Source organism: Gossypium hirsutum, chromosome D13 (genome assembly GCF_007990345.1).
Source record: "Gossypium hirsutum isolate 1008001.06 chromosome D13, Gossypium_hirsutum_v2.1, whole genome shotgun sequence".
Classification (NCBI taxonomy): Eukaryota; Viridiplantae; Streptophyta; class Magnoliopsida; order Malvales; family Malvaceae; genus Gossypium; species Gossypium hirsutum.
Genome location: NC_053449.1, coordinates 44,987,515 through 45,059,603, shown reverse-complemented (window position 1 = coordinate 45,059,603; position 72,089 = coordinate 44,987,515). Strand labels below are relative to the sequence as shown.

General features: G+C 33.6%; 3 protein-coding genes and 2 long non-coding RNA genes across 6 annotated transcripts; 4 read left to right on the top strand and 1 right to left on the bottom strand.

Moving 5' to 3' along the window:
* The first annotated feature begins 7,900 nt into the window (after nucleotides 1-7,900).
* On the top strand, nucleotides 7,901-9,794 carry LOC121225032 (uncharacterized). Its single transcript, XR_005922694.1, has 3 exons — nucleotides 7,901-8,563; nucleotides 8,845-9,033; nucleotides 9,147-9,794. It is a non-coding gene; the product is annotated as an uncharacterized lncRNA (long non-coding RNA).
* Nucleotides 9,795-32,986: 23,192 nt separating this feature from the next.
* LOC121225053 (uncharacterized) lies at nucleotides 32,987-35,784 on the bottom strand. The gene is made up of 3 exons (XR_005922811.1): nucleotides 35,640-35,784; nucleotides 35,169-35,320; nucleotides 32,987-33,158 (listed from the first exon to the last, which is right to left on the bottom strand). It is a non-coding gene; the product is annotated as an uncharacterized lncRNA (long non-coding RNA).
* A 9,273-nt stretch (nucleotides 35,785-45,057) lies between these two features.
* Nucleotides 45,058-47,851, top strand: LOC107895132 (style cell-cycle inhibitor 1-A). The gene is made up of 4 exons (XM_016820365.2): nucleotides 45,058-45,207; nucleotides 45,414-45,539; nucleotides 46,453-46,508; nucleotides 47,462-47,851. The coding sequence occupies exons 1-4, from the start codon at nucleotides 45,141-45,143 to the stop codon at nucleotides 47,693-47,695; spliced, it is 483 nt and encodes a 160-aa protein (XP_016675854.2). The 5' UTR covers nucleotides 45,058-45,140; the 3' UTR covers nucleotides 47,696-47,851.
* A 653-nt stretch (nucleotides 47,852-48,504) lies between these two features.
* On the top strand, nucleotides 48,505-51,318 carry LOC107895129 (pentatricopeptide repeat-containing protein At3g24000, mitochondrial). Its single transcript, XM_041110271.1, has one exon. The coding sequence runs from the start codon at nucleotides 48,505-48,507 to the stop codon at nucleotides 51,316-51,318; it is 2,814 nt and encodes a 937-aa protein (XP_040966205.1).
* Nucleotides 51,319-54,981: 3,663 nt separating this feature from the next.
* Nucleotides 54,982-61,749, top strand: LOC107895131 (DEAD-box ATP-dependent RNA helicase 10). 2 transcript variants are annotated; one of them, XM_041110272.1, is made up of 14 exons: nucleotides 54,982-55,120; nucleotides 56,512-56,670; nucleotides 56,762-56,909; nucleotides 57,006-57,075; nucleotides 57,304-57,366; nucleotides 58,047-58,121; nucleotides 58,542-58,661; nucleotides 59,230-59,271; nucleotides 59,364-59,438; nucleotides 60,215-60,361; nucleotides 60,528-60,665; nucleotides 60,805-60,916; nucleotides 61,011-61,099; nucleotides 61,381-61,749. In XM_041110272.1, the coding sequence occupies exons 1-14, from the start codon at nucleotides 55,102-55,104 to the stop codon at nucleotides 61,495-61,497; spliced, it is 1,374 nt and encodes a 457-aa protein (XP_040966206.1). In that variant the 5' UTR covers nucleotides 54,982-55,101; the 3' UTR covers nucleotides 61,498-61,749. The 2 variants fall into 2 exon arrangements, with proteins under 2 accessions (XP_040966206.1, XP_040966207.1); XM_041110273.1 differs by lacking the exon at nucleotides 54,982-55,120 and adding an exon at nucleotides 56,293-56,383.
* The last annotated feature ends 10,340 nt before the right edge of the window (nucleotides 61,750-72,089 follow it).

Here is a 72,089-nt window from a genome sequence, read left to right as displayed (position 1 = left end):
ACGAAAAGAATTATCCTACGCATGATTTAGAGCTTGCAGCGATCGTGTTTGCTTTGATGATTTGACGACACCTTTTGTATGGAGAAAAATGCCATATCTTCACGGATCATAAAAGTCTGAAATACTTAATGTCACGGGAAGATTTGAATTTGAGAAAATGCAGATGGCTCGAGTTATTGAAAGACTATGATTTAATCATTGATTATCATTTGGGAAATGCTAATGTTGTTGTTGATTCTTTGAGTAGAAAATCTCTGTTTACTTTGCAAGCTTTGAAAATGCGGTTGACATTGACTGATGATGGTTCAATTCTAGCTGAGTTGAAAGCTAGGCCGATGTTTTGCAACAAATTTGCGAAGCTTAGAAATATGATGATGTGTTGATAGCTAAACGGAAACAGACTAAGATGTCACTTGATTTAGATTTCCATGTTGGTTCTGATGATAGTTTGTACTTTAAAGGTAGAATTTGCATTCCAAGAAATTATAAACTTGTCCAGAAGATTTTACACGAAGCTCACGGTAATGGTTGTTCTATACATCCTGGTAGCATTAAAATGTACGGTGATTTGAAACAAATGTAATGGTGGCCAGGTATGAAATGAGAGATTTATGAGTTCGTATCCAGATGTTTAGTTTGTCAGCAAGTTAAGCCAAACATCAGATACCTTCTGGTTTGTTACAACCAGTGATGATTCCAAAGTGGAAGTCAGATCGTGTTACGATGGATTTAGTATCAGGATTGCCTCTATCTCCGAGAAAGAAAGAAACTATTTGGGTCATTGTTGATCATTTGATGAAATCCGTGCATTTCATTCTAGTGCCTACAAATTTTTCACTCGAGAGATCAGCAGAGTTATATGTTGCTGAGATTTTCAAATTGCACGAGGTGCCATTTTATATTATTTCTAATAGGGATCCACGATTTATGTCTCGATTCTAGAGGAAGTTACATAAGGCTCTCAGTACTCGTTTCCATTTTAGTACCGCGTTTCACCCTTAGCCCGACTGTCAGTCTGAGCGAGTAACTCAGATACTTGAAGATATGTTTCGATGTTGTGTTTTGGAATTTAAAGGTAATCAGGAGAGATTTCTACTGTTGGTTGAATTTTCATATAACAACAGTTTTCAATCGAGTATAAAAATGGCATCGTACAAAGCTTTATATGGTTGGAAATGCCGAACTCCATTGTATTGGACTGAGCTCAGTGAGAAAAAGCTTCATAAGGTTGATTTGTTATGAGAAACTAAAGAAAATGTTAAAGTGATACGAGACAGTTTGAAAGTAGGTTCAGATCGACAAAAATCTTAAGCGGATTTGAATAGAACAGACATTGAATTTCATGTTGATGAGAAAGTCTTCTTGAAAGTTAAGTCCGCAGTTTATCGGGTCGTATGAGATCACTGAAAGAATTGGGCCAGTAGCTTACATATTAGCTTTCTTGTCAGAGTTAAAAAAAGATTCATAATGTATTTCATGTATCTACGCTACGACGGTATCGATGAACGTATATCCATGTTTATGGAATGTATGAATGGTATGAAATGATCTATGAAGGCATATTCATGTTCATGGAAAGTTTGAATCCAATGGCATTATGTTCAGGTGTATTTACCTTACCATGTGATAATTCTATTGAATTATGTGTTAAAACACTAACAATTGTTGTTGATGATGCTTAGGCTTGTGCCAAGCTATTGGTTGGATTGCATCATGTTTAATTGTAAATTTATGCATTGAAATGGTAAGTTATGTTCATGTTATACGAACTTACTAAGCATTATATGCTTACGTAGTTTTCTCTCCAATGTTTTATAGATTATCGGAAGCTCGATCAGTTTGGAATCTTGTCAAAGACCTATCATACAATCTAACAATTATATTGGTAGATTTTTATGTTTTGGTTACGGTTATAATGGCATATATAGGTGGACTTATGTTTAATGGCTAGTAGGTGTTTATGGCATGTAAATGTTGCTTTGAATTTGTGTTACTTTTGGTACTTTTAATACCTTGTGGTTGGATAATAATATGGTCAAGTTGATGCATGTTTTTATGACCAAAGTGGTAAGTGATAGTATGCTTGAAATGTGGTCAATTGCGATATGTTTTGGTATGGAAATAAGTTAGATGCATATGGTTGATGCATGGCCAAATATGCATATGTTTAGATATGTTTGATGGTTTGTGATTGAGGTGCCTTATTGGCATATTGGTTGTATAGATTAATGATATAGTGAATTGGTCATTATATGCATGTTTTGGGCATGTATTAATGTCTTGGTCATATGTGCAAAATGTGTTTAGGTACATGCTTGAACTGGGTGAAGGAAATGGCTTGAATTTGACCAATTTCTTGTCCACACGGGCGTGTGTCTCAGTCGTGTGTGACACATGGCCATGCGACATGGTTATGTGTCCCTTGTAGATTTTAAAGGTTGCAACTCAGGCAGTTACACAACCTAGCACACGGCCTAGCACACGGGTGTGTGAGGTCATTTGGAGAGTTACACAGCTTGGCACACGGGTGTGTGGCTTGGCCGTGTGACCCAACTCAGAGAGTTACACGGGCATGGACACAGGCTGAGACACGGTCGTGTGTCCCTATTTCAATTGTTACACGGCCTGAGACATGGGCATATGTCTCAGCCGTGTGACCCATGCAATTTTGAATTTTCTAACCTTTTCCTCAATGTTTCAAATGTTTTTTATTTAGTCCTGAATCATTTCTAAAGTGATTCTAAGGCCTTGAGGGCTCGATTAAGGGACGATATGCATATATATGAATGAATTATGCTATGTATGCATTGATGTTTGGAAATGTATAATTTTTATGTTTTGTTTTGATGATAATACTCTATAACCCTATTTCGGTGATAGATACAGATTAGTAGTGTTATAAACACCCTTCGACTTAACCAACACTACTGCGACTATCTCTTCCGAGGTAGTCAAATACAGGTAGAGGGTTTCTCATACCTGGGGTGACTTCAAAATTGGATATGAGGTGAGATATAGTTTTAATTCCTCAAGGGTTACTTGACATTCTTTGATCTACGAGAAGGTGGTTCCCAAAGCTTTGAAGAAAGGGAGACACTTGTATGCCATCCTGGAAATGAATTTGTTGACTGTCACCACTCTGTTTATAAAGCGTTATATGTTTTTTGTAGTTCACGAATGAGACATTTCCGTGATCGCTTGGATCTTCTCCAAGTTCACCTCTATTCCCCTTTTTAAAATAGTAAAGCCCAAAAACCTACACACCAAAGGCACACTCTCAAGATTCAGCTTCATGTTGTGAGCCCTTAGAACTACAAATGTCTCTGACAGGCTTTGCACATGCTCCCCCATTGACTCGCTTTTTGCTAACATGTCATATGTATATACCTCGAGCCCACGACCTATCTGGTTTTTGAATATTCTATTCACTAATCTCTGATAGGTCGCTTCCGTGTTCTTGAGGCCAAAAGGCATAACTCGATAGTAGAAAAATCCCCTCTTCAGTGATGAAGGATGTCTTTTCCTGGTCGCTATGATCTAAAAGAATCTAATTGTAACCCAAGAAAGTGCCCATAAAGTTCATGAACCTGTGACCTGCAGAAGCATCAAATAAACAGTCAATCGAGGGTAAGGGAAAACTGTCCTTAGGGCACGCTTTGTTGAGGTTGGTGAAGTCAATACACATTCTCCATTTGTCATTTTCTTTTTTCACCATTACTACATTCGAAACTCAATCCAGATATTCTACTTCTCTGATGAATTCTATTGATAACAGCTTGGCTGTCTCCTAACTCACTACTTCCACTACCTGTGGCGCAAACTTCCTTCTTTTCTACCTTACCAACTTCGCCGCACAATTAATTATGGGTCCACACTCGGCATATCCACTGCGGACCATGCAAAAACATCTGAGTTTTTTTCTCAAAGATCAGGTTAGTAAACTCTTTTCTTCTTCTCCCATCATTGAGGAAATTTTGACAGTTCTTTCCTTGTTATCGTAAAATACTTGCAAAGTCTCAATATGCTCCGCAGCCTTAAGTTTTTTGCTCATGTACTCATCCCTTACGTCCAAACTATCTAAATCCATAACCTGACTTGCCAATTCGGTTTCCTACAAACTTTTCTCTTCAACTATAGGTTCTCGCGCTTGCATGACAAACAACATATGGCACTGTCAACCTGTTCGCTAATCCAATCGTAAGAATCCAACCCTAGTCCTTGTCAGAAACTTGATTTTCATACAAAATGTTGCGACCACCATTTTTCCCATCCTCATTATCGATTGCCTGAAGATGGCATTGTATGCCATTGGGTGGTCTACCACATGGAACTGAACATACTCCATGGCTGTGTGCTCACCATCCCCCAGGGTGACTGACAAAGTGATTGACCCTTTCACCTCAACAGGATGGCTCACAAAAATGTATAATGGACTAGCCTTGGACAACGCATGTTCCTTTAACCCCATATTCCTATACATGTCCTAAGACAACACTTTCATCGTGCTCCCACTGTCCATGAGTATTCTCTTGACCTCGAAACCCGTAACTATCACCGAGACAACCATTTGATCGTTACCTTTTTTATCGTAGACAAGTTCCTCGTCATTATTACCAAACTCATCACTTATTTTTCCTACTGTCGTGACCTATTGGGAGCAATAACTGATATCACACTTCTCATGTGTGCCCACCTCTTCGCATTGGAACTTGCCCAATCTTCATCCATACCTACAGTCACATGGATGGTACCGCTAACTTTTTTCTTACCCCTAGGATCGCTACTCGAGCTCTGACCTTGTTGGGGACTACTTTAATCTACGAACTCCGAAAGCTCGCCATTTCAAACTGCCTCCTCTATAGCATCTTTCAGTGTGAAACAATCCTTGGTTTTATGCTCCATTTCATCGTGGAAGGCACATCGATCCATTGAGTTCAACCTTTTCCCAATGCTCCTCATCAGAGATAGCTTGGGTAAGATGTCAAGGCTTTTGACTTGATTAAGAATGTAGGTACAGGTAGCATTTAAGGGGGTGTAGGCCTCAAACTTTCCTTGAGGAACATATCTTCTAGTGTGGTCTTGTTGAGGTCTTTGGGGAGCCCTGAATGTATCACCTTAGGTTTGATTCCTCTGCGGCCTATCATTTCTTACTCATAGTGATTGGCTAAGGGGCCTTCTCTATTGCAAGGTCCTTCCCTATTTCTGAATTATCTATTTTCCCTTTGAAAGGTGGCTCGTAATGCTCGTTTCATCTCTTTTGCCTCTACGAAGTTATAGGCTCGCTCATACAAGTTAGCTAGACTCTGCAATCTGTTATCCGTGCAAGAGTACTATACATGGTCGTTTTGTACTCCTATGATAAATGCATCTATGGCCCATTGGTCCTCTAAGTTTTTCATGTTTAGGGTCGCGCAATGGAACCTCTTCACCTAATCTTGAAGAGACTCGCCCTCCCTTTATTTCACAAACATCAGCCCCATAGTTGTGTTCATGATTGCTTTGTGGGCCCTGAAACTATCCAAAAACATCTGTCTCCACTGTGAGAAGTTTTGAACTAAACCTTGTGGAAAGGATACGTACCAATCTTTGGTGCTCCCTTTGAGCGTTGTGGAAAAGGCCTTGCACTTCGCTGCACTTGACTCTTCTAGCACATTCATGTAGTCATTGTACTGCATCGAATGAGGTCGTAGGTCTCTTCTTCCCTCAAACATATCTTTTGGGACCTTGAAGTCACGTGGTAAGTTTACCGCAGCAATTTCAATGGCCAACGGGTTATTGAAACAGAATAGTCAATCCATGTCCAGTGATTTAGGGTGTAACGCCCGTACGTCTCTACGTATTTGTCCATCTCAGTTTTCCATTCTTTAATCTGCATGCTTGGGGCCTCATTCTACGTGTTTACATTATCCTGAAAACCTGAGTTGTCATAATACATATTTCTTCGTAGCTCCTGTTGAAAAGTTTGTTGCTGCTCAAGATGTGCCTCTTAAGTGACTGTCTGTTCCTTCATAAATATCATTTGCTCTTGAAGGACTAGGAACTATTGTGGGGTTCCCTCTTGGTTGGGAAGGATTGGCAACCCCTAATTGGTGGAAGTATTTAAGCCCAAAGGACTAGATTCTCTCTGATAAACCGTATTGTCGAGGTTTTTCGGTTTCATGGTGAACCATCTAACAAATAATTCTATTTTGTTGTGCTGGCCACTGGAACCTGATGCTCTAGCCTGTCCTGATGAAGAGTTGAAGGGGAAATTTTCACTTGGGTGAGCCATTTGCTTCGAAGACGGAAGGAAACTAAATCAAACTCAAAAAATCTAATGACCGAAAATTCGTCTATGCTCACTACTCCAATTGTTTACTAATATTTTTTGTGTACTATTCATGGGAGTATTCAAGTATTTATACATTTTGTTACAGATACTATTACAACTCATGATAAGACCCATTTGCTAGGACCCCACTATTTTGTCTTGACTCCACTACCTCTAGTACTGACATTCTCTACAGACTCTAGGCCAACCGGAAACGTGTCTACGGAGCACGCGATCCTTTCTATTCCTGGGACTGATGTTCTGAGTGAGCTTCGTACCTACTGGACATGTGTCTGGGTGACTACGCACTCTTTGGGTATATGCGAACTGATTTAATTAAAAAACATTATCAGCGCCTCTTATAGTTGGGCGAATCTTTTTTCCTCTATCCGTAATGCAGCGTTCGATTGTTGCCCAAAATAGACATCTGTTCATCAGAACTCAGGTATGTGTTTTTACCTTAATACTGATGTTGTTGTTCACTCTGTGTCTAGTTTCTCTGCTGCAGGTGGAGTAATACGCGATGGCAAAGGAAAGTGGATCTTAGGATATAATCGGTCTTTGGGGAAGTGTTCAGTAGCGGTTGCTGAGCTGTGGGGAATATTGGATGGTCTACTTCTCCTTCAGAAACAAGGTTATGTTGAGGTCATTATTCAGTCTAATAACCTTGAAAATGCTATCTCTATCTGCGAAAGCAAGTTTGTTGGCCAAAAAGCTCTCTAATAAGGAGGATTCAACAAATTCTAGCCTTTGAAGAGAAGTGGTCCTTGAATTATGCTCCAAGAAAGTCTTACCAGGTAGCAGATGCTTTGGCAAAAATGGCTTTGACGAGGGATGAAGCATTGCACATGTTTGAGGAACCCCTTTTGGAGATTAAAGAGATATTAAAGGAAGATTGTACTTTTGATAATTTGTCTAAGATCTAGTCTACGTAATTCATTGTTTTATTTACCAAAAAAAAAAGACATTGTCTTCAATCCTTTACCTTCCTCTTTTCTTCTCTTCTTTTCACCGATCCTGGCAACCAGAGCACGCCAATAATTTTTTTTTCAAAAACCACATTGGTGTCGGCACCAAAAAAGCAAAAAATTATTTTTTTAGAAAAACTGAATCAATGTCGGGAACGTAAATGCCGACACCAAAAAAGAAAAAAATCATTTTTTTAATTTGAACTAGTGTTGGCAACAAGAACACTTACACCTATTAAAAAATATTTTTTTCTCTTTTTTTTAATCCCAAAATACCCGTATTTTTTAAGTGTATTTGAAAAAAATACTTACTGATGTTGTCGAACACAATGTCGACACAAAAAATCAGTTTTTATAAACCAGACAGCCATCAGGCAATTATGAAGAGATGATGGAGGGTGGTGCCAGTGGTGAGATGGCCAGTACCAAAAAACATTGTATAAAATAGGCCATTTTCATACAAGATTTTGCACTTGGATCATTTTCATATATAATCAATTTATTTGGGTCAATTATGAAAAAAGCCCACTTTTAATTTAGGGTTTGTAACTCTTTCTAATCTTTTCTTATAAAGTCATTTCTCCTCCCTTTCTCTCTACCCTTTCACCTTCTACTACCAGAACATCAGTTTATCTACAACCTAAAATTTTGTCGCTACCAATGGCTATGTCATTCATGTCCATGGGGTTTGTCACCAAGAATAAAACCTAGACCCCAAAAAGCTTAAACAGCCAGTTCTTTCTCTCTTCTTTTCTTTAATCTACCTAAATGCTTCCTTTTCTTTTTCCATGTCACAAAGATGTTGTGTAGGTGATTTCAAATCGTTTCTCTGCTAAAAAACTAAGAGTCAGGAAGCTTCAACATCTTTGTGATATGGAAAAGAAAGTGGAGTCCTTAGATGTAAACTCAATCTCTTTCTAGATTCCTTCCATATCTAATTAATTTCTTCCATTCATGAAATTTTTTATTATTTTTTACAAAAATCTTTTCAAACTCTAGTTGTTGTCCTCTCCTCTGCTGCAAACAGAGGCAAATCTAGGGGCGATGGCAGGGTCATCGGCCCCCTAAAATGGAAAATTACTATTTAGGCCCTCAACTTTTTTAAAAGTTTTAAATTAATAAAGGTAAAATTTCACTTTGCCCCCTTAAAATTATAAAAATTCGATTTAATCCTTTAAAAAATATAAAGATATAGACTATAAAAAATTAAAATTTCATTCGGCCCCCTTAAAAAATTGTTTTGACTTCGCCCCTGGCTACAAATCAAGCAAAACAATGGTGGATGGTAAGGCACTTCAACTCTTATCTTCTCACTTTTATTACTTTATTTTCTTGAGGAAATAATATGTAAATATAGCTATGTGTAAGGTTTTTCTATTGTTGGTCCTCTTTCTGAATGGTGTGTTGTGAGATAATCTAATTTTTAGTAGTTGTGCTTCCATTTCATGATATCAATTTGTTTGTTTTAGAAGACTACAAAAACAGGTATTGATTAAAATTCAATTCAATTATGTTTAAATTGCCTTGTGATTCTTCAGTATGTAATGTTGCTTTCAATTTCTGTAGATATTTGGGTTGAACACAACTTCACTCCACTCCATTGCTTACTGAACCATCAATTGAAGGGAATAACAATACAATGTCAGACTATCAAGTTTCAATACATGCATTAACCAAAGCTTAGGAAGAAAATGTTGTCCAATAGCGAGCAAGACCAAAATGGAAGTTTTCCTGGGAGCTTTGGTTGTTCATATGGTACTTCTAGTTTTAGTTTAAATTTATTTCTTTTTTATTTTTAAAATGAAGACATATCACAAAATTTATGAGACAAAGAACAAGTGTAAATTATATGAATGCTTCTTATGTAGGAAATCATATGCCATCAACTTTTTGAAATCTTTAGTGTTGCTTCTTTGAGAATTGGTATAGAGATCTAAATTAATCAATATCGGTATGTCATGCATGTCCACTTCTTCACCTACCGAGCTACAAATGGGTGGATTCGTACACAAGAAAAATGTTTGGGCATCAACAATTCATAAGTAAAACAAACGTTAAACTCCAAGAAGCATGGTTTTTATGTTAATTTTCTTAGACCGGTTAGGATGTTTATCACAGAATGAAGACACATTGGTTAACAAAACCAAATTATATCTCCCAAGCTTTTGCCTAGAAAGTCCTCGACTCCACTGCCATTGCTTGGCCTTCTCATAAACAAGATCTCATTCGGTGATTTTTTTTCTTTTGTGAAGAAAAGAATTTCTTCCCTGCTTCAGGGGCTGTATTTATTTTAGAATGTATATCTATATTAATTAGTTTCCATAGTGATGCATACGTTTAGAAAATGTTATGTAGCTATGTATATAATATGTAAAGTTATATTTATTAATTAGATTTGCACCGTGAAGTTGTACTATAAATTTAAAAAATAGAGAAAGATAATGTAGTTTTAGCATAAATAAATGTACATTTTCCTCATTAGAAATGAAAAAGTATGTGAAGTGGAAACAAACAATTGCTAGTAATAAATATAAATGTAGCAAAGTTAACTTGTCAATACAAAGGGTAAAAAGGTGTAAATTGAAAACAACATAGAATACTTTGGAATTTACGTAAATTTAATAAATGAAAACAACATAAACAAAGCTTGACGTATATTGAGATAAACTACACAATTATTTGAAACGAAAAATAGTTAAAATAGTATATGAATGTAAAAAAAATGTCTTACAAACATGAGAAAAGTAATCTTAATCAAATGAATAATATTTATAATAATGTCAAACGTAGTAAAAGGAATATTATTTAGTTTGTATCTAAAAAATTTAAATAACATAAAATTACTTTATTATATTACATTAGTCTACTTAATTCACAAGTGAAACTGAACATCTGTTTGTGGGGATGTAATGTGGATAATAGGGTGAGTAAAATTCGATTCAATTCGAAAATTTTTTGAAGTTTTGGATTTTCAAATTATTCGAATTGAATTAATTGAGTTATTTTAAATCAACTAGAATTTTTTTTTTCAAATTTCGAATTCGAATCTAGTTGAATTTTTTAATTTGAATAACTCGAATAAATCAAATACCAAACCCTTTTACTTTCTCTCCAAAGCCCCAAATTATTTTTCCTTTTGCTTTTCCCCAAAACATTTACTTCCCCTAAACCCCAATTTTTTTTTCATATTTATGTTTATTTATATTATTGAATTACATTTCACATTTTGTACTATTTATTTTATTGAATTGTTTAGTCATGCTAAATCTTTATCAATTTCTGTTAAAATTCAATTATCGATTTGCCATAAAATATATTGGTGTTAAATTTTTCTGCTGGTATCAATTTCACATTTTATCTTTCAAATAACTTTTATTAAAAAATCATATTTTTACATTTAATATTTTTTAAAATTTCAAAATACATGATGATAAGAATTAAAAGATAATTGAAGCAACTAAGCAAGCAAAAAAACTAACTCGTATATAAAAGATTAATAAATAAATTATGAGAGGATGCAAGTGAATAACAAATTTGATTACGATGGGTGACAGCGGCTTCAAGGACCTAAAGCCAATTTTTTTAATTTAACTCGAACAAATATATTTGATTCGATTCAAATTCCATCTCACTCGACTCAATTCGAGAAAATTTCAAATCGAGTTAAGATGAAAAAATAGGATTTTTCAACTTGATTAACTCAAAATTTTTTCATTTGATTCGATTTGATGAAAGGAAGATTGCTAGTGGATAATATTGGAATATAGCATCCATCGTGTCTTGGCTTTTTCACCTAAATAATACAAAAAATAAAATTAATAATTTAAATGATATGCCCATAAGATTATTTACCAAAAATGGTATGGTTTTACTGGTGCCGCTTGTCAAATTGGTGGCACCGGACTGAAATGTAATGATCTAAAGTATTTGGGGACATGATATGCAATTTTTCCATTTTGAGTGGCTGCTGGAAAAAAAAGTGAAAGGGTGCTGCCTAACAGTGTGGCGACACCAAACCTTAAATGTGACTAATTGGCTTGTAAGCCCTCCTTATTTATTATTTTCTTTTATTCCCCTTCAACTCACTATATTGTGTTTAAAAAAGTCCTTAACCTATTTTTGTAGTTAAATAAACCCTTAACTTATGATTTTTACTCATAAAAACCCTTTATGTTAATATTAAACTATTTAAAAAAATATAAACTAATTCACATTTTATGTTGATGTGAATTTGATGAGAATAGTTTATTAAATAAAAAAATAAAATTTTAAAATTTCTTAAGAGTGCTTATATACATGATATTCTTAACTACTCTTTTGAAATTTTTGAATACTTTTTCAGATTTTATGTTGATGTTAAAGTAAATATATTTTACCCAAATTAAAAAATATATATTTACTTTAACATCAAAATTAAGGGATTTTATGAGTAAAAATCATAAGTTAAGGGCTTATTTAACTACAAAAATAGGTTAAGGGCTTGTTTAAACACAATATAGTGAGTTGAAGGGGAATAAAAGAAAATAATAAATAATAAGGGCTTACAAGGCAATTAGCCACATTTAAGGCTTGGTGTCGCCACACTGTCTGGCGGCACCCTTTCACCTTTTGCATATCAGGTCCCTGAATACTTAAGATCATTACATTTCAGTCCAGTTCCACAAATTTGACAGGCGGCACCATTAAAACCACACCATTTTGGTAAATAATCTAATGGGCATGTCATTTCAATTATTAATTTTATTTTTTGTATTATTTAGGTAAAAAAGCCTTGTGTCTTTCTTCAATTTAGCAATAATGACTTGGATTCCATCTACTTGGTCAGACAATTTTTTGTTAATTTCTTTATTGTTTCTTATAGCTCGATCCAGTGTTTTATATTTTCAACACACTTTACATCATACGAACTTTTATTGTATGTTACTTTCCTAATAAAAAAGAAAAACTAATAAGTATGGTGTGAAAATTTGGTAAACATAAACGAGAAAAAAAATAGTGTATATGTTATAAAATAATAATAATAATAATAATAATAATAATGCAAAGAATAAATGAGAATAAATGGAGATTTCTATTGTATTTCTCTTCTTTTTCATCAGCATTACAAGTAATATATATATAAGGAGATTGACTTCTCATTTTCTAATTGTAACACCCTATACCCGGCCCGATCTCCAAGCTTAAGTAACAAGACGCTACACCATCATCTCATCAATAACAAAGTATAAACCATTTCATTGCCATTCAATTATCATAAAATTCATTTGATCATGTATAGAGATTCTCAGTCATGAATGCCCTAAGCAACATTAAATAATGTTAAACATACATCAAACGAGCTTATTACAAGATTAAAATATGCTTTTAGACCATTTAACAAAAATTCTTAATAAATCACGTAGGTATCAATATTGAATCAAAGGTATCGATAATTCCTGTAGATGGTATCGATACCACCTAGAAAATCAGAACCAAATTAGCATTTTGTTTCTCGCCTAAAATCAAAACCCAAGAAATTATTGGCACATTTCAAAAAGTATCAATTTTTATTACTCGAGTATCGATACTATTGACATGGTATTGATACTAAATTAGCATTCTGACTTCCTGCACATTCAAAATATCAAGGAGGTATCGATTTTAAAACCCGAATATCGATACCTCTACTACAGTCAACAAAAACACAACATATTAAGGCATTTAGTCCATTCAAACTTGTATCAAATCAAGATGCATCTATTACTTTATCAAACAATCGTCAAAACAACTATAATGGCAGTTCAAAACATCGTAAATAGGTCCGAACAAGTGATCAATGTACCGAGCTCGATATTGATAAATCATAAGAGCAATAAAATCATGTAAACATCCAAAACATCATGGCAATAATCAACTAAAATTCTACCACATTGTCTTATTCTCATAATTCAAAATAACAACTATAAATCACCTACGCAAAAGCTAAAAACTAATTGGATCAGTCCCTTTGAATTTTTTCGCACTGCTCACATTTCTATGCTAACAATCAGCAAAGGTTTAAAAAAGAGTAGGTGAGCTTAAACAAGTTCAGTGAATGAATAGAATATCCACCAAATAGACATGCATTCACACGTTAACAAAAAACGATCAAAGCTCAACTACACACACATATTATAAAGAGATCATACCAACATATTCATGTAACATTAATCAACTCATTTAGCTTATTATTCCACATGTTCATGCATACATCACATATTATATAATTACATTTATAAAGTTACAATTAAATGATAATTTGACACTTGAGGCTATGAAACATATAAGTGGGCTCTATCACCACACATCAGATATACGTATCTCTAACACACTAAATGGCCCGTAGAGTCAAACATATCCCAAAAGCGTAGCATATAGCTAACACTCTCCAACACACCAACATATCCCGATGAATAGAGCTTAGCTCACATTCCCTTATCTCTCCAAAACTGTCCCGGGCCTCAACGCCCCAAAGTCACAACACAAAGGTTAGTACTTACAATTCTATGGCATGTCAACTATATCCAATGGTCTCAAAGATCACAAGGCCAAAATATTCATAATTAGACACACATTTTACTTATCGTTTTATGTACTTTTTCACTGCATATTCACATCATCAACACAACACTATCACTGTCAATCTACATATTCAACATGTCCACAATTAACACTTTCACAACAGCAAGCTCAAGCATATTTCATATGTCACGATGTCACATTATAATTCTCACTTACACAACACATAATCACATATTTCGCAAACTAGTCATGAGGTATAAGGAAACTTACAATCAGAAATTAGAGTAGGGGTTTAGGCCACTCTTAAGTCCCAAATTAATGCAATGAACCGTGTCTATAAGTACCAATTCCAAACACTTACTATTTGAGCTTTCAGTGCCTTTTGCACTTTCGCCTAGGCGCCGAAAGCTCAAACTAGCTTTTCCTTGCCTTTCTCTTTACTCGTAGAAGGTTGTAACGAATTTGAAGCTTCAAAAAAGTAAATCACACAACAACACAATCAACATTCAGCCAAAGGCTAACCTCAATCAACCAAAAATACAAGCCTAAGCTAGATTCTCTTGAAACTGAAACTTTCGACATAGTAAACTTGAAACTCAATTATCTCGATCTCTACTTATTATTTTTGCCTAAATCTGATTTCATTCATCTACTTATTCATTGAAGACTAATTCTCAACCTTTAAACTACCCAAAAGTATTCAGATTCATGATTCTGAAATTTTTGACACACTATGGCAATTTACACGAAAATTCAATAAAACGTTGGAATTCTTTAACGAAAATTTAAGGAATGCTAAGAAATCTTCTAATCACATCAAAAATAATGGGAAAACACTTTGAAACCTCGTTTTTATTCAAAATATCAAAATCCACCATTAACGACCCAATTTTTGACTTTTATTCAAAATGTTCAATTCAATGAGTAAAAACTCTATTCAAAAGACCAGATAACCTCAAAAACTAATAAGAAGACAAATATTTACCTTTTTCGGAAGAAAAACGGACCTTCAGTTGAAAATCTGGAAAACCCACAAGCTTGAGAGATAACAAAATTAATGATGTTTTAAGAGTTTTTCTTGAAATTCTATAGAGATTTATTGATTGGGTGATTATAGAAATCAAAGGAACGATGTTTGGGAATCAAAATTTGATAAATATGACTTTAGGATTGTAATGGATGACATCAAGGGTGAGGGGAGAAGAACTGTATTGTGTTTTATGAAGATGGAAGGGGGCAATAAGGCATTTTTAAAACTTTGGTGTAATTTATTTATAACTACTCCTAAATTGAACCCTTTTACAAACCATTCCTTATTTTAAAATTGAAAGTCTTATTAGCATTATTTTCACAAATTGATTTAATTTATAAAAGCCATAGATGAAGACATTTACGGTTTACCATGCTACAAAATTTTTGAGAACACTAGAGCTAAAATTCCTAAAATACCCTTAAAACTACTAGGCCCAATTTTAGGGTGTGACACTAATACATAAATAGGAAAGGGGTTACAAAAAGATGAAAGGTGAAATGTTGAGGAAGATATAAGGTGAAAGGTTGATTATAATGAACATCCACTTAATAGCATTCATAAAAATCCCCTTTGGGTGTTCATTGTAAAAGGATATGCCTCATTAAAAACCTTACTAAGAAAAACCCTGTGGGACAAAAACCTAGTGAAGGAAAAAATAATACATAATCCTTTGATACTCAGTATGTCACAACTTTAAAAGAAAAAAGTAGTGCTAATTTACTCCCCCTCATGTAAGCATCACTTAAGATCTTTGAAACAACGTAATCCAATACTAAAAATTAACTTCTCAAATGTAGTAGTAGAGGGTGCCTAATTGCATTCTCGATTATTTTTTGCATTGGGTGAGGGATGTTACAACAGTGCACATTTTGCTCCCCTTATTTGAACATCATTTTATAACTGAATATTGAGTCATTCAATATTATTTATCAGTAATAAATTATCAACATATACAACAAATTTTGTTGATGCATTTCAATATAGCAATAAAATTCAATTGCATTCTCATGCTTTAGATGTCACCAATAACTTTATAAAGCATGATGTATTGTATCATTCACTATTATCAATACAATGAGTGCATTGAGCACATAAAGAAATGGTACTTCAGGACCATCGTTTTATAACATCATTGTTTGACCATTTATATTCCTTTTCAATATCTCCAATCTACATAAATTAGCCTGATTAATTTTAATTATATAAACACTAATGGATACTCAATAGCAATTCTATCAAATATCATTGTGTAATAATTTGTCATTATCGAATACTCGATCTTCGCGTCGAGAAAAAAATTCATTTTTAGATATACTTTCATTATAAAGTTTATTTATCAAATAATTATTTCTCTTGGAAATTCTTTAGAAACTCAAATCATATTTGATACATTATTATCAACAATGATGATAATAACCTATATGTATAAATACATTAATTAATAAAAACTCTAGAACAAAATCATATTCACATTTAATGATTTTTTTATGAAACTCGAGTTTTATGCTTCATGCATCAATATTATCAAATAATTTATATAAGTTAAATATAAATTCACTAGACGTAAGTAAATAACTTTATTTCGTGTGTCCACCCCCCATAAATTAATAATTTTTCATAACCAAAACCAAGTGTCTTGTGAATGTTCTTGTTACAAGTCAATTCTATATATTATGACTTGTATTTTTTTTTTTTGTTATTATGTTAACATGTACTCCCCTTGGTTTTACACATTCTGGGTGTTTGAACTTTAAGTTCGAGATACATTTCGTTAGTTATAATAAAAGTGTCTCTTTATTTTGATGAGTTGTTCCCATATCAATGCTATCAAATATATTTTCATTCAATATCCTCATTTTTCCATAATATTAAAGTGTTTTACGTAGATTATCGTTGTCGACAACAATATCCTTTTGCCAGCTCCATCATATTTATTTATGACATAACTGATTGGGATATCCCATTATATTCATAATTTCAAGTACTTGAACTTCTTCTGGGGTTTTATCAAAAGTTATGCCTTAGGTCTCTTCATGAGTACCTACCTCCTTTAGCATGTGACCATCTTCATTTCTTTCTCCTTTCTTTCAAGAATTTTTCATTTTATGGAGCACCGCAAGACTTATTTTTATCACATTGTCCTTCTAGGACATATACTTATTTGGAGCATTTTAGTTGGTATATGTATAAGTTAGTATATGCAATCTCTAAAAGTCATCACTAAACATGTCTAGCAAATAATTTTATTCTTCAAACTTTGTGCATATAATATTAGTGAGAATCACAAAAAGTGATGACATAATTATTTAACCAACTTGTCTCCCCTTAATACTAAGAAAATTTGCATCATGACAATACCTTTTCAAAATTATAAATATATCTCCTTTCAACTTTTAACATCTAATAAAAATTCTAATTTTTTTTCAACTTTATACTTATGGTTCATCTTAGTGCATTATGGTGGAACATAAAATAAATATTGCACATCCAAATATTCTTAGATGAAATCTATTGACTTATAAATGAAAGTCAATTCTCACAAGACAAATATTTCTTACATGTTGGCTTGATGCAACTAAAATTACATACTTATTGTAAAACTATTCTTATATTAATGGTTAAGCAAATAAATGAAGGCATAGTTTTGCTAACCATTAAATATAGTATATATAGGTAATAAACAACTTAATATTGTCCTAACTATAATTACGAAAATCAAGCTTGGGATATAATGCACTTGTGTTTTTAGCACAAATTACATACTATAGAGATTATGCACAATCAAATTATTTTAAGAAATAATATTGCAAACTTCAAGTTGCACACATGTGATACATTAGCTCATATATTATTTGGTTATCATCTAAAAATGCAAGCGGCTTCTAACTTTAGCTGGTTCTAGTTCAATATTTTCTCCAAAGAACTAGTGTTGATGATAATTATTAAAATATAACTTATAATTCTTCAATAAAATCATATAAATTTTCATCAAATTATTTTGCATCATTATTGACTCAAGATGGTCTAACCGGTTATACAAACACAATGAACTTCTTTTCACTATTTCATATATCAATCATATAAGTGTAATGTATTCCTTTGGGGAATATATATAATACAAATGCATGAGTATCTCATGTTATTTCAATCTATAGTTTTAATGTATAACACATAAAGATTTCCTTTAACATATATCTTCTTAAAGTGTTAGCTCTTAAAGAGCTTTTTACAGTTTGATGCAATATTAATTAGCTCATCAAGAGCATGTAATAAAATATTACTTTATCACATAACATTAGAGAATGTGTAATTTATTTTAAATAATATACACTTTTGCACTTCTTTTCAACAAGAATGATAAAAATTTTCGATCTTCAAAAACTTTATTTATTCATATAAAAATAAAATGGATAGGTATAAATAAAACATATATTAAACATAATAAATAATAAATTCATGTTACTAATAAGTCAATATGGTTAGATAATATATATAATTTTTATATATACCATAACACAACAAAAGGCAAAATATTATAAGGTCAGATTAAAGTAACTTTACAATTATAAAGGTTTAAACATAAAAATTTTCTAATCTCCACCTCAATTACAAAATTGTCCAGATAGGGTGAATATCTCAAAGTTCATGACAAGTACTTTTACTCTCATTCCACAATAATCATATAACTTAACCAAAAATAGAATTAAAACAATCAATTCCATTAAAAATGAACCAATAAAAAATAAAAATATTTATCTTTACATAAGAATCTCAATAACTAAATACGTGAAGAGATCTAAAATTTCATAGAACTATGGATAGTTAATTATATAAATTAAACTTCTTAATAGAAATCAAATCAAATTTCAAAAGAAGTTGATTAGATTGACTTAGGTTACCATGAATGAGAAGCAATGATTATAAGCATCCTTTGTAATGAAGAGAAAGAGATCATCCCCAAGCAAATATCAAGTAGCCCTTGATTCTTAAACCAAACAATTAAATTTTAATTCTTGGATCCCAATAAAATTTTGACACAAACTAAGAGCATATTAATCATCCTTGTATGCATGGTCAGCTTTAGCATCATAGTAAAATTTTCTTCTTTTGCCGAAAAAATCCTCCATTTCATCATTTTGGGATAACAAATTTATCTCAATATTATTTCTTTTTTTTAATGGATACTTTGATAAAGTTTTACTAGATGCTTAAACATATGACAAGTACGTGACCAATGCATTTTCATACCACATTGGTAGCATGAATTTTCAATAACCTTCGAATATTTTGACCACCATTTTCTTGTTTTTTCCTTATTATAACTACCATGATAACAATTATTAATATGTCTCCAGCCACATCCTCAATTACAACGAGAATCACGATCTCTATATTTTGATTTTTCATAATTGTTATGTATTATTACATTCACTTCAGGGAATGGAGTCTTTTTAACTAGAATGCATCAGATCGTTTTAAAATACTTTTTAAAGCCTTTTTCATAATATTGTTGCTATACGAGCACATAAAATGTTTCAATCATAACAAGTTTTAAAGAGTATTATCATTTTCTAATGGTCAACTCATTCTTTCAAATTATTACGATATTCAAGAGTCAAGAGGATCTTTCGCAATTAGATATGCCACTTTTAATCTTTCATGTACATGATGTTGGACAAAAACAATTATTTTTGCTTTGTCTGTAACACCACAAAACTCAGATTAGAATTTTTTATCAGATTCTAGAGGACTCATTTGATGCAAATCGGGCTAGGGTAATGGAGTCGTTTCACGTAGTTGCCCGACCGTCGACGAGGAGTAGTAGAGTCTTTGGGAAAAAGGAAAATTTTGGTTAAGTATGCGGAATTTTACAAAGGGATTTTTGGAAGGGATGGAAGGTTTAGAAAGATGTAGGTTCGGCTAAGAGAAGAATGAGGAAGATGGATAATTGTTTGGCTCGGTTTCGTAGAAGATAATAAAGATAGATAAAATATAAGATATTCGGTGGGGATGGATAAGTGAGCTTAAACACCAGAAACGATTCAACACTAAGGAGTGTCACCCCTGTTTCTATTCGGTTTAAGGTGAGTTTGCAGAATTGTAGAAGGGTTGAACTCCACACCAATATAAGGTGATAAGTTCAAAAAGAAAACAATTGACGCCACTAGCATGCTAGATAAGTCAAATCAAAACTCGTACGAATTTAGAGAGGAGAAAACTCACTCTTTGAACAAAGTTCATTCAACAAATGGGAAAAAGTCCCTCGACAATGCTGATTACAACATATTTATAGTAAAAGAGAAGCCTAGCCGAATGTTCACTAATAACCAGTTTAAATGAACTAATTAATAAGCTGAAATATCTTAGTAACTAAGCTCAATCCTTTTGAAATGTTCTAGGCCCTGGGAACGATAATGGGCAACAGCTTAAAGTCCCAATTTAGCTGAATAAATGAGTTGATTTCTTAGGCTGGAAGAGTTCAACGTTTTGAACAGCCAATGACTTCAATTCTCCTCATTAAATAGGCCATCAGAAGCCTAATGAATAGCAGCAGCATTTAGTGGCATCTTGGGCATACAAACAGCCCTTGGGTGTGAACTTGTGGATGCAATCGGTCATAAGTGTGAAAGGGTGATTTTGAATAGCCACCAAGTGTGAAAAGGATTTGTGAGCTGAATCACTCCTTTGTCCCTTGCTATGCACAAACAACCCCTTTGGGAAGAGGAATGAGCTGCCAAATTAATTGGTGTATTATGCTCACTTTAATGTCGTCCATGCACCAAGCTGATTCCAGCTAAATGGACACCTACAAACAGCCATTAAAATTCGATCAAGAAACCTTTAATGAGCTTAATTAAGTTGTCTTAGCTTAGAACACTTTAAATAGCTGTTAAGACTAAAACAAATTAAATGAGCTAAAGACAACTAAAATTGCTGTAATTTAGACAAATTAAATGACTTAGACATATTAATGCCGAAACTACTTAGACAAATTAAATGGCTTAAAAACACATTTAACACTTAACAAAATTAACTAAATACTTAAACTAAATTAACTAAAATTTATTTAAGCAGCTAAGTTTTATTCCAACAACTAAAATGAATGAAATTAAAATAAACTCAAAATGAGGAAACAGGCTCATTAAGCTGGAAACGAGCTAAATTGAGCTTAACGAGCTGGAATCGAACTAATTCAACATTCAAAGGATTGCAAACAATGCTTAGGGAGCTGGACCAAAGGCATTTCTGGGGCGTGATCGTATCATTCCCTCCCTCTTTAAAGCGATTTGTCCTCAAATTGGGCCACTTGGTTGAGAAAAAATTTTTGAGATCACAAACCCTTTTGTTCATGATCCAGATAGTATCGTTTCTAAAACTCTGGGAACCACAAATGGTTTGAAAAGAAAACAAGTTATTTCCATGCCCTCCCTCTTTAGGAGGAAACCATTCCAAAGTGTCACATACACGAGAATGGAACGAATTAGTGACACTAAAATTTATAAACGCAAATGATCTTTTTGGAGTCTTATTCAAAATTAGAATGCATAATCCAATGTCCGAATCAAAAACTTGAGTTGGCATTACCTTTTCATAATGATTTAGAAATTGAAAACTTAATCTAATGCGGGATCAAAAGTAGAAGTGGATCTTACCTTTTCAAAATGATTCTCCATACTCGGTAATAGAGAATGCATAAGAATCAAATCAAAATTATAATCAAAATGTATCAATGAGTCCTCCAAATGATCATGTAATCTAAGTTTCACTTGATCAATCTTACTCAAACATGCAAAATTTGTATAACAAGGCAGATTTGAGACACCATCTTCAAATTCAAATGCACTAACCATATTACATGCCATTGTCTTGTCACACATTCGGATCAAAAGAAAATTAAACAAGAATGCCTTCAAACATTCATATGTCTTGAATCTATTAAACAACAATATACAACATCCTCCGGAATCAAAGATTTGATTTTGTCTTGACAAGCCAAATAGATTCACATGTCTCGTTTTCAGACTTAATGACAAAGTATCATACAAGCAAAGATTGTTTACATGTTCATTCAAACAAAATTTACGATGCTTGTTTTCTCTCAACAATGAACTAGAATAGCGAACTCCAGGGTTGAACACACGATATTGTTCACTCGTTCCAAAATGCAGCGCGAATTTCTTAATCACCAACAATTCACACAAATGAAACAAAGAGAATTTGAGCATGCACATATTCAAACAATCATACTTCGTAAATCTCATTCGATCAGACTTGCTCAGACATGGGGAATTTACGCAACAAATTAGAAAATTCAAATTATCACCACACATAAGCAAACTAGGCATTTCACATGTCAACGTTTTATCACAAAAGACCAAATTTCGTTTGGGCTGATCTAATCCTACTTTATAAACAATCTTGCCAATACCATGCTCCTTAGTAGAAAAATTTTTCGTATCACTATGTAAAATAAAATCATCATCATTCAAAATATGCCAATCAGCCAAAACATGGTAAGGAGTTTTTTCAAAAACTAAGTTTTCGACAATCTCATCAATATCATTCAAGTGGGATTGTTGAGACTCACATAACAAAGAACCCTTACCTTGTTTATCTTTAAGCAACGGACACATAATTTCACCTTCAACCTTACCTTTCTCGATCAATTGAAATCGTCTCTCATCGGGAAGGTATTGAAGCTGAAATTTGTCAATGGGACCTTCAAAAACCTGAGAAGAAGAAGTAATACGAGGGCAACTTGCATATAGGTTAGCAAAAACACTCCTTACTTTATTTTGTCCACTTACATCTTTCTCACTCATTTTTTCAAGCTCTCTTTCTTTTTCCATAGAAAACTCAACTACTCTCGTTTCTTTTTCAACAACACTCGTCTCTTGCATACTTTCTTTTCTTTCTTCAGTCTCACTCTCTTTTTCAATTTCTTTCTCTTTTTCTTCTTTTTATTTTTTTTCTTTTTCAATTTCTTTTTCACTTTCATTTTTCTCTTCCCATCTTTCTTTTATCTAACATATTTTTACAACTGAATTTTTCAATTTGATTTGGTCCTCATGGACTTGTTCCTGAGGGAGCGACACTAAGGTGACTTTCCTTCATTGATGCTTGAAAGAATACCTATCGGTATGACCATCGTGAGTGACCTTTCGGTCCAATTGCCATGGTCCTCCTAGCAACAAATGGTAGGTATGAATAGGTACCACGTCGCAAATAACTTCGTCTTGATACTTACCGATAGAAAAGGCGATACGCACTTGTTGAGTGACCTTAAATTTGCCTTCAACACCAAGCCCTTTCAGTTGATAAGGTCGTGGATGCTTGGTAGTGGTCAAGCCAAGTTTTTCCACCATTCGAATACTGACCACGTTCGAGCTACTTTCACCATCAATAATGAGGCAATAGACTTTATCGTGGACACGGCAACGGGTGTGAAAAAGATTTTCACGTTGTGGTTCGTTCTCCAAATTTTGAAGGATTGAACTCATTTTGATGTCAACGATAGCATGTGGCAAATCTACTTTATCTTTGTCAGAGGATAGATGGAGTTCGATTTCTTGTATTTGCTGAAATTCAGACTGCACAATCTGTTTCATTTCTTCCTCCCACTCAAGATAAGCCTCGGGATCCGTTCGACCTTGGAATGGAGGAATTGACAACTTAATGCTTTTCAAGTCATCATCGAATCTCTCTCGGTCTCGTTGGCCTTGGTTGTGTGCGCTTCTCCTCGGACACTCGTATTGACCCTTGATCACTTTCGTGATCACTCGGCTCGGAAGATTCGTCATCTTGACCGGGTTGCTGTCCTTAATTTCTCGGAGGGCTTAGGAAAGTTCTTCTTCGTTGGGCTTGTCCTTCCACACGATCAAGTTGTTCTTGCATTGGTTCTAATCGTTAGTCTAACAGTCGCTCGACTTCTTGTAGCAGAGCTTGTAGATTTAAATCTGGTACATTCCGAACAGGTTACCTTTCCGCCATATTCCTTTCGGGCCTACGTGAAATGTCAAGTTTGAAACCTCACTACAAAAACTCACAAGATCGCTCACAAAGAAGAATTCACTCACTCTCGTGTTTGAACTCACTTTTAGGCTTTTGCTCGCTCTAATACACTCACCACTCGTCCCTTTTTTCGCTCGTCTCACTCTCGTTAATTGCCATTCCATTTCCAGTAGACTTATTGCAACTTAGAGGTTTGACTTCAAATGGGTGCAAAGGATAACGTTAGGGTGTATAGGGTAGGCTAAAATAAGGAATTAAATTGGCTTAAGTGTGGCATTTTAGGGCAGAAGAAATGGTAGAATGATCTCGATGATCAGGATTAGTAGAAGAGAAAAAAATCAAGAACTTGCAAAACTTTCTAAACTTCACCTTTTTTTTTCGAATTTATTTTTTTCTAATATTTTTTAATTTCGAATTTTTTATATTTCAATAAAATAATAAGCTAAATACAAAAGAAAAATAAATTACAACTTGAATTTTATTTTTTCTTTTTTTACGTTACGAACCTCATTTTCGGCTTGATACAAATGTCGGCGCTCCTCGTTTTAGTAGCTTTGATACCAAATGATGCGAACCAGCCCAGGGTAATTGAGTCGTTTCACGTAGTTGCCCGACCGTCGACGAGGAGTAGTGGAGTCTTCGGGAAAAAGGAAAATTTTGGTTAAGTATGCGGAATTTTACAAAGGGATTTTTGGAAAGGATGGAAGGTTTAGAAAGATGTAGGTTCGGCTAAGAGAAGAATGAGGAAGATGGATAATTGTTTGGCTCGGTTTCGTAGAAGATAATAAAGATAGATAAAATATAAGATATTCGGTGGCGATGGATAAGTGAGCTTAAACACCAGAAACGATTCAACACTAAGGAGTGTCACCCCTGTTTCTATTCGGTTTAAGGTGAGTTTGCAGAATTGTAGAAGGGTTGAACTCCACACCAATATAAGGTGATAAGTTCAAAAAGAAAACAATTGACGCCACTAGCATGCTAGATAAGTCAAATCAAAACTCGTACGAATTTAGAGAGGAGAAAACTCACTCTTTGAACAAAGTTCATTCAACAAATGGGAAAAAGTCCCTCGACAATGCTGATTACAACATATTTATAGTAAAAGAGAAGCCTAGCCGAATGTTCACTAATAACCAGTTTAAATGAACTAATTAATAAGCTGAAATATCTTAGTAACTAAGCTCAATCCTTTTGAAATGTTCTAGGCCTTGGGAACGGTAATGGGAAGCAGCTTAAAGTCCCAATTCAGCTGAATAAATGAGGTAATTTCTTAGGCTGGAAGAGTTCAACGTTTTGAATATCCAATGACTTCAATTCTCTTTATCAAATCAGCCTTCAGAAGCCTAATGAACAGCAGCAGCATTTAGTGGCATCTTGGGCACACAAATAGCCCTTGGATGTAAACTTGTGGATGCAATTGGTTACAAGTGTGAAAGGGTGATTTTGAACAGCCACCAAATGTGAAAAGGATATGTTAGTTGAATCACTCCTTTGTCCTTTGCTATGCCCGAACAACCCCTTTGGGAAGAGGAATGAGCTGCCAAATTAATTGGTGTATTATGCTCCCTTTAGTGTCGTCTATGCACCAAGCTGATTTCAGCAGAATGGACACCTACAAACAGCCATTAAATTCGGTCAAGACACCTTTAATTAGCTTAATTAAGTTGTCTTAGCTTAGGACACTTTAAATAGCTGTTAAGACTAAAACAAATTAAATGAGCTAAAGACAACTAAAATTGTTGTAGTAATTTAGACAAATTAAATGACTTAGACCTATTAATGCTGATACTACTTAGACAAATTAAATGGCTTAAAAACACATTTAACACTTAACTAAATTAATTAAATACTTAAACTAAAGTAACTAAAATTTATTTAAACAGCTAAGTTCCATTCCAGCAACTAAAATGCATGAAATCAAAATAAACTCAAAATGAGCAAACGGGCTCATTAAGCTTGAAACGAGCTAAATTGAGCTCAACGAGCTGCAATCGAACTAATTCAACGTTCAAAGTATTGCAAACAACGCTTAGAGAGCTGGACCAAGGGCGTTTCTGGGGGCTCTGATACCAAATGTTGCGAACCGGCTCGGGTTAATCGAGTCATTCCACGAAGTTGCCCGATCGTCCACGAGGAGAAGTTCTAGCAGTCCAAAAGGTGTATATTTGATTAATGAATACGGAAGCTTACAAGTTAATTAAATGGATGGAACGTTTAGAAAAATGTAGGTTCGATTTTAATAAAAGAAAAATGTAGGATAGATAACAGTGGGATAAGTGGTGAAGATGGAGAATAGAACTTAAACGTTAAGAAAGATTCGATACTATAAGGAGTATCGCCCCAAATCTTATATGGTTTAAGGTGACAGTTGGGAATAGGTTGATGGACCTCGATTCGGTACTTTGCAAAGTAAGAACCAAAAGTATATTGAGATGGGTGAATGCCACACCAGGGATTGGTGATAAGTTCGAAAATAAGTTAGGGATGACGCCACTAGCTCGCTAGATAAGTCGCTTGAGACTCGTACAAAATATGAGAAAGAGAACCTCACAAGAATAATAGGTCATTAATAAATTTGACAAAAAAGTCAAAAATTCCTTTACAATGAAAATAAACAACTGTTTATAGAACCATGCATGGCTAGTCGAATGGGCAACTTAATGGCTAAGAATTCAGCCATGAGAAATCATTAATTTGCTATAGCTAAATTCGGCTGAATGGGCATGAATGAAGCATTAAAATTTTGATTCATGCTTGGAGAGGATGCATGGATTGGTCGAATCATTATGTTGCTTCACTTGATGCATTCATGCATCCTTAACCTTGAAGGAAGCTTAATTCCATGGACGTGCAGCCCCTTAATTGTTCCAGCATCTTCCTTGGCTGAATGGAGCTTTAAAGTGCCTTGAAAACTTGAATGGCCATCTTGAAAATACATGGAACATGCCTGAAACTTCCTAAGGTATGTTCTTCCATAAATTCGGTCCATGAATGTGCAAATGCATGAATATTCAGCAGCCCCCTCTTGCATGAACGTCTCAAGCACTTGTGCTTCCTTAAATGCCTTCCATTGAACCTCAATTATGCATGCACACTCCCATACGTTGTACCAAGCCGTTTATGAACCTTACATTAAACACATATGCACATTTGGGTCACCTACATAAACACATGAGCAACATTACATCACACAAAATTCAGCTGAACATGCATTAATATAATTTAGACACACTAATTAACATAATAATTAACTTATGAAAAATTTAATATTATCTTAACAAGACAAATTAAATTCGGCATTGACTAAGACATAATAAAAACTTGTAATAGCTAAGAAAATATTAATGAGTTGTAATAATACTTTCTAAATTATTTTAGATAATTAGTTTATTACAGCAAGTAGATTTACTGAGCTAAAAGAGCTAATAACGAGCTCAATAAGCTGAATTGAGCTCGAGTGAGCAGAAATAACTAATTAAACTAGCCTAATTAATTAACTAACTTTATTCCAACAAAATAAAATACAATCTAAAGTAAGCTAAAAACGAGCTTCTGAGCTAGGAACGAGCTCATTGAGCTAGAATTGAGCTAAATTGAGCTCGATTGAGCTGGATCGAGCTTGCAAGGATGGTGAGCCTCGCAATGTGAGCTAAACCACGGGCGTTCCTGGCCAGGTTCGTATCAGACATGTTTCATGTATTTTCAAGCTGGCCATTCAAGTTTTCAAGGCACTTTAAAGCTCTATTCAGCCAAGAAAGATGTTGGAACAATTAAGGGGCTGCACATACATGGAATTAAGCTTTCTTCAAGGTTAAGGATGCATGAATGCATCAAGTGAAGCAACATGATGATTCAGCCAATCCATGCATCCTCTCCAAGCATGAATCAAATTTTTAATGCTCCATTCATGCCCATTCAGTCGAATTTAGCTACAGCAAATTAATGATTTCTCATGGCTGAATTCGTAGCCATTAAGTTGCCCATTCGACTAGCCATGCATGGTTCTATAAATAGTTGTTTATTTTCATTGTAAAGGACTTTTTGAATTTTTTGCCAAATTTATTAATGAACTATTGTTCTTGTGAGGTTCTCTTTCTCATCTTTCGTACGAGTCTTGACTGACTTATCTAGCGAGCTAGTGGCATCATCCCAAACTTGTTTCCGAACTTATCAGCAATCCCTGGTGTGACGTTCACCCATCTCAATATACTTTCGGTTCTTACTTTGCTAAGTAATAGGTCGAGGTCCATCAACCTATTCCCAACTGTCACCTTAAACCATATAAGATTTGGGGCAATACTCATTATAGTATCGAATCTTTCTTAACTTTTAAGTTCTATTTTCCATCTTCACCACTTATCCCAAAGTTTTCTATCCTTTATTTCTTTTATTAAAATCGAACCTACATTTTTCAAAACTTTCCATCCATTTAATTACCTTGTAAGCTTCCGCATTCATTAATCAAATATACACCTTTTGGATTGCTAGAACTTCTCTTCGTCGATGATCGGGCAACTTCGTGAAACGACTCGATTAACCCGAGTCGGTTCGCATCATTTGGTATTAGAACTACTAAAACGAAGAGCACCGACATTCGTATCAAGCTCAAAAGTAGGTTCGTAACGTAAAAAAAGCAAAAAAATCAAGTTGTAATTTATTTTTCTTTTTTATTTAGCTTATTATTGTATTGAAGTATAAAAAATTCGAAATTATAAAAAAATTCAAAAAAAATTCAAAAAAAATTCAAAAAAAAAAGAAGTGAAGTTTAGAAAGTCTTGCAAGTTCTTTATTATTATTATTATTATTATTATTATTATTATTATTATTATTATTATTATTATTTTCATTCTCTTCTACTAATCTCGATCACCCATTCATTCTACCATCTCTTCTACCACCCCAAAACGCCACACATATCCTGATTTTAATTTTCTTTGTCTAGCCTTCCCTACCCCTTCATTTTATCCCTTGCTAACCATTTTTGAAGCCGACCCTCTAAGCCGCAAAAAAGTTTACTTGAGATGAAATACGATATCACAAGAGTGAGAAGAGCGGTAAAAGGCAAGAGAGAGTGAGATCATTCGAGAGAAGAAAAAGCCAAAATGAGTGAAAACACTAGTGGAGTGAAATTTTCTTTCCAAGTGACTTGTGAGATTTTATGGTGAGGTATCTAATTTTCTGTTATTATTCTTTTAACCTTTCTTCTTTCAGTTAATAATCATGTCTTGAGAAGAATTCTCCACCGATGAATTTCAATACTTGGTGAACGAGATGGGCTGAATGTTGAAGGAAAAACTAAGTCCATTACAAAGACAGTTGGACTGAGTGCTGGAAACGGCCCGAAGGAAAAAAAAATCCACCAAGTCGAGAATCAAAGTCACGAACATCACGAAGACATATTTTCAATGACCATTTGAGAAGAGATTCTTATCGGGATTCCTACTCATAATGGAATTCGAGACATAGAGGAGGAAGCTTTGAGTCTGAAATCTTTCGAGGTAACAAACGAGAATGTGGAATTTTTCCTTCAATTACGTCAAAGTATTCATTCACAAAGGATCAAACACGAAGAGATGAACAAGTTACATATGCATCAAGATATTTGCCCACGGAGGTTTATTCTCAAAGAGTTTATCGTGACTTGCATGAAGATTCTGCCATTTCTTTCCAACGAGAAGCTTGTCGTTACGATTCTTATAAGTTATTGTCTTCTTGTAATGAAAAAACGAGACAAAAGGAAATAAAAAGGAAAGAAAGAAAAGAAATGATACTGATGGAAAATGAGCGAATATGGAATGAAAATGAGAAAAGAAAAAAAGAAATGAGAGAAAAAGAAAAAGAAAGTAAAAAAGAAATTGCAAAAGAAAAAGAAATCGAAAAAGTGAGAGAAAAAGAAAACAAAGAAAATAAAATTGAAAAAGAAATTGAGATTGAGAAAAAAATTGAAAGAGAAAAAGATGTTGAAAAAGAAACGAAAGATAATGAAGATAGTGAGCGAGAACCAGAAAAAAAGAACGAAACTTTTACTAACCCCCATGATGTTTGCTTTTGTTCTGTTCCTTTGTTTCAGGTTTCTGAAAGACCGAAAGAAAATTTTTGACTTCAATACTTACTTGACGAGCGATGTTTTTTCATGACCAAAAAAGGTAAGGTTGTCGAACCACACGAGCCCGAAGGTAAGAAAGGTAAGGAACACCTAGCACTTGAATTTCCACTATCTTCTTTGAATGTAAGTAAACATAATGTTGATGACTTCATTCCTGTAAAAGCTCCGTGCCACAAAATGGTTGATTTTCCTTCATCGATTATTGTTGAAATCTAAAAATGGTGGTGTGGCGAGCTTTTCCAAAATAAATCTTTGCATTGACAAGTTTAACAGTGAATTCGTGTTTAATCGGCAAATGCGAAACTTGATTTTGCGTAACAATTAATTTTCTTACAAACATTTCAATTTAATTAATTGTGGTGATTATGTGAACTATTTACTACCTTGTTTGAAATCCTCGAGTTTTTGCAAATCTAATTTGATGGAAGTAAAGAGTTTTGAATGTTTGTTTCTGTGGACGCAAGAATCCTATTGGTTTAGTGTGTTTGACTTTAATGAAACCTTTGCTACATTTTGGCATAAGTAATCAAACTCACATGTTTAAACCGGGAATTTGTTTGGGTTCGATTTGTGAAAAAATCGAGCATCTTAAATTTTGTGCGAATAATTTCTATTGTTTTGCTACTTGGTTTTTAGATAAGGTAACAAATTTTGCCAAATTTTTTTCCAATTTATATTCCTGCCTTAAACAATTTTTTTGGTTGTACATGAAGTTTGCGTTCCATTTGATAAAGGTTAACTCAACCACGAAGCTTCAACTACACTACACTCCCGACGAGCGAAGGTTTGTATTGACCGAATAAGGTAAAATCAATCTTTGTTTTCCTGCTTTAAAAGGTAAGACCCCTGAACTTTTTGAAACATCCTTGTTCTCTTTGGGTGGTGACAAAAATCATGTTATTGCTTTAGTTCTTATAAATCACTTAGATTGCGACTTGCTTGACTGTTCTGTCTTGTTCATTGATGAACTATCTACTTTGGTTGTTGATAAAAAGATTCTTATTTCTGATCATTTTTATGATGCATGTGTGAGTGAATCTATAGTCAATCGTCTAATGCACGGTATGATTTTGCAACTCCGTGAACCGTGTGAATCCATTCAAATACCTGCTTGTGACGATTACGTCTACCATTTGATTTATTACTCATGATTTAATCATGACTTATGGAAACAATTTGAGACGTTTGAATGCCTTAAAACATGTCCATTTTTGTTTCGAATATTTGACGAGGCATTGGCGAGTAAATTAATTTTTTTGCATGATTCTCAACATGTCGTTTTGAACCTATCCATTCGCATGTGTTATACTTGTTTTGTTATGCTTATGATTGGACTACGAGTTTGTTTGCATTGCTATTTGCTAACTCATGGCTATTCTTTTCAGTTGACTCAATTTCCATTCGCCCCATTCAATCGAGGTAAGTCGAGTAAGAAGAGCTACATTCGAGTGAACCAATGGCTCGACTTGAGGACAAGTCGTTCTGAAGAAGGGGGAATGATGCGAACCCGGCCAGGAATGCCCATGGTTCAGCTCACATTGCGAGGCTCGCCATCCTTGCAAGCTCGATCCAGCTCAATCGAGCTCAATTTAGCTCTATTCTAGCTCAATGAGCTCATTCCTAGCTCACAAGATCATTTTTAGCTTACTTTAGATGGCATTTAATTTTGCTGGAATAAAGTTAGTTGATTAATTAAGTTAGCTTAATTAGTTATTTCAGCTCACTCGAGCTCAATTCAGCTCATTGAGCTCGTTATTAGCTCTTTTAGCTCACTAAATCTACTTGCTGGAATAAACTAATTATCTAAAATAATTTAGAAAGTATTATTACAGCTCATTAATATTTTCTTAGCTATTACAAGTTTTTATTTTGTTTTAGTCAATGTCAAATTTAATTTGTCTTGTTAAGATAATATTAAATTTGTCATAAGTTAATTATTATGTTAATTAGTGTGTCTAAATTATATTAATGCATGTTCAGCTGAATTTTGTGTGATTTAATGTTGCTCATGTGTTTATGTAGGTGAGCCGAATGTGAAGATGTGTTTAATTCAAAGTTCATGAACGGCTTGGTGCAACGTGTGGGAGTGTGCATACACAATTGAGGTGCAATGGAAGGCATTTAAGGAAGCATAAGTACTTGGGACGTTCATGCAAGAGGGGGCTGTTGAATGTTCATGCATTTGCACATTCATGAACTAAATTTATGGAAAAACATACCTTGGGAAGTTTCAGGCATGTTCCATGTATTTTCAAGATGGCCATTCAAGTTTTTAAGGCACTTTAAAGCTCCATTCAGCCAAAGAAGATGTTGGAACAATTAAGGGGCTGCACATCCATGGAATTAAGCTTTCTTGAAGGTTAAAGATGCATGAATGCATCAAGTGAAGCAACATGATGATTCGGCCAATCCATGCATCCTCTCCAAGCATGAATCAAATTTTTAATGCTTCATTCATGCCCATTCAGCTGAATTTAGCTACAGCAAATTAAATGATTTCTCATGGCTGAATTCTTAGCCATTAAGTTGCCCATTCGGCTAGCCATGCATGGTTCTATAAATAGCAAATTAATGATTTCTCATGGTTAAATGTGTCTGTAACACCCCAAAATGGTATTTATTTTTACTTTGTCTATAACACCCCAAAACTCATATTAGAATTTTTGATCGGATTCCGGAGGTCTCATTGGCCACCGAAATGGCCCAAAGCAGAATGACAATCAACTTATGAAAATTCTTTTCAAAAATCTTTTTCCTTAGCAATTTACAAACATTAAACCTTTTTATCACATAAAACTAGTTTAAAATAAAGTTACTAATTATTTATTAAATTTTGTAATCAAATCAGAGTTATAATTTGAGAAAAAAACTGAAACACCAAAACAAAATTACAGCAGAAAGTTTGATGTCTTCTTTTAGTCGGAAAACCCATAGATTATTACCTTAAAAATCTTATGCTTATAAATTGAATAATTATGATTTGGTGAAATTAAACCCATGCATGGTATCCAAAATTTTTAAACCAAAACCAAATAACCATAACCCATACCACAGTTTATATAATCGCCTTACAAATTGATTAAAATCACCATACTGAACTTATGAAAAACTTATTTATATCAAGCCAACGTGAAACATTCTGAGACCTCTGATGTGTCGTGTCCGAGACTGAGCTACACGAACTACCTGAAAAGGCAAACTAAAGGGGTGAGCTACATGAGCTCAGTGTGAGTCCGAAACAAAAGCCAATGGTAAATGACGAAAAACTAATTAAAAGAAAATACAAAAATGTATTTATAGACAACACATAAGAATCTTGAACTGACAGTCGAATATATGAAGATTTTTTATTAACATACAAAACACGAACACAATAAACCAAACACACATGTTACTTAACACATCAAATTATTCAAATTATTTCACATATGTTCCAACGTTCGTACAAAGAAATATATACTTAAATGCGAAATGAATGCAATAAGTAAAAATATTCCCACCCAACCAACAAAAAAACCACTCCGACCACCTTGCACACTACAATTGGGCTATGGTAGGCCCATCCACCCTGCACACCCTATAGTAGGCCCATCCACACTACACACTACGATAGTGGATCTAAGCCACTCAAATAATAAGAATATGCAACTAAGCTTACATATATAAATATATTATGGTAATACCGGTATAATAAAATATTGCAGTTAAACTGCCGAATCAGACTTCCTTATCTTAAAACATATCCCAAACCCAAATGTAGATGCAAACAATTTACAAAAACGTGTAAGCTTATTTGCTAATTTCCTTAACCATCATCCTTAATGACAAACAGCTCAAACTAACCAAATCAAATCAAACATGTTTGTAAATAGTTACAACATCTTGAACCACATTCTACAGATCTAATTAACAAACACCACATTTAAGCATTTATGTAATTAACATAATTAAATCAAACAAACTCACATACAAAACTAAAATCATATAGTAATACTCTCTTACTAGGCCTCCCTCAAATAGTAACGGTGTCTCAAACACATTTACAAAGGCTTAAACAAGCGTTGGATTACATAGAAACCAAAACAAGTTAGTTACGAACAAAGAATAAAAACTGCAAAAATAGGGTCACACGACTGTGTGGAAAGGCCCAGACCATGTGACAGGGATACACGGTCATGTGATTGAAACAGACGCTTGTGTGACTAAGTTATATGGCCGTGTAACTCACCGTGCTATGTGACAAAATTAACACATTTGGGAAGCAGGGAAGACACGGTCGTGTGGCTGAGATACACGACTATGTGGCTGAAACACACGCCCATGTAACGGAGATACACGACCATGTGAATAAAACACACACCCGTATGCGATCGAAAAAATCCCCAAACAGGGGTCACACAGCCATGTGGCTTACCCCAGACAGTGGCTCGAGAATAACCTAGTTTCTACAGCGACCGTGTGGTTGAGTTACATGGCCATATGGCCAGACCGTGTAACTCACTATGTCATGTGACAAAATTAACACATTCAGGAAGCAAGAAAGACACAACTGTGTTACCAAAACATACGCTCGTGTGGCTGAGATACACACTCGTGTGGCTAAAACACACGCCAGTTTCATAGAGATACACAATCGTGTCGCTGAAACACACACCAATGTGTAATCATAAAAATCCCCAAACAAGGGTCACACGGCTGTGTAGCTCACCCCTGACAGTGTGACTCAAGAATAACCTAGTTTCTATAGCGGCAAATGGCTGTGTAGATCACCCATGTGTGGCACACACCCATGTGACCGCCCGTGTGGCCCCGAACCACACCAAAATCAACTGAAGTTCGTGCAATTCATCAACAATTCGATCCTTAACTACATTAGTTTCAGAAACACACCTGATTACGTGATTCTAAGAACCCACAAACAATCAATACCCACTGTTATGCTGATCTGAAACTCAATTACACAAATACACCAAAAACTAAAAAAGTTTATGATCGCAATAGTGTGGAAATCTTCGAAGGCAAATGATCAAAACTCAAACAACCAAACTTACCTGATTCAACACCTAATTGAACAAAAAATGCAAGGCAATCAAACCTCCTAAAAGACAACTGTAATACCCAATTTTTGACCCGGTCCCAACTAAGCCTAAAGCCCAAATTGTAACCCAATTACATTAGCCTAAAACCAAATTTAACCTGGCCCAATAAACCCATCAAGGAACCCTCTTCGCATTAGTGCTACAGCAACAAGTAGCCTCCCCAGTGCCGCACACGTTCTTCCTCCAGCGGTTATCGCCTCTGTTACAGCACGTTGCCCTCGCACAACCCACGTTCTCTAACGCCCACACCTGCAACAAATCACGACCACGAACAGAGATAATAGCAGAAAAATACAAAGGAAAAAAGGGAAAAAGAGAAAGTTTTTTTTTGGGAGTTTTTGATTCCCTTATTTCGGCTATTAAAGCCAAATAGAAATATGTAACAGGGGAGCAAAAATTTGGTATGGAAAGTTAAAGAAAATAAAAGAGAAAAACAGAAAAGCATTTTTTTTAAGGTGACAGATTTTAGTTGTCTTTTTCTATTGTTTTTTACTGTTTCTATTTCATCTTTGTTTTTCTTTTTATTTCTTAAAACAAAAAATAAAGAGAAGAAGGAAGGAAGGCTTACCATCGTGAGATTCGTCGAAAGACAACCTCGCTTCGTCGTTTCATGGTCGGAAATAGGAGAGGACTGGAATGGTGGAGTCGATGGAGAGCTGCGGCACATTTGTGGGGGCTTTTATAGGGCATTCTTAAAAATGGATAATTTCCGCAATTGATCCCTTTTATTTTTACAGTGCTTTTAAATTAGTTTGTTTATTTCTTTTAAATTTTACCACATTTTTTTAAATTGTTTCAAATTAGTCCTATGTTGCGCAATATTGTAGGAGGTTTGGGTAAATTTACTCATCCGATCCTTCCCCTGCTACGCGTGTTTTAAATTACTCCCTTTCTGGTTTTTATTTTCAAATTCGGCTCATAAATTTTGTTTGGTTTTTAAATTTAGTCCTTAATTGGTTTTTTTAGTTTTTTTCTATATATATTGTTACTATTATTTATTAGTATAATTATTACTATGTTATGATTATTGTATGTGTATATGTGCGTATATATATATAAGTTAATATATATTATAAATGTTTTAAATATATATGTAGTACGTATATATTTTATTATCATATTATTTTATTTTTATAGTTTACATATATTATATACGTATCCTATGTTTTATTCTTCCTTTATTTTTCTTAGCTTTATATACATATATATACATTTATATATTCGTATTTTATAACATTTATATATTTTCAATATCTTATAATCCAAATATTTTTTTATTATAATATGTATAAATATATACCTATATTATTTGACACCTTTATCAATATATCTTTCAAATCTCTTTTATATATACATATGTGTCCATTTTTTTTATGTAATTAGTAATATATTATGCTTATATTTTTATTTTTTTATCTTTTTATATAAGTCTTTTGTTTATATATATTTTTGATTATGTTATTTTGATTATTTTTTTTCTTTTTTTCGTATACATGTATATATGCATTTCATACTCTCAAAAATAACATTTTAATTTTGTCAAAATACTAAAATCATTTTTATGATTCAAAGGTTTTCAAAATAAAAACGATATTCAAAGTTAGGGATTTTCAAGGAAAATTGAGCCTAACGTATTGGGTTCCGATTTTCTTTGTTAATTCCAAATAACCGAGAATATTCGTTATTTAAAATATAAACAAAAATCATTTTCGGGAATTCGATATGTTATGTCCTAACGCATTGGGTATGACATATTGTTTTTTTCGAAATAAAAATTTTTCTTTTAAAAAAATAATTAAAAAGCGATATTCAAAATTCGGGGATTTTGAGAAATTGTACCCTAACGTATTGGGTCTCAATTTCTTTACATGACTTGAATAATTGATTATCCTTTTCAGATTTCAAAATTTGAGTTTAACAAAAACTTTTTAATTTTTGACACCAAGACATTAAACAATCAATTTGGTACCGATTTTTGGGCGTTACGAGGGTGCTAATCCTTCCTCGTGCGTAACTGACTCCCGAACTCGTTTTCTTAAATTTCGCAGGCCAAATTTGTTTTTTAAGGTGGGCCGATCACACCTCAATCAAGGATCGGTGGCGACTCCAATTTTTGTTTTTAAAGTCGAGCCATAAATTTTTGTTTTTCAAAAAAATGGTTTCGACAACAACAATCAACCAAAATATAAAAATCTCAAGAAAAATGATTGACGATCCAAAATAGAACTAAGAAAAAAGGAAAACCACTTAAAAAAATCAAAATGAAAATTTTGGAGAATAGGACAAACGTGAGAGAGATGGAAATGTGAAAGAAAGAAAGTGAGTGGGGGGAAAACGTGGAAACAATTTTGGGATTATTTTCCCCTTTTGTTTTTCAAAATTCTACGTTAAAGCAAATAAAATCTAATTAAAATAAATGTGACAAATTTGACTCATTCAGATTTTTTTTAAAATTGGATCTAAAAATTAAAAAAAAAAATCCTCATTTTGCATACATAAGGATTCAAATACATGACCAAAGGTAAATTGACTCCTTACCACTAGACTAGTAAACTCATTCTTGTCTTTCAAACTCAGGAAAAAAAACATAAATGTCTAACCAAATCCACATGACTCACCCTACAAACTTAAAAACTTCTAACCCCAATTTTGGGGTGTTACATTGTCTATATAAAAATTCAAATTCGTTTATATTCACAAATCATGTGTGGCTTTATTAGAAATAATCTAATAGGCAACGTAGTTATCATATCAATGACATATGTTATGAAATATATACATATTTAAGCAAAAATATTGAAGTTGTTGATACTTGAATCTTATTCAAAGTCTTAGATCATAAACAAGCATACATTTTTTTAACTTTTTTTTCATTAAGAATATTGAAATCTCAAAATCTTTCAAGCACGCATAGAAAATCACATACCTTAGGATTGTTGCTTCAACAAGGACATTGTACATCTAAATTACTTATTTTCTAATAGAATATTGAATACTACCGGGAATCTCTTGTTGATAATATGTTATAAAATAATAATGTAAAGAACACAATAATAATATATGAGAATAAATGAAGATTTCAATTGCATTTCTCTTCTTTTTCATCATCATTACAAGTAGTATACTCCTATATATATAGGGCGATTAGACTTCTTATTTTCTAATACAAGAATAAGAAAGGGGTTACAAGAAAATGAAAAGTAAAATTTGAGGAAGATGAAAGGTGAAAGGTTGATCATAATGAACATCCACTTAATAACATTCATATTAGTTTAAAAATATTAATTTCTTTATCTAAATAAATATGTTCACTTTGATTTTGTCATAAAACCACTATCTTAAATGGAATTTAAAAAAAGATAAATGTAAAATAAAAGTAGGAAACGAAAAAGAATTTCAAAACAAGAAGGTTAGTATTTTTTAGGGATAAATTTCAAAATTATACATAAACTTCAATTAAATGTATAATATTACATATGAAAAGAAAGTGATACATTTATTTCTTTAAATTAAAATCAAAGGTTTATGTGTATAATTGTACCAAATCAAAGTTCATGTATCTAATTGCACATTGAATCTAAGTTCATCTGTAATTTTTAGATTTATCCCTATTTGATTGGCTACTCCTTTCCATTCTAGTTTTGAATCGAAAACTTGCAGAAAAAGAATTAAAGCATGTCAATTATATTTGAAAACTACAATATTATGGTATCATAAGGTAGTACGAAAGGTTTTTTTTAAAAGAAGAATAGTTCTTATCACCGCTATAAACGACACGCTATGAATATAGTAAGGTTTGTTGGGAAATATGGACATCACATATATAATAAGAGTAAATACATGTTATTATTTATTATTATAAAAGGTTAGCCCAAATTAAAAGTGATTTAATTTGGTGAAGCTGTATTAGGATTTAGTTATTAATAAAGTATGGGTCAAATATGTGTAGATACTCTTGTAACTAATTTCTTATTGATGATGGGCTGATTAGAAATTATGGTTAATGTGCAAAAGTTATATATTAGGGTTATGGTCCCTAAATTACACATAAGGTAACTTTTCTAATATCACATCTTTAGAAAAGAGAGAATCACCTTCTCAAATTTAAATACTTGTGTGCTAATTTGGAATATCAAAACCATAAGATCAGAAGATTGCAAGAAATCTATAGATTTAGGTACGCTTCTGCATCTAATGTTGTTTTTGATTTATTCTTAATGATTTGACATTATAGATCCTGGTTTATAGTTTTAAGTTTATATTAGATCTTCTTTTTTTTACGGTTCTAACAAGGATTGGTTATTTAAAACACTAACAATAGCTTGAGTTTACAATTTTATTTATAGAGTGTGAGATGTGAAAAGTTAATTTGAAATAATGATTTAAACATTTGATTCTATTAGAAAATTAGAAAAGTCAAATTTAACTCAATCCCATTGAACCCTCATTAAATATGGATGCCTATAATCCCATTAAACTCTCATTAAAGTTTTGAGATAAAACTCTCTAGTTTATTTATAAGCATGAGAGTACCTTAGATGTTTCAATGAAGCAATTAAGAAGACTTATTTACTTAAACTTCATTGAATGTAAAGGAGCTTATAAATAAAGCTCTTTGTAGGTGAAATTTGAATACGAGAAAATTTCCTTGTATTTTTCATCTATATTTTACTTGTTACTATTGTTCTCTTTATTTTTCTATAACACGTTATCAACATGATTATCTTTTTTGATTGGTATTTTATAGAAAGTAAAGCTTTATCCTACGCATAATTACCTACAAATTTAGAATCTATCCTTTCAACTTTTAGCACTTAAAAGCCACCATTAGGTTTTAAGTACTAAATGATAGAAAAAAAAAAGCTGACAAAATTTCTTGATATCCCTTCTCACTCCAATCTCTTATACTTTTGGTTTTTCTTTATCATTAAATTGCAATATTATATTTGATCATCTCGATAATTATGACTATTAGGATTATGTTTTTAAATGTCAATTTTTTATAAAAACTATATATCTGTCTCTTTTAATTCCTCTTATATGTGATTATTCATGAAATTTTTATATACATCTTTTATTGTGAATTATAAATTCACTAACTAAAAATCTATTTACTTTAATAAGGCATAATTCTTTAAACTTGCATGCAACTAATATTATCAAACCAATCATTTAATTAATGTTCTACTGGTTATTGATATTTTACATTCTAATTATCATTATTTTATACTAGTTTGATTGATGTCAAATCTTGAAAAACTCGAATTTGTGGCTCTTGATATATCTTGCAAGAATTATTTGTCATGGGTGTTAAATGTTGAAATTCACTTAGATGCTAAAGGTCTTGAGAATAAATTATCCAAGGTACTGAGGTATCTAACAGGATAAAGTTCAAGCTATGATTTTCCTCTGCCATCATCTTCATGAAGGATTGACAACAGAATATTTGACTATAACAGATCCATTTGAATTGTGGAATAATTTAAAAGAAAGATATGACTATTTGAAAATAGTAATTTTATCAAAAGCTTGTTATAATTGGATGCATTTGAGGTTGCAAGACTATAAAATAGTAAGTAAGTATAATTCTGCAATATTTAAGATAAAACCAAACTGTCTGACATAAAGTTGCCAATACGATTAACTTTTGGGTTTGAAATCACTGCTTATATAGCTGGTATTGGCCATAATTCATAAATATTTTACTTTAAAAAGATTCATTCGAATTGTGGAATAGTTTAAAAGAAAGATATGACTATAAAAAAATAGTAATTTTACCAAAAGCTTGTTATGATTGGATGCACTTTGAGGTTGCAATATTATAAAATAGTGAGTGAGTATAATTATGCAATACTTAAGACATGTTATCAATTAAAATAATGTGGAGAGAAAACAATTGATGAGGACTTATTAGAGAAAATTTTATCAACTTTTCATGCATCTAATGTGCTCTTGCAGCAGCAATACTGCGAAAAGGATTTTAAGAAATACTCTGAGTTAATCACATGCATTTTGGTGGCTAAGCAAAATAGCAAGCTATTAATGAAAAATCATGAAAGTCGTTCTACTGGTTCTACTCCATTCCCACAAGTGAATGCAACAATACACAATAATTATAAAAAAAATTTGTGGTCATGGTTATAGTTGTGATTGTGGCTGTGACCATAGACGACGTCGAGAATGCTATAATCATCATTATCAAGGTGCTAACAATTATTATGACCACTAAAATAAAAATAAAAGAGAAAGATGATGGTCCAAGCAATCCTTCGAAAGGAACTGAAAATTTGCTCCATTGATGTAGTATGAATGGGCATTGGTCGCATACCTGTTGTATGCCTAAACATCTTGTAAAGCTTTACCAAACCTCCATCCAAACCAAAAGAAAGAATATTGAAACAAATTTGGCTTATCAAAATGATAATGTAGAGACTAATTTTGCTCACAAGGACGATGGCTTTAAAAACTTTGTTGATATGACCTATCTTAATGTAAAGGATTTCTTTAAGGCTAGAAATAAAAAAAATTATATTATATAATTTTATTTTATATTTATTTTATTATCTTATTGATCATGTTTGTTTGACTTTAGTATGTTTTGTTATAATTTTTGTGTGTTATATTATCTCTTATGATATGCTTTGTTTTAATAAAAAAAATATGGATCTTTTGGTTGAAACCAAGTATCAAGAATTAAGACACATGTCTTGTAGAAAGTGCTACAACACATACTAAAAGATATAAAATATTTTTCACATTTAATTGAAAGTAATGAAAAGGTCAACACTATATCCAGTAGTGCAAATTTAATCAAAAGCTGGAAGAATTATAATATTATTACCCCCAAGAGATAATGTTTATTATAAATGATGCACTATTTGCATCAAAGTCTTAGAGAAATTTGTTAAGTTGCAAAGACATCCACAGAAATAGATATTATATTGAGACTAAAAATGAAAAAAAAAATATCGAGTATTTGAAAATTATAACATTAATATATGGAAAGAAATGTGTTTTGAGAATTTACCTGTCTTATCTTTAGGCTTGTAATATACAACGATTAGTATAATTGAAACACATGTTGTAGTAAACCAGAAGTTTACAGATTCAAATGCATTTATTATTTGGCATAATTAGTTAGGCCATCCTAGGTCATCTACAATACGAAAAATAATTGAGAGTTCACATTGTCATCTATTGAAAAACCAAAAGTTTCTTCAATTTAAGGAATTCTAATGTGCTGCTTGTTCTCAAGGAAAATTATTATGAGAGAATCACCATCTAAGATTGGGATAGAATCTCTTACATTTTTGGAACGTATTCAAGGTGATATATGCCAGCCCGTTCATCCACCATGTCGACCATTTAGATATTTTGTGGTATTAATAGATGTATCTACAAGATGGTCACATTTGTGTTTATTGTCAACTCGTAACCTTGTTGGAAAATTGAGTTTGGAAAACTCAATGGAAAATAAATTTAGGGAAAAACCATAGTTTTAAAAAAAATTCCAAAATAAGAACTTGGTTGTGATATTTAAAGTAATAAACACTTACTCAAAATTGTACATTTTGATTCGTCTAGGATGAACACTTCGACCAAGTAGTCTTCTCCGCTATCTTCAAGCTTACGTCTGTCGAGTGTTGGCTCGCTTCGAATTAGAAATTTTTCACAAAAATTACCAGTGGTGTAATTTCACAATTTTTCTAAATTTTTGGGTCAATTTGTAAATAAGAATAATATCTTTAGAAATTTTTGAAATAATTTCTTCAAATAATTTTCTCTCTATGACTTTCTCTTAAATTCAAGTTTGTGTAAATAATGATCTAATACTCTCTTTATATAGGTAGAGTTTAGAGAGTTCAACTATGATTAAAACTTAATCACTTTAATATTAATTCAAGATAAATATTAATTAAATTTAATATTAAATAATAACCCAATTGGTTGGGTTGCGCCCAGAACCCTAAGCTCAACCTATAATGGGCCTAATTTTTCCCCAAGCAACACATTTTGAATACGGTCTAACTCCGGTGGTAAAGCCAATCGAGTATGCAAAAGGACTAACTCTCTTCAAAACTTCATATAGACTAATAGACCTCAAACTCAACTTCCCTTTACAACTGAATTACAACACTTTTCATGACGAAATCTTCAAAAACACTTTGTCACACATTTAATACTTGATATCCTTCTGCTTAAATTCTACATACACCTTTTATTATCCAACACTACCTTCAATCTCTAATGAACCAAACACACCTTTTCAAATTCTCTAATCAAATCTCATTATCTTCTCATCAAGCTCAAACCAACACAAAGACGTACAACATTTACCATCCATATAGAGCTTCATAAGAAGCCATCTAAATTCTCGACTTGAAACTGTCTTTACACACAAACTCCACAAATGAAAAATACTTCTCCAAACTATCCTTGAAATTCGTAAAGTAAGCTCACAACATGTCCTTCAACACTTGAATAACTCTCTCGCATTGGCCATCCAATTGAGGATAAAAAACTGTAGTGAAATTCAATCGTGTCCCTAATGTTTCATGTAGCTTCTTTCAAAATCATGAAGTAAAGCGAGGATCTAGATAAAAAATCATCAAACAGGCACACCATGCAATGTAACAATATCAACAACATATCAAGAAATGAGTATATTTCATCAAACGATCCATGATTACCCATATAACATCTCTCTTCCTCAGAGAAAGTGACAATTTGACAACAAGATCCATAGTAACATGCTCCCACTTCCATTTAAGAATATAAATCAACTAAGTAGACTAGATTAAAACCAGATGTTTTGCTTCGACTTGTTAACAAGTCAAACATTTGACAACAAACTCAATAACATCCTTCTTCATACTGGGCTACCAATACAAACTCCTAAAATCTTGTCACATCTTGTTATCAACCATATGTAGCGGAAAGAAACCACTATGAGCTTCACGGATAATCATATGCTTCAACTCCTCATCTTTCAGACACAAATCCTACCATGGAAATGCAAACATTTTTCAATATCAATATCAATATCACTTGGACCATCTTGCTCAATCTGTTTATTTCTTGCTAACTGTTAGAGTTATGTGAGCTGAATCTCGTTACTTGTTAAAGAAAAAAAAAATAGAGAGACGAAATAGGGGGATCTGTAGGGGAGAAAAACCAAAGGCCAAACCATGCCGCACAAATTGAATCCGTATAGGACTATACTTCTTCTATTAGACATTAATTATAACATGGTTTTTTTAACCCTTAAAATAGGAGTAGTCAGAACTCCTCTTGTGTTATTGATTTTTCAACATTAGTGAATTTATCCTCCTCTGCCCATGGTTTTTCCCAATAAGGGTTATCCATGTAAAATCTATATGTTCTTATTTTTCTTTCTTATTGCTTTGCGATCATTCTTATTGCCATTATCAACATCAAGTATAACACTAACATCTTTTTATTAATCAATTGCTTATCTCGAAACATCTCAATCCAAGTCAGCTTCACTTGGAGTTTAGCTAAAATACTATCATTATTACCCAACTCCAAACGTGCAAACATAACGCTCAAATCAATCAAATACTTCCTACTAAAAGCATTGACAACATTGTTAGCCTTCTCTTGATTATAATCAATCACACAATCGTAGTCCTTAATTAGCGCAATCTAACATCATGGTCTCAAGTTCAAATGATGTGCAAAAAAGGTCTATGTGACAAATAATGACAAATACTTATTAAAATGTTTATACATATATTAATTTTGATTAAAATGTTAAAATTGATGGTTAGATGTTAATTTTTTTTTTGGTTCAAATCTCTTATATGTAGATTTTTATTGATTTATAAAAATAAATTTTTAATAATTTTCAATTGAGTTGAGAAGTAATTGAGGATTGGCACATCCCAATCAAAAGTCTATTAGGAGAGATGTATGATTTGGTGGTACAAAGATTTATTATGAAAATACCATTATAGCACAAGGGTATTTTAGTCATTATGAAAATTTTAAATTTTCTATTGGCTTGTGTAGAACAGAAAGAAAGAAGGGGAAAAAAATCTGAAGAGAAATGGGAAGCGATAGGAAGGAAAAGAGAAGCAAGAAACGATCAAATTATTGTTCTTCTGGTTCTGAAGGTCGCCTTCAATTTTCTAATTCTCAACAATAATTCATTTTTTTCTATTTTTGATTTAAAAAATTGGACAAAAACGTTAGAACCCTAATTGGAACTGCTTAGAGTTTCAAGTAAGATTGATTCAAAATTAAATTAGCTTGATGAAATTTTTCTTTTTTTTTTTTAACTTTTTAGTCTGGTAATACTTGGTTTGCTGTAAAAATACAGATGAAGGAAGGGATAAAAGGCAAAGGAGAGGCGAAGAAGAGGAAGAGGAGAGGAAAAGCAGGAAGAAGAATGATAAGAAAGAGAAAAGGAAAGACAAGAAATCTCACAAGCACTCTTCTCATAAAGGTTTTAATTTTAAGTTTATAAGTTAAATATTATTTCTCCTTTCTATTTTGTTTTTAATTTATTGAATCTTTGTTGGGCATTGTGTTTAGGAGTCAAAAGTTGGAAGAATTGGGTTATATGCATTTGTTAACTTAAAATTTTACAATTTTAAGAACAGTGAAGGCCTCCTTAGGAGGGGGAAGTTGAACGGACAATATGTATTCAATTGTGAATGGAGATGTTTATATGTCTGTTTTAATTAGCTCTAGCAGCTGTTTTTATTTGATATGTCGTTTGGTTCAATTTTATGCCTTTATGATCGTAGGATTTATGGGGACTATTTGTAATGAGAGTGGTAGTTATCCTGTGGCATTTGTAAAAATTTCTAATCCGATTGAAATAGTGATACACTTGCAAGTACACGCTACAGTCGGTCACCAAAATCGCTTCTTAAAACTTCATTCTGGAAGTCGTTGATGTAATAACTATATTAACACTTTATATGGCTTAGGTTGATCTTCTCACCTGATCTTTACATGCTTTTTGGTCTATGCTCATGCTAAATGTTGAATAACATATGATTAGTGAACTAGATGTTAATTTTTTGTTAGATTCATGACTTGAAGTGTAAGTTGACTATGAGAGACCACCATGGTAATATTATTCCAGTGACTGAATTTGAAGGAGAGTTTTACTTGAATAAATATTATAGTTGCATATTAAGTTATAAAATTCTGATAAATTTATTGTCTGAGAATTGTATTGAATATCCAACTACATCTCTTTATTAACATCTAAAGGCTGATATGTTCTGTTTGTTGAATTTCTTAATACCAATTTTTTGGGATCATACTAAAAACTTCAATTTCAGCATTGCTTGTGTTCTGCATTTTGCAAATTAGTTATGACACGTTGATTTATTTGCTTGACTCAGAGAAAAAGTCGAAGGAAAAGCACAAAAGTAAACATCATAAAGGTGACCGCCACTCGGTGAGTCCTCTTGTTCTGCTTTGTAGAAGTCAACCTTGATATTTATAAGATTGTAAGTCATAGTTTCCTTTAATTGTTGCACCAAAGAATTAAGTTACTTCTTAAGGCACATGATGTGAAATTGGAAGCAGAATGCAATCTGTATAATTTGGCCATATTGGTGTAATAGTTCATAGTTAATTTGGGGGAGGGGGCCCTTCTTTTGTTCGGTTTTCCGAAACAAGGGCCATAATTCTCTTTTAAAGCATTGAGAACTCTGATGAACCGCTCTTGAGGAATACTAAAAACACAGTTTCTAGGAACTGTAAGTAGAAGGAATTCAGGTTGGGCTGCTATATGACTTAATACGTATACCTTCTTTTGTGTTGGAATGGTGGATACTTCAAAATCAGCTCAGACACTAGATGTCTTATTACTACTGTTTTGTCATGTATGTTTTAAGTTCATACTTTCCCCAGTAAATAGAAAAGCATATTTTCCTAAGGGAGGCAGAGATGAATTGCAGTCCTGTCTACAGTATTTTATTTATTGAGATAGCTCTGTAATGCAGTCTGTATTTTGCTTTGTTATGTTTCATTTAACACACTTTGCATCTTCGTTACATTGGTCTTAAGTGTTTATATAGTTTAACTTGTTGTACAAGAATGGTATAATTATCCAACACATACCTTTAATTATTCACAAAAAGCAATAAATTATCAACTTGTGGTTAAGATTTTCATCTAACTTTTCCACTCTTATAAATTGAATGCATGGGGAAAGGCTATTAAATATGAAACCATACAGTGTTAAGTTCAACTGTCCGAAATCTTAGAATGACAACCGGACACACTTTTGCTTATATATCATTTGCCTGCCTACGAAGTTGGTGGTAGTTGTGTGGGAATAACATTTAAAATGAGGTTTTCCATGAAATTTATAATTTTCTGATGTTCTTATCTCTATTCCTGCAGAAACATGGGTTCCAAGAGCTATCCAATGATGACTATTTTTCAAAGAATAATGAGTTTGCTACATGGCTGAAAGAAGAGAAACGTGTGTTTTTCTCTGATCTTTCATCCGAGTCTGCTCGGGATTTATTTGCAGACTTTGTTAAAGACTGGAATAACCAGAAACTCGGATCTCAATACTATGAAGGCATTGCAAGTGGACCACGGACTGCACATAACTGGAAAATCAAACTGTAGGAAGGGAGAGAGAACCTTCTGCAGCTTGATCCCTACTTTCTTTTTTCTTGTTTGCACTCCTTTTATATGTACTGATTTGCAGTATTAGTATGGGATAAATGTTGTAACTTGCGGTGTGCATTTGCAGCAATTGAAATATATTTGTTGTTTTGCTCATTGTTCTTCCATGGAAACTGAGTATGGCAAAGAAATTATTTTAAGCCACATTGCTTAGCTCTTTTATCAATCTTCGGGCTTTGCTCTAAAATATACTTGGGCGATGTTCAAATTGACTTGCTGCAATTTCAAACCCAGTTCTTGGATTGGACTGAGCTCAACTTCAATGAAATTAAATCAATATTACATTCCTAAATACTTACTATAATAATATTCCCATTTAGTCAAATGTATTAATAAACTGAAGTTCAAAGCCTTTAGCCTCCAAGTCCAATCCAGCGAACTTGACCTTTGTTTCTCCGCTTTTGTTCCATAACGAATACCAATAACCAGAGCTGGCTATTTACCGCAGAAACCTTCTCAAATCCAAACTCCCATTACTCCACACTGCTTTACATAACCCTCCTTCCCGAACCCTGAACCAATTTCATTCTATCTCCTCTATTCGATGCCCAGAAAAAGAAGACGACGACGAAAAACCGGGAAACTATTCCACCATTTCCCTCTCAAACCACCCTAACCCCGATATCTCTTGTTTCTACCGAAAGGGTTTCTCTCAAATCACCCATGAAACCACTGGCAAAGCCTTACATGCACTTTGCATCAAGGGCTTAATCCCTTTAAGCTTATTTCTGACAAATACTTTGATTTACATGTACTCAAGGTTTGCTCTTGTTGATTGCGCTCGTTACCTGTTCGATCAATTGTCTGTTAGAAATGCTGCTTCTTGGAACACTATGATGTCGGGGCTTGTTCGCTTTGGTTTATATGGGGACGTAATGCTTTTGTTTCGTGAAACGCAGAATTTTAGTGTTAGGCCTTCTGGGTTTCTTGTTTCGAGCTTGATAGCTGCTTGTGATAGGTCGGGTTGTATGTTCGGTGAAGGAATTCAAGTTCATGGTTTTGCTATTAAAGTTGGTTTGTTATATGATGTGTTTGTGGGAAGCTGTTTATTGCATTTTTATGGAGCTTACAAGAGAGTTTTTGATGCTCAAAGGATCTTTGAGGAGATGCCTGAGAGGAATGTAGTTTCTTGGACTTCATTGATGTTTGGATATTTAGATAATGGAGATTTCGAGAATGTTATGTATTTATATCAGGAAATGAGGAAAGAGGAGATTAGTTGTAATGAGAACACATTTGCGACTGTGATAGCTGCTTGTTCTTCGCTTGAAGATGAATTATTGGGTCTTAAAGTTCTTGCTCATGTTGTAAAATCTGGTTTTGAAACTAAAGTATCTGTTGCTAACTCTCTTATAAATATGCTTGGTAGTTTAGGGAGTCTAAAAGAGGCCTATTATGTTTTTAGTCACATGGATGAACGTGACACAATCTCTTGGAACTCAATAATTTCTGCACATGTTCAGAATGGACTTTTTGGAGAATCAATGAGGTTCTTTCATTTTATGCGTCATGTTCATAAGAAAATAAATTCTACTACTCTTGCAACTCTGCTTTCGGTCTGCAGCTCTGTGGATAATTTAAAATGGGGAAAAGGAATTCACAGTCTAGTCATTAAGTTGGGACTGGATTCAAATGTTTGTACATGCAATTCACTTTTAGGTATGTATTCTGAGGGTGGAAGGTTGGATGATGCAGAATTTGTCTTTAAAGAAATGCCAGAGAGGGATTTAATTTCTTGGAATTCCATGATGACCTGCTATGTTAGAGGTGGGAGGAGCCTGGATGTCTTAAAATTATTGAACGAAATGCTTCAAATGAAAAAAGCTATTAACTATGTGACTTTTATGAGTGCATTGGCAGCTTGCTCAAACTCTGAGTGTATTGCTGAAGGAAAGATTGTGCATGCTCTTGTAATTCTTTCAGGTCTGCATGAGAACTTGGCTGTTGGAAATGCATCTATTACAATGTATGCAAAGTCTGGTCCAATGGTTGAAGCAAAAAAGGTTTTCCAGATGATGCCAAAGCGAAATCAAGTAACTTGGAATGCTCTTATTGGTGGCCTTGCAGAGAATGAAGAACCTGATGAAGCAGTAAAAGCCTTTCAGTTGATGAGAGAAGAAGGAATAAAAGCAGACTACATTACATTGTCAAATGTTCTGGGTGCTTGCTTGACCCCTGATGACTTATTGAAACATGGGTTGCCCATTCATGCACATATTGTCTTAACAGGATTTGAATCAAATAGTTATGTGCAGAATTCTCTTATCACAATGTATGCCAAGTGTGGTGATCTCCAATCAAGCGAATGCATCTTTGATGGATTGCTCAATAAGAACACAATCTCATGGAATGCAATTATTGCTGCAAATGCTCATCATGGTCTTGAGGAAGAGGTCCTAAAATGTATTGTAAAGATGAAAAATGCTGGTATAGATTTAGATCAATTTAGCTTCTCTGAAGGTCTTGCTGCTGCAGCTAAGTTGGCTGTTTTGGAGGAGGGCCAACAACTCCACTGTTTGGCAGTCAAACATGGACTGGACTTGGATCCTTTTGTTACGAATGCTGCAATGGATATGTACGGAAAATGTGCAGAAATGGATGACATGCTAAGAATACTTCCCCAACCACTCAATAGATCACGATTATCATGGAACATACTGATATCAGCTTTTGCCAGACATGGCTATTTCCAGAAGGCGAGAGAAACTTTCAATGAAATGCTAGAAATGGGGCTGAAGCCTGACCATGTTACCTTTGTCTCTCTTCTTTCTGCTTGCAGTCACCGGGGCCTGGTGGAGGAAGGTCTTACGTATTATGCTGCAATGAGCAAAGAGTTTAATGTCCCACCAGGAATAAAGCATTGTGTATGTATAATTGATCTTCTTGGACGATCAGGAAGGCTTATTGAGGCTGAAACTTTTATCAATGAAATGCCTGTCCCACCCGATGCCCTTGTCTGGCGAACCTTGTTGGCTTCATGTAAAATCCATGGCAATTTGGAACTTGGGAAGAAAGCTGCAGAACATCTTTTTAAATTAGATCCATCAGATGAATCAGCTTATGTTCTATATTCTAATATTTGTGCAACTACTGGAAAATGGGGTGCCGTAGAGGATGTAAGGAGACAAATGGGGTCATATAACATAAAGAAGAAACCTGCGTGCAGTTGGGTGAAGTTGAGGGACCAGGTGGTTTTGTTTGGAATGGGGGACCAAACGCATCCTCAGACCAGTGAAATATATGCAAAGTTGGGAGAGCTTAGAAAGTTGATTAAAGAAGCAGGTTATGTTCCTGACACTAGCTTTGCTTTGCAAGATACGGATGAAGAACAAAAGGAGCATAATCTTTGGAACCACAGTGAGAGACTTGCCCTTTCATTTGGATTAATTAATACTCCAAATGGTTCAACTATTAAAGTTTTCAAGAACCTTCGTGTTTGTGGTGATTGCCATTCTGTTTACAAGTTTGTCAGTGGAATAATAAGGAGAAAAATTATTTTAAGGGATCCATACCGGTTCCACCATTTTAGTGGTGGCCAATGTTCTTGTTGTGACTACTGGTGAAAATGGATATTTGTGAGCTGAAGCAGGATCTTACGACAGGAATAGCAAGTAAGGCGCTGTTGGTGTATAGGATATAGGTATAGATCTGTCATTGATTTTGGACAACCGAAAGCCTAGCAACCTAATCTATCCAACTTGAAGGTACTGATAAAATCTCAATTATTCAGTGCAATGAGATCTTGATGTGAAGCTTCTTCATGCTTTCTTGTTTAATGAGTTTCTATTTCTTGATGTTGAAATTTTTTTTTTTTTTTTGTTACTTGGTTGAAAGGATATTATTAATAAAAGAACAATAAATTTTCAATATTGAATTGTAAGCTTCTGTTGGTCATTTTATGAGATTCAAGTGATTGTGGTTTCCTAATATATCATGTAGTTTTAAGTACATTGCCATTTTGTAAAGGTGGGATTTTGAAGCCAAAGAAAAGAGAGGTTGATGGTTAGGGTGTTAAGCTACTCTTTCTATGCATGATCACTATCTCACCCTACATGATTTAGATCATCATGTACATAAATGATATATGTATCTGCACTTGTAGGCAAGTGCATGCACACACTCTCGCATTTAGTAGGTACAGTCAGAAGAGAACTGGTCTAGGAAGGTGTTTATGTAATTCATTTGGTTCATTACTCTGTTTAAAGTTGGAGAACACATGCGTGTTGGAAGGAAGACACCAGTTAAGAGAGCATTGTAGAATTATTGAAATTAAAGAAGTACATTGTTCATAAATTTTACCCCCCGAAAAACAAGAAAAGATCTTGACTTCAATATTAAGTCTGTCATGGGAGATCAGTATAGGAATATGCTACAAATAATTGAGGGATTAGAATACTTGCAATCCTGTGGGTGAAGCTATTACAAATTGAATTATGATGAATTCATTTTGGCCATTGTTTGATTAATTATTTGAGAATTGTAGTCAATCCAATTATGCATTTGAAAAGCATCTCGTCCTCAAAATATTTTTTCTCTGCAGGTTATATATATATATAAAAATTAGAATAGTGAGTAGGCTGAAAGTAATAAATTATTTTTTGGATCTTATGCGGCACTGACTGCAATTTCAAATTCAAAGGTGGGGAGGGGGGAGCATCTGCCTGGTAGTTACTTCCTTTTTAGTATTTATAGAAGATTCTATTCAGTTTAGATAGTTATACACACATATACTACAATAAGTTCCCTCACAAATTTGTTTCATTGAATCTTGGCTTCCGGAAATGTTGATGTATTAATTTAACTGTACTACGTATTAATTGGTATTGGTGACTTTGGGGTTTGAGTACACTCAGATTCTTTCTCTATTTGAAAAATGGAGAATATATGATTATTTCCAGTTATCAGTTGAGATTATGAATTGATCAGTTGAAACTAAAATATAAATAAGCTATTTATCAATTTTAAATATTTGTTGGTTTAGGAATTCAAATGTAAGTCTATGGTGAGACACTCACAGCAGCACATTCTCTTCCATATGAAGGATTATTTTGTTGATTTATTCCTGTGAATTGTATGGTTAAATGTTTATGATAGAATTATTTTGTGGGAGAACTGTTATGATTATCCAACCTGGCTTTGCATTGCATTTGGTCCATGACTCAGTATATTCTGTTTGTTGAATGCCTTATTTACTTTATCATGCACCAATAATTGGAGGATATGCATTGAATATTTGGTAAACTTTAGCAATGTTCTTTTCTAACTGCTTGAGAATTGCAGTTGGTCTGAATTGCTTCTCTCCTGCGTTTTGCAAAATAGATATATCACATTGATGCCCTTTGGTTGACTCAGATAAGAAGTCAAATCAGAAGCACAAAAGGCAAACATCAGAAAGGTGATCATCTTAGTGAGTACAGCATTACAGAATTAAACCTTTGTGTATATCAAATTTTAGTTCTAAGTCATATTACTGCCCAGATTTTTTGTTTTGTTTTTTGGTAAATTAAGGATTCTGATGAACATCTGGACTTAGGATCATATTTCATTCTTGAGAATCTGAATAACACAAATATTATGAATACTCAAATGCGTAGTATGGCTGTAGACCATTTTGCATGCACCAGTGGTAGACGCTCTACCAACAGACTACTCAGTCATTGCACCTGTGAATCAATTGCTTGCCTACTTGTTTTCGACTTTTTGCATGAAAGTGAAGCTTGATGTTTTTAAAAAGAAGCTTGATGTTTTTTATTTCATTTCCTTAAAAGCATGTATTCCGAGACCTGGCTGACAGAAGAGTTTCTCTCTTATGTTTCTTCGGGTCCAAACAAGAATTATTCTAGACTTCGTTGAAGACTAGAATTTCTTTTATTATTTTGAAAAATGAATTTATGAGAAAATCATTTCACTGCAAATAAAATACTAACAAATATTTTTAATTATTTTTACCTCTTATATATATATAAAAAATAATATACATTAAACAGTGAGATTTGATATATTTTGTAAAAATCTAAATAAATCTTCGGTTTGAGCCAACAAGCTTTAAGTTGAAGTAATAACAATAATACCAGCTAAGCTACCAGTTAACTATTATTAATTCAAATAGTAATTTTCTCATATATTTCCTAAACTATTCATACACCTCCCAAACTAATTAAATTGAAGGATATTATGCCTTTTAAATGTGTTCAAACTTTACTACCTTCAAGTTGTAATAGCAATGGTACCAACCTCCATGAGCTAATAATCGATCAGCCATGCTATCATGATTTAAATTTAGAGCACCATATTTAAGAACATTATAAGCTTAAAGTATTCAAATATTAATTTCATACCACCAGCTATCTCTCTGCTTCTTTCTTTTTTCCTTCTTATTGCCCTCTCTTCACCATTGCATCATCGTTCTGAATCTTGTGCTCTTTTCGTCTACCTACTTCTCCCAACCAATCATAAACGATCATATATTTTTTTTATCAGCTCTCTCAAGGTTCCCGTAATCTTTTTCTCATAGCAGAAACTTGATTTGGTTTACTTGATGTTGATTTTTTAACTGATTTTAATTCCTTGTCTTCAGATTTTTTTGGTAACTGTAAAATTTTCTGCTTTAGGAGAAACAGATGACTTTTAGATTTTTATCATTTGTATTCTTTTAGAAACATGAACGTAATGAGAAAAAAGAGTTAGAAGGCTTGCGGGATCCATATGCTTAGCGTTCTGGTGGACTTTGTTTTCTATGGTAGGTTTTTAGGTGAATTTAGTGTTTTTTAGAAATCAAAATTTAGATGAATGGGTTTTAGTGTAGGATATGAGATTTAGGGTTGGCATCTGGTAGGAAATAATTTTTGTTCGTAGTATGAAAATAGTCCATGATTGAACACAATGACTAAGCTTTACTTCATGTGATTCTGTCATCCTCTCTTTGTATGTTCATGGACGGTTGGAACAATTTCTGATTTTCTGTGGGTCACTTTTTATATGGTGCTTTATGAATTGTTTGAAAAATTGTCAAATCATGAGTTGTGAAGACTTTCTTTCTTCTTCGCTTGTACTTTAAAACATTTTTTTTTATTGGATGGATGCTTAGTGATTGGTGTTATGTTCCTAGACTACAAGATACACAGAAGGGTGAAGCTGAGAAACAAGCATCAGCTGCTGTTCTGTTCCAGCCCATGTAGTGGCTTCTTCATCTAGGAAAGCCACTTTCCTCGAAGACTTGAAGGATGACATTGATGGGTTCATTAACGCATCGACGGATGAACACAAAACTTTTGCTTTAAGAAGACTATCCAAGAGATGTTTGGAATATCAAAAGTTGTAGCAGAAAGGAATGTTCTTCCCCTTAGATGAGTGTAGAAGTAAATGGTTAGACCCTGTTTTTAGCTTGCACTCTAGGCAAAAACAAGTCTTAGTACCTTTTTTTCTCTCCTTTTACATGGTGTTGAACCAAAATAATTCTATCAATACCATCTCCGTTAAATACGTCTTCTTTATAGGAAATTCTTCTTTGGTTGGAAATCTAGCTGATAAAAAGAAGATAATCTGCTTATCTCATGGCATTGAGGTAAATTTATCGATGTTAATGTTAATATTCATGAGTTAGCAACGAATTAGACGCATGCACCATAACCCAAGATCGCTATGGACATTGGCCACTGTTACAACGAGCAAGACATGATAACAACGAGCCACGGTTGGTGCTAGAGGTGCTCATGGGCCGGGCGGCCCGGCTCGGCCCGACGGTTCGCCCGAAATATGGGAGGGTTTGGGTAAAAATATAGGCTTGAAATATGGGCTTGGGTAAAAAAACGAGGCCCGTTTAAAAAACGGGCTGGGCCTCAGGCACTATTTTTTGACCTGGGCCCGGCCCGGCCTGATATAATAAATATATTTATTTTTTTTTAATTTTTAAATATTTTTTACATACTTTTTTAATTTTTTTAATTTTAAAATATTTTAAAATATTTTTTTTTAATTTTTAAAATTTTTAAAATAAAAATGGGCCGGGCCGGGTCGAGCTTGGGCTTATGATTTTTTTCCCGGGCCGTGCCTGGGCAAAATCTTAAGCCCATATTTCGGGTCGGGCCGAAATATTTTTATGGGCTCAGCCCGAACCTGGCCTGGCCCAACCCATGAGCACCTCTAGTTGGTGCCTTGGATAATGATTACATAAAAATATGTTTATTACATAAAAAGTACAAATACTAAAATATCAAATTAAAGACGATTAAAAACTTGGTGCTCTAAATTTAAGCTTATAATATTCTTAAATATATTAAGCTTAAAAAATTGGTTGCCTAGAAACTATAAAAAAATTAGTTACTTAAAAATAAAAGATGATTAAATTTAAAAATTAATTTGAAAATTATAAAAGATAAAAATATGTTTATTTATGTATTAAAAATTTTAAATCTTTAAAGTAATTTAATTAAAGTTAAGTTATAGAAAATAATCAAGTATAAAATAATAGTTTTTTAATTTTAACATGGACATGTAACTTAAAAGTATAGGATTAAATTTTAAATTTTAAATTTTAAATTTTGTTAAAATACAGGGAGCTCTGGCATATTTACTCCTATTTTAATTTTTCTGAAACCCTAAACTTATGTTGCTCGCTCTGCCTCCGCAGTAAGCATCGTTGTCGGCTTTTATTTGATTTTGTTGTGCTTTCTAGCCTACTGCTTCTTACTTTGTCATATTCATACTCCCTCTCCCTCTCTGTTTTCTTTATTGAGAAGATTTTTTTTAAATTACAGCACTGCTGTTTGAAACAAACATGGCTGAGGAAGAGAAGGAAGAGATGAAGTCGTTCAAAGATTTAGGTTTATGCGAGGAATTAGTGGAAGCCTGCGACAGTTTAGGTTGGAAAAATCCTACCAAAATCCAAGTAGAAGCCATTCCACATGCTCTCGAAGGTTTCGCCGCCTTTTCTTTTAATTTTTTTGTTTGATTAAATTCTTTTTGTTCTTTTTCTAAATAGAATTCGTGTGTATTTTCGTATTGAAGGGAAGGATTTGATTGGGCTTGCCCAAACGGGTTCCGGTAAAACGGGGGCGTTTGCTCTTCCCATACTTCATGCGCTTTTGGAAAGCCATTCGAAACAAGGATATAAATCCGCGCCTGTGTTTTTTGCTTTGGTGCTTTCCCCAACACGGTCTGATATTAAACAAGTTACTTAATATCGTTCTTAAAAGTATTTTTGTCTTGTTGAATATTGTTTGGTTTAATCATTATTATTATTTTGTTGCAGGGAGCTTGCAATCCAAATTGCTGAACAGTTTGAAGCTTTAGGATCTGGGATTAGTTTAAAATGTGCTGTGGTAGGTTTCCCGTTAAACTATATCCGATTGTTAACAAGATGGTTACTTTTAAATGATTTTTATTTGCTGTCTAATAGGATTGAGATTTCATTGGACTGGTTTTTAGTTTATGCTTTACATTCTAAAGTATGGCGGTTGTTTGCTGGCTTCAAAAATTTTGTCTTAATTTTTTCTCATCATAAATGAACTTATTTGGATTGCTTGAATTGTGGTTCTTAATTTTGAAAGCTTGTTGGAGGGGTGGACATAATGCAACAACAAATTGCCCTTGGGAAGCGGCCACACATTATTGTAAGTTCATTTGTTCTTCCCCTGACATATTATCTAGAACTTTTAAGTAACTTTTGGGTAAAGGATCTAGGTTGGTTGACCTGTGTATAAAACTTGATTGCTATTAGAAAGCAGCAGATAACAGTTAGATAAATTGATTGCAATATATGAGTGTTGAGTTGTTGATGCCTTCTCTAAGTTGTTTATTTTCTAAGATGCAGTAACAGAGATTACACTACATTGTATCTAGTATACTTATGCTTGATCTATGGCCATCATAGTCCTCTTCTTTAATCGTGATATATTGGTTGACTGCACTATATGAATGAATTTCCCTTGTATGATACTGATGTCATCTAGGTTAGCAAGGATGCCTAGTTTCTTTATGATACACTTCTAAAGAATTAGGGCAAGGGCTATGTACCTTAGGTTTTGGTATTTCTCTGAATTTATTTAGACCACATGTGTCTTGGTGTTTACTTTGATGGAAAGAACCTGTTTAGAGATAATAAGATATTTTTTAATGATAGTAACCTTCCTTAAAGGTAAAACATTAAGAGAAAAGTGTCAGTATGCAGCTGGTTTTTAAGTTGCTATCAATTTTTAGGACACACACAGACAATTGATGTGGAAATAGGTATCTAAGAACACAGAATACATCTGAATCTCTTTTTTATAAATGATTGAAATTTGCACTGTAGGTTGGAACACCTGGACGCCTTGTGGATCACCTAACCAATACTAAAGGTTTTTCTCTTCGTATGCTAAAATATTTGGTAAGAAATTCTTCTATCTCTGCCTTTTTTATTTAATATTCATGGTCACATTTTAGTTTGAAAGAGGATTTTGTTTTTAAAATGACTCATTCTTATTTTATGAAAGTTTTGTTATTCTTTTTCCACCCTTTTTCTTGAGGCATCCCTTTGTCTTTTGTCTTTTAGCTTAAATAAATCTATTGTATTATGTGTCTTGCTCGTTCTGTTAAATAAATTTTCCATTGTTGAACTGCCAAATTTTACTTGTTAAATTTTGCCTTCATGATATGAATGCCAATGTCTCTTGACATCCATGTTAGAGTTGTTGCTTGATATAATTGGAGTGAATGAGTATTAAACCACCTACCTTGTAACTTGCATTTCTTGTTGACCGATTGTTATGTATATATTGTTGAAATAATATCTGCATGTATTTGATAGGTCCTAGACGAGGCAGATAGGTTGCTGAATGAGGATTTTGAGAAAGCACTTGACGATATTTTGAATGTTATTCCTCGGGATAGGCACACGTATTTGTTTTCAGCAACCATGACCAAAAAGGTATGTGGGGGAAAACAAACATTTTACATATTATATAAGAAATATGTCCATATACTATCTTGAACGTTGTTCCTCGTGGTAGGCACATGTTTGTTTTCTGTGACCATGACCAGAAAAGGTATAACTGGGAAACAAATATTTTATGTATTCTGTAAGAAACATGTCCATATGCTATTTTCTGTTTCACATTGGAAGTGGATTAAAACTACAAAAAAAGAGAATTTTAAGATCTCTGTAGCTGAATCTTGTAATCAATGGCTTAGTTTGATCTCGGTTATTGTTAGTTAATACCTTTGCAAAAGGAAGGAATTAGTGCATTGGCTGCTCTTTACTGCTGCAGTACTTGTATGCATATGATTTCTTATTAGGACCTAAAAATTATCTAATATATTATACCATGTGGCTATGGATGTTTTTGTTTTTCTCTCCTCGTGTTGCCTTATTTAGTCTGCCATTAGGGAACAGTATTTTCACAATTTGATCTGATCTTTACATTATGGATATTCTTTATTTATTAATGGAAGTTTGACTACAATGTTGATTTTATACTACAATGTTGATTTTATAGGTGAAGAAGCTGCAAAGGGCATGTCTGAGAAATCCTGTGAAGGTTGGTAATGCTATTCAAGCAAAAATTTTCTGCGATCTCCCTATCTAATTTTAATTTTCTCAAGACTTTCAGTTTGTTCTTTTCCTTTTTAGATTGAAGCTGCCTCAAAATATTCTACTGTTGACACATTGAAGCAGCAATACCGGTTTATACCTGCGAAGTACAAGGTTGCTTAATCTTCTTAGATTAAAATTCTTCTTCAAAGATAAGAACTATAATGGTTTTGTGCTGAAATTCTATCTTTGAGAGAGATAAACTTACTGAAAAAGATTGAGTGAACTTTTTAGTCCATGTTATACTAGATGCACTTGATTTTAGTCATAAATTTCGTTGAGTTTGTTTAAGTAATATGAAAATAATATATAATAACTTGAGTTGGTAGTGAATGTGTCATAGGTCTAGCACACCTTGTCACCCCAGAGTGGTGTGCAAGAAATCTTTCTGGAACCTTCTAAACTTATCCTGCAGCTAAAGGACCCATGATTTGTGTGATTCAATTCTCGTATCTTAAAACTTTTACATCTTAGTGCCATAGCTTGAACTAAATTTCACATCCTTTTCCTTTTTGGACTCTTGATAGCTGTATTCAGCTGTCATCAGTTCCTGGAAACTGACATGTTAAATATTAATATTAGCACCAGACCCCAGTTTGAGCAAACATAGGTCATCATATAAGCTCGGCCTGAGAATCTTTGGCAGACTTGAAAGGATGAAGTCTCAAATAGTGCTAGTAGTTATGAGTGTTCCGTTCCACATGCTTTGAGGTTGAATAATGAATTTATTCTTTTTGTAGTTGGAACTAGATAGTAATCTATTCGTGATAATTCTTTTCTGTTAGTTCTATAAATGGATGAAGCACAAAAGATCTCTACATTGTTGCTTTTTTGTTCCTAGAAATCTAAATGCATTTATTTTTATATATATATTTTTGCTTTGCTTGTAGGATTGCTATCTTGTTTATATTTTGACTGAGATGTCTGGATGTACATCTATGGTTTTCACTCGAACTTGTGATGCAACTCGCCTTTTGGCTTTTATTCTTCGGAATCTTAATATAAGGGCCATTCCCATTAGCGGTCAAATGACTCAGGTATCTTTTTATTTCAATGATATACTAGTTCATAATTTATGCTTTTGCTCTACAATTGCAGATTGCAACCCACCCCACCCACAACCCCCCCACCCAAAAAAAAAAAATAACAGTTTTGTTTTTTTAATCATAACTTGTGGACTTTGCCAACATATTGTATTTACAGGCAAAGAGGCTAGGAGCCTTGAATAAGTTCAAGTCTGGGGAGTGTAATGTTCTTGTCTGCACTGACGTTGCTAGTAGAGGACTTGACATTCCATCTGTCGATATGGTTATTAATTATGATATCCCTACAAACTCTAAGGTCAGTTTTTGCATATTCTAGACCTTGAAAAAGCATGCATTCTGTTATCCTACAAATGATCTGGGTTTTAAAAGGATAAAGTGCACAACAATTGTGGTATTCTTTGCTGCCTTTTTTGGCTCATTTTTTGTGGGTACAGGATTACATCCATCGTGTGGGTAGAACAGCTCGTGCTGGAAGATCTGGTGTTGCTATCTCACTAGTCAACCAGTATGAGCTGGAGTGGTATCTTCAGATAGAAAAGCTTATTGGTATGCCACAGTTGCTAAACTTATTGCTAGGATGTTAGTTGATGAGTAGCTTGTCCAACAGAGTAACCTTTTTGTTTTTTTCTCTCTATTCCAGGCAAAAAGTTACCCGAGTATCCTGCTCAAGAAGAGGAAGTCTTGCAATACTTAGAAAGTGTCACAGAAGCCAAGAGGCTATCACAGATGGTAACCCAAGTTTCTTTTAGCTGTCTATATTTTCATATTTGATTTGAAAGTAAAATGTGATTTATATTATATTCCATGTTTGATAATGTTCCATACTTAATTTTATTTCATCCCGAAGAGTTGCTTAAATTGCATGTAGAATGTCTTCCTTGTAATGGATTCATCTAATCGCTTGTATTTCTTGTTCTATAGTATTTTCATTTTGCTGTTTATTTGAAATTTCAGAGCATTTTTGTGAACTCTTTCTTGGTTGACAATTTTCTTTTTTTCCAACACTGCAGAAACTTAAAGAAATTGGAGGCACAAAAAAGAGGAGGGGCGGAGATGATGATGATGAGGATATAGAGAGATATCTAGGCGTCAAAGCCAAGTCCTCCAAGAAAGTTAAGAGAAAATGAGATTACCTGCTTGTTATGTTATCTTTTTGTCTCCATCTACCTACTTGTTCCACATTTCTAACTAATTTGTTAGGTTCAGGGTAGCTTAAATTTTGATCTGAGTAATTTAGCTTTATTAAGGAAAATGAAAACTGGAAAGAGAATGAGGGAAGAAGTCTTCTTATGGGGAAGTGATTGTACAAAACTCGGATGAAGGAAAAGAAATACATTTGTATTTGTTATTGTTATAAAATTTAATTTTTAGCCGTCTCATTCCCTATCCTCAATTAATAATAAAAAAAGAAACCTGTTTTACTTGCAATATATTACATCTCTAACATAGAGGGATATCAAAATGAGATGCATGATGATGTGGGCACGGGCATTAGTCTTGTTTGGAATTGTAATAATGTAAGGCTGGTTTGGAATTGTCCTTCATTTGGTTGCCTGAGCTTATATCTTATTTTGTTTGTATTTCGATCAAGCCTGATGAGCAATTTGAAGTTGCAGTTTCTGTTGGTGTTTTGTGAGTTGAGGGAACAGAACAATAAAAAATAGAGAGAAAAGCAAAGGAAATACTTAGCAGATTTGACCTGCTATCAAATTGTTATCATCATCCTCATTCCACACCTATTACAATATATATGTGTAGTGCTTGCAAAATAATCAATAAATCCCACTAAATCACATTGAAAATGCAAAAATAAAATTTGTACACATTGATTAGGTAAATTAGTGACTAAAAACATACATCAAATCAATATCAACTTTGCTTGCTTTAACAAGTAATTTCAAACAAGCAGGCTAAACAAAACATCGATATCAGCATATATAAACCCCACTTGCACTTCAACTTGGGGTTCACTAAGAAACTTAACAGCTCACACTTTGATGTGCTCGCAACTTGGGTTGAGTTCACATCTTTGATGAGCTCGTGTCTTTGGTTGAGCTCATATCTTTTGAATGAGCTCGCAAGTGTAGAGCTCAGACTTATATGAGCTTGCAGCTTCAAGTGAGCTCGTGGCTCTGCAAGTTAAGTTCGTCATTGTAGGAATGGCCACTTCGCAATAATCTTCTTAGGCTATAATGCTGCGAACTCCAATATCATGTCTTAGCCTCTCGAACCTCAACTTTTCAAGAGGTTTTATGAGAATTTTAGCAAGTTGAACATCTAAACTATAATGAACCGGCTTTACTTCATTTGATTGCTTAACCTCTCTAACAATATGATATTTGATCTTGAAGTGTTTTGTTTAGTCATGGAAGACATGATTCTTTACAATTGCAACAGTAGATTGATTGTCACGATATATCTTTGTTGCTATCACTTGCTTAAGATTTAAATCAAACATAAACTTTTTTAGCCTAAGTGCTTGGCTTACAGCTGCAGCTGCTATGATGTACTCAGCTTTAGTGGTTGATTGTGCAACAGTTTCTTGCTTCGTTGAGAGAAAAACATAGAAAACAATTAAATATCATTTCTCAAGAATCCATAAAACATGGAATTATTCTAAGTCCTAAGAAAATAGAACTATAAAAAACAGAAATAGAATTCTTAGGATTAAAATTATCTTCAGATGGTCTTAAACTACAAGATCATATTATAGTAAAAATAAAAGAATTTCCTGAAAACATTGAAGATAAAAAGCAGCTTCAACAATTTTTAGAAATTATTAATTACGGAAGAAACTTCTTTCCTAACTTATCTAAAAAAATACGTAAGTTATATGAAAAATTAAAAAAGGATAATCATTCTATTTGGTCTAAAAAAGACTCAGAAACTATACAGAATCTAAAAATGAAATAAATTAAATTGAAGAGGTACCTTGAAGTGCTCTTCATATCTTCAACAGAACCAGCCCAATTATTGTCTGTGAAACCAGTCAACTCAGCTCTTTTTCCTTCACATATTCAACTCTGTAACTCAGGGTTCCTTTGACATACTTGAGAACTCTCGTCGCGGCTTTAAAATGAACCACATTGCCAAAGTGCATAAACATCGAAAGTAGACTAACATAAAACATAATATTTGGCCTCGATGTTGTCAAATAAAGCGAATATCTTATAAGGCTCCTGTAACTGCTTTTATCAACTCTTTCAAATTCACCATGGCTTGAGAGTTTTTCACCTTGAGCAATGGGTGTCCTGCTAGCTTTCAATTTTCCATACAAAATTTGTTCAAGATATTCAAGGCAAAGCTTTTTTTGACTAATTAAGATACCTTGATCTGACTGAAACACTTCTAGACTAAGAAAATAAGTCATGTATTTAAGATTAGATATTTCAAATTCAACTCGCATCTGTTTCTTGAACTCTGACAGATTTCCACCATTTCCAGTTATCAGCATATCATCAACATACAATGACACTATTAGCAAAGTCTCATTCCCTTCTTTCTTCACATACAAAGTGGGTTCACTGATGTTCCTTTCAAATCCTAAGCTCGCTAGATGCTCGTCAACTCTCTCATGCTAAGCTTCCAGAGCTTGTTTCAAGCCATACAAAACTTTCTTCAGCTTGTATACCATATGCTTTTCACCACCAGCTACAAATCCTTATGGTTATTCAACATAAACTTCTTCCTTCAAAATACCATTGAGGAATGCAGAATTTACATCAAGCTAATGTATTTTCCACCCCTTCTGAGCTGTCATAGTCAGTAACAGCCTGATGGTGTCTAGTTTGGCTACTGGTGTAAAGGTTTCAGCATTTTTAACACCATATTGTTGACTAAATCTTTTTGCAACTAGTCTGGCTTTGAGCCTATTTACTAAACCATTAACATTTAACTTGGTTCTGTAGACCCATTTCACACTAATGACCTTCTTGCGAACTGGTCTATTAACCAACTTTTAAGTCTCATTCTTCTTGATCATGGCTATCTTAGCTTCCATAGTTTCTATCTAGCCATTTTCTTTTGTTGCCTCTTCATATCTCGTAGGCTCTAGCACGAAAACATTACATCTCTCATATACTTTAGATATAAGCCTAGTGCCTCTGAATGGTATGTCATCAAAACAATCAGCATGTTGGTTTTGAACTTCATCAGTTCGCACATTCAATTCAATATGACTCTGTTCAACCATTTCTGCTTTTGTAGCTTCCCAATTCCACAAAGCTTCCTCACTGAACTTAATAGCAAGAATAAGTGCATAGCACAAGTAACCAAAGATCTTCAAGTGTGACCCTGATGGCTTGAATCTGAATCATCCTTTAAAAGGTGTCATATCCTTCACAGATTTTGTTGGCATCTGTTGAGCAAATAAATAGAGGTGTTCGCAGCTTCAGCCCGTAGCTTGTTTGGTAGCTTCTTCTCAAACAACAAACATCTTGACATATCTATAATGTTCTATTCTTTCTTTCACATACACCATTTTGTTAAGGAGTGTATATGTTTGTCAACTGATGCTCGATCCCAGCATTTTCATAAAACTTTTGAAACTTCTTAGAAGTGTATTCGGTCCAATTATCTGACCTGAGTATTCTTAGCTTACAGCAAGCTTGATTCTCAACAGCAACTTTATACTTCCAAAAGACCTCAACAACTTCAGACATGACCTTTAAAAAATACACCCAACAGTATCTAGTGTAGCCATCAATAAACAAAATGAAGTACCTACTATTGCTAAGTGAAGCAATCTTCATCAATCCACATACATCAATGTGGACTAGATGTAGCTTCTCAGTAGCTCTCCATGCATTGTTGACAGGAAATGGAAGTCTTGCTTGCTTTCCAAACTGACGTACTTCACACACTACAGTTCATTTAGCAACTGCAGACATATTCTCAACCAAACCATGCTTATACAACATATCAAGTGATCTGTAATTGACATGCCCCAGTCTCTTTTGCTACAAGTCAGTACCATCAATTGAAATAGAGTAGGCTTTAAAGGTAACTAAGTTCTAGTTTAGAATAAAGCTCCTATCACTCATTTTAACTGACATAAGCTCATGACTAGTTAAATCAGATACAACACATTTATTCTTTTAAAATATAATAGAACAATTCTTCTTAAAAATCTAACCAACACTGAGCAAGTTCTGATCTATATCAGGTACAAAAAGAAAATCAAAATTAACTTTTGTACCTGCAGGAGTGCTAACTTGAACATCTCCCTTTCCATTGGCTTCAATGATCTGGCCATTTCCAACTCTAGTTCTCGAACTGAAGGATCTGCCAATCTCCTTGAACATGATTTCATCTAAAACTATATGGCTTGTGCAACCACTGTCAATCAAATCAATTTTTCTAGTCTTGGTTGTTGACTGTGAAGCATGAAGCAGTGAATGCGAGCTCCTCCTGAGTTTGATTTTCATCAGTAGCTTGAGCATGATTAGATTGATGTTGTTACTGTTGCACTTTGTTTTTGCAAATTTTAACATCATGGCCAAATTGCTTACAGTTTTTACACTGCATACCAGGTATGGTCTAACAAAACTTTTCTGAATGACCCATCTTCTTGGAATTAGAGCATGATGGATACTTTTTCTTCTCATCATCTCTTTTTGGCCTTTCTTTTCTTTGATTCCATTTCTTATTGCTTTTGTTGCTTAAAGAACATGGACTCTTCTTGTTCCTTGCTTGGTAAGCACCTTCTGTGTGCCCCTCTTCTTTACTCCTATGCATATAAAGCATTTATGAGCTTTGACAGAGAGATTGTTATCAAGTCTCTCGAGTCCTCCAAAGATGAGATCTTGGACGCGTACTTCTTTGGTAATGTTGTGATAACTTTATCAACAATTCTTCTGTCATTAAACTGATTGCCAAGCAGCCTTATGTTGTTGACAATGGACATGATCTTGTCTACATACTGGTTGATCGTTTCAGTCTCTTTCATCTTCAGGTTTTCAAAGTCTCTCATCAAATTCAAAAGTTATTGTTGCCTTGTCTTCTCAATCCCTTGGAACTCCTCCTTCAACTTATCTTAGGCTTGTTTGGGAGTTTCACAAGCCATGATTTTTGTGAAAATAACATCAGACACACCATTTTGAAGGCAAGACAAAGCCTTGTATTTCTTAGTAGCCTCATCGTTGTGCTATCTAATTTGAGCTATAGTTGGATTAGCTCGCAAAAGTGGTAGTTCTCTGTCTGGATCAACTTCACACAAGTCATATGCCTGAAGATACGTCTTCATCTTCACCACCCAAATTTGGTAGTTCTCTCCAGCAAAGATAGGAGGTAGAGGTGGTGTAAAACTTCCAAATGACATTGCAATACAAACAAGATACAATCAACACTCTTTTCAACAAGAAAAACACACACAAGACCCTCAAAGACTTAGGCTCTTGATACCAATTGTTGGTGTTTTGTGAGTTGAGATAACGTAACAATGAAAAATAGAGAGAAAGCCAAAGGAAATATTTAATAGATTTGAACTACTATCAAATTCTTATAATCATCATCATCATCATCATTCCACACGTATTACAATATATAGGTGTAGTGGTTACAGAATAATCAATAAATCCCGCTGAATCACCTTGAAAATGCAAAGATAAAACTTGTACACAAACTAATTAGGTAAATCAGTACCTAAAAACATTAAATCAATACTAACTCTGCTTGCTTTAACAAGTAATCTCAAACAAGCAGGCTAAACAAAATATTGATATCAACATATGTGAACCCTGCTTGCGCTTCAACTGGGGGTTCACCAAAAAATTTAGTAGCTCAGACTTTGATGTGCTCACAACTTGGGTTGAGCTCACATCTTTGGTGAGCTCGTGTTTTTGGGTGAGCTCGTAACTTTCAATGAGCTCACAAGTGTAGAGCTCGTAGACTTAGATGAACTCGCAGCTTCAAGTGAGCTCGTGACTCTGCAAGTTGAGTTCACCACTACAAGAATGGTCACTTTGCAACAGTTTCCTAGTAAATATTTCATGCACTACTTCAATTTTGCCTAAAATTAGCTTATTTGAATTTTGCAATTACAATTTTAAGAGAATACCTGAATTATCTTGGGAAGGTGAATTTATCATAAGACAATTAAAACAATATAAATTAATGAATTAATGATTGATAAAATATTTTGAGAAATATTTTAATTATATCCTTTCAAAATAATTTCACTTCTTAGTCTTTAACAAAGATTTGTTCATATCTCTAATTTCAAAAGAAACAAACAATAAAATTTTGAGTTTTTTTTTTTTGGAATGATTGATATATAGAGAGATTTTTAAAAAAAGAATATTTTAAATTTAAACATCAATGAGATTTTAATTTAGTGGTAAGAGAATATCTAGAAGGTTAAAATATGGGTTAGTTTTTGTATTTGGGCAAAATTCGATATCCAACCCTATATATTAATTTTTAATTTTTTAATTTTTTTAAAGAACTCAATTTAATCATCTTTGTTGATAAAATAACTTATTAAAAGAATTATTATATTTTAAAAATAAATTGAAATTATAAAAAATAAATATTTAATAAATAATAATCATTAAAAATTAAAAAACCCTAAATACCCCTAATATATTTTATATTTGCAACTTTAATTTGTTTTTAGTACGTGAAGCTCTTGACATCACTTCAAAGAAAATATAAGTTGAAATAGAAACCACTCGCACCTTCTAATCATGGATATGAATTTTTTTTTAATTTGTTATTTAAAAAAAATTGTAGATAAAAGCCTTGGCATTATTGGCAAAAGTTGGTATGTACTTCGAATACCTATATTTGAGTTTTACTTAGTGTTGTTTGAATCAGGCCAAAAATTAATTGGAGTATTGGTCCAAATACTGACACAAACTAACATAAATCGACTAAAAAATTAGTTGAACCTGCGGTTGAACCTAACTTTAAAAAATTAATTTTTTTAAAATTTTAATCGGACAAGTTAAACCGACAAATTGATGGTTTGACTGGTTCGATTATCGGTCCGATTTAAAAAATATTGATGTCACTATGTGCAATTATGCATATATGAATCTTTAGTCTTATATTCATGTACAATTACTTATGCGTGGGTTTTAGTCCAAATCAATATCAAATTCTTTGTTTATTTATATGATGTAATGGTTTGGTTATATTTTTAATTACTTCAAATTATATTCTTACTTATATTTAAATTATATTTATATTTATTGAATAATGTGGTAGGAGGAAAAAGACTGCACACAACAACATTTCAACGATATTAAAAACTTCATTTAATTTTTTTTTTGTTTAAACTGCTAAGCACTGGGTCAGGTAAAAGAACTACTGAGTTGTGAAAATATAAACTCTATTTATATAGCGAGTTGGGAGTTATACCAAAACTTAATCACTCCCATTATAAATTGGTTTAATTTACAATTTAACCTTTAAAATATATTTATTTTCTCATTTTGATTTTTTTCTAATTTAATATCTAAAGTATCAATCACTTTTCAATTTGGTACCTAAAATATGCCTCCATTATATTTTTTAGTTTATTTTTTGACAGACATTAAAAAAAATCTGATAGATAATCATAAAGCACCACATGACGGCTTTATATAAAAAAATAAATATTTTTTTATTAAATGTATATACTCATTAAAAAATATAAATATAGAAATATATTTATACAAAATTCAGAAATATATATAATCTAGAATATATATATAATATAATTTTTTTTAAATATATGAAAATGGAAATTAAACTTTGAAGTCCTAGACTTATTCTACATCAATGCCAGAAAACATTTAACGAATCAATTTTTTTAAAGGAATTTACCCAATCAACTTATACCTTATAATATATATTAGATTACGTTCAAGATTTGGCGGATTTAGATGACCTAATTAACTTTTCCTTGATGTGAAAAAAATATAGGAGCCTTACAAATCTACATTGTGTGAATTCTAGGGGTAGAAAAGCAAAGAATAAGATAAAATTATATAAAAAAATTTGCGAGGAGAGATAGACCAATACTGATTCTCTCTTTGATTTTGACTAAATTAGGCTTAAAACTCGATTTTTTATTTAATTAGATTTTCAGCCGTTTTTTAATTTAGGAGAACATGTCGGTTTTGAAGAGAGGAATAGAAAGCGCGTCTAGTTGGGTGTGCTTTCTGTGCAGGTGGAAGAAAAGCTCGTCCAGCTAAGTGCGCTTTCCTGCCACCTGTACAGAAGGTGTGCACAACTGGATGCGCTTTCCCTCAACATTTATACAACCATTGCCCTTGCAACGGTGAAAATTTTTAAAAGGGCCAACGGTTAAATTTTTTTTACCTATAAATACCCCCAAAATTATTATTATTTCACTAACATCTTATTCTCTCAATTCTTTCTAATATCCTAATTCTCTCAACTCTCTCAAAATTTTCAAGTTTTTGTTCAATTTTTTTATATTCTTGTGTTAAAATATTAGTTTTTTTTAATTATTTCGTAATTGATTTGTTCAGATTAAGTTTTCATGAATGGCAACATCTCTAATTCGTTTTAACGACAAGCATTTAATTTTCATTATTTTCGGTTAAGTTAAATTAAAAATATTTTTTATAAATTAAAATAAATTTTTTTGTCTTTATAAATAGACAGATGATCGTGTTTTGAAGGCATTCATACATAATTTGGCAAAGCCTCCAATCCTCACCATTTGTGGTTACTTGCAAGAGGCGAGATTTTTGCATGCGTCTCGTATGCTTGGGGGTTGCAAACTCGATCCTAGACTCATCAGCGCATTGGTGGAAAGATGGAGGCCCGAGACACACACTTTCCATCTTCCATGCGACGAGTGTACAATCACACTGAATGACATGGCAATATAACTTGGTTGGCCTGTGGATGAGCCAATCGTCATAGGAGTACTGATCATTCTCGATAAATAGGATTTCTGCACGATATTATTGGGGAAGGTCCCGAACAATTTTAATAGTGGTTGGATATCGATGAATTGGTTGGCGAAAAAATTTGATAAGCTTCTTGTGTATGCGACTGAGGTCGTCAAAGTACAGTACGCCCGAGCATTTATCCTTTAGTTAATCCGGGGCATTTTACTGCCTGATAAATCTTGAAATTTGGTACACATCAGGTGGCTACTACACCTAGTAGACTTCAAAGAATACAGAAAACTAAGTTCAGGATCAGCCGTGTTGGCCACATTATACCGAGAGCTGTGTTGGGCCACAGAACCGGATAAGATGTCAATAGGTGGTTGCCTGCTCCTGCTACATTCGTGGGCTTGGTGGCGACTGCCATTTCTACGCCCACGAGTGAATAACCCATACATGTTTCTGTTGGTGACAAGGTAAAGATCATTTATTAATAAATACTTAGTTTGTACGGTAAATGTTTTTATTTATCATATGTTTGAACTAACATATCGCTTTTACAGGTGGAACCATGGGCCAAGTTACATAGGACTACCCGAGGAGTTGGATGATATTAGGCTATTATTAGATTAACGTTCAGAAGCCGAGGTTTGTTACTTATTATTTCAAACCTATATTAATCACACCATGATTTATAAAAGAAAAGTTCGTACATAACGAAATTTAAAATTATTCATTTTAGTTTGAATGAATGTTATATGCTGACATTGACATCATATCTTGTATCCCGCCAGAAGTGTTGGGCAAGAGAGGGATGTGAGATGCAAAGGTGCCATTGATAAATGCAAGAATCAGACCGGGTAATGCGGTAGTTCGGGTGGACGCAACAAATTTCGCCGCTACTGCAAGACTTGAAGGAGCTGCACAAGGTGGGCATGCACGGGAAGAACGACGAGAATTGGCGAGAGCTGCACAAGGAGTACATCGAGGCTTGGGATCATAGGATGAATTTCTTACCCATCTGCGAACCATTTTTCCCAGCAGACACGGTGGCTTGTTTGGAGTACTTACCGTGGTTCAGACTTGCCAACAAGTTATATATGCTATTACTAAAGGCGAGGAGTAAGAAGAAACAACGATGACTGCCCCAGCAACAACGCAGGGCCAGATGCAGTCGCACGGCAGGTTCGTCATCAGCTCCGCCCCAAGAAGCACTGCCTGTGTCCATGTAATATCCTGGGCAGTTCACTCCATTTTTCCTTGTACATTTCACTAACCTCGTGTTTTTTCACAAGCACCATACTCTGCACCACCACTGCATGTGGCGGATTTTTCTGTTACTGTAGGTACATATTTCGGGCCACCAAAGCCCCTTGCATTTTACACCCTAATGTCAACCCAAATGTCGGGCCAGATGCTGACACATGCACTGTCACCAATGACGACGCTGATGCAGACGTCGATGTTAATGTCGGTGCCCTGGTTAATGTCGATGCATCCCAATTTTGTTGCACATTATAGTTACACGTCGATAGTGACATAAATACCGCACGCATCATTGTTCTATTGCAGTGGGTCATCGGCGCAACCGTCTGCTGGTGGAGTGGAGGATACACGATGGGAGACTAGGACGACATTGCATTCAAGCACGTTGGAAGGCGGTGGAGACGATGGAGAAGAAGAAGATGAATATGAAGACGAACAAGAAGACGAAGACCAAGATCAACACAGAGAGGAAACCCATTACGAACATAATGATAATGGTGGAGACGGAGACTAGCAATAGGGTGGGCGTAAAGGCGATGATGACTTGAATGGTGGTAACGAGGAAATTTAGAGGCCTACATCTCTTGTTGTACAAAGAAATCCTC

Excerpts from the sequence above, each read along its gene's own strand:
- LOC107895132 (XM_016820365.2), top strand. The coding sequence starts at position 45,141 with ATGGGAAGCGATAGGAAGGAAAAGAGAAGCAAGAAACGATCAAATTAT. Across the intron at positions 45,208-45,413 it reads TTGTTCTTCTGGTTCTGAAG|ATGAAGGAAGGGATAAAAGG; the intron begins GTCGCCTTCAAT and ends GTAAAAATACAG. Across the intron at positions 46,509-47,461 it reads ATAAAGGTGACCGCCACTCG|AAACATGGGTTCCAAGAGCT; the intron begins GTGAGTCCTCTT and ends CTATTCCTGCAG.
- LOC107895129 (XM_041110271.1), top strand. The coding sequence starts at position 48,505 with ATGTACTCAAGGTTTGCTCTTGTTGATTGCGCTCGTTACCTGTTCGAT.
- LOC107895131 (XM_041110272.1), top strand. Across the intron at positions 57,076-57,303 it reads TTAGTTTAAAATGTGCTGTG|CTTGTTGGAGGGGTGGACAT; the intron begins GTAGGTTTCCCG and ends TAATTTTGAAAG. Across the intron at positions 57,367-58,046 it reads GGAAGCGGCCACACATTATT|GTTGGAACACCTGGACGCCT; the intron begins GTAAGTTCATTT and ends TTTGCACTGTAG.